At 42.4% G+C, this 58,773-nt stretch overlaps 1 protein-coding gene across 1 annotated transcript; it reads left to right on the forward strand.

Annotated features, from left to right (window-relative positions):
- The first annotated feature begins 7,059 nt into the window (after nucleotides 1–7,059).
- Nucleotides 7,060–36,763, forward strand: PPA1 (inorganic pyrophosphatase 1). Its single transcript, XM_030940952.1, has 11 exons — nucleotides 7,060–7,230; nucleotides 9,637–9,695; nucleotides 20,186–20,239; nucleotides 21,072–21,191; nucleotides 24,077–24,163; nucleotides 25,074–25,200; nucleotides 29,272–29,399; nucleotides 29,663–29,748; nucleotides 32,957–33,026; nucleotides 34,686–34,728; nucleotides 36,408–36,763. Exons 1-11 carry the CDS (start codon nucleotides 7,167–7,169, stop codon nucleotides 36,437–36,439), a joined length of 870 nt encoding a protein of 289 aa, XP_030796812.1. The 5' UTR covers nucleotides 7,060–7,166; the 3' UTR covers nucleotides 36,440–36,763.
- The last annotated feature ends 22,010 nt before the right edge of the window (nucleotides 36,764–58,773 follow it).

The raw sequence follows: 58,773 nt of genomic DNA on the forward strand, positions 1-58,773 counted from the left end.
GATGGGGTCTTGCCCTGCCGCTCAGGCTGGAATGCAGTGGAGTGATCTCAGCTCACTGCAAGCTCTGCCTCCTGTGTTCACACCATTATCCTGCCTCAGCCTCCTGAGTGGCTGGGACTACAGGCGCCTGCCACCATGCCCAGCTAATTTTTTTTTTTTTTTTTTTTTTTTTGGTATTTTTAGTAGAGACGGGGTTTCACCGTGTTAGCCAGGATGGTCTCGATCTCCTGATCTCGTGATCCGTCCGCCTCGGCCTCCCAAAGTGCTGGGATTACAGGCGTGAGCCACTGTGCCCAGCCAATAATATCTTAAGAACACAAGTAATTTCCGTCTTTCTGTTTTGCTAATTTCTGCATGGCAGCTTGGTTCCCAGGCAAACTCTCCTCATGGTGGAAATCTCATAAGAAAACTGCAGCACTGTTAGCCATTTGTATTAATCAGCTCTTCCTAGATTATGCTGCTGTAACGAACAGCCCCCAAATCTCTGTGACTTCAAACAAGCATGTGGAACTATGCTCTTTTTAAGATAAAGGAAAAATGTTCCAGAAACCCTCTAGCAGCCTTCTCTTCATCCCATTGGACAGTACTGTATCACATTTACATGACTGAAAAAAATCACTGGCAGTCATGATTGTCTTTGCTCATTTAAAACTCATTCCTTGGCTGGGCGTGGTAGCTCGTGCCTATAATCCCAGCACTTTGGGAGGCTGAGGTGGGCAGGTCACGAGGTCAAGAGATTGAGACCATCCTGGCCAACATGGTGAAACCCTGTCTCTACTAAAAATACAAAAATTAGCCAGGCATGGTGGTGCATGCCTGTAATCCCAGCTACTCGGGAGGCTGAGGCAGGAGAATTGCTTGAACCTGGGAGGTGGAGGATGCAGTGAGCGGAGATCGAGCCGTTGCACTCCAGCCTGGGCGACAGAGCGAGATTCCGTCTCAAAAAAAAATACTCACACTAGAAAAATTGGTTGTATACTTCACTTCTCCTGAATGTACTCCCAGGCTAGGCTGGGTTTACATCCTATGCACTCTGTAGGCATCTAATAAGTACTAATTTCTATACTGAGAGCAGAGACTACCCAGGACACAAAAGGCAATTCAATTGTTTTGGATGATTAAATTGTTTTGGATTGATCTTACATCAGTTAACAGTTTACACAACCACTATGAAGTACTTGGGAGGGAGGGGACCACTTTACTAAATTATAAACAATGTTGCTAAAAGTGGTGATCCAGGAAGACAGAGCCAGCCATCTTAGATTATGACTTTCTTTAAGGGTAATCAAGTTGCAACAAACACCTTCACAAATAATTTCTATTATATTCTAGATATATATTACCAATATATTCTAGAGGCCCAACTATAGCCAAAAAGTAATTTTAAAACTTCCTCAGTATTCTTTAGGAAGCCTAAGGACTGTCCACATCGCATCCCTTCAAGCTTAAAAATAAAAGTGGAGGCCAGCCACGGTGGCTCACACCTATAATCCCAGCACTTTGGGAGGCCAAAGAAGGTGGATCACCAGAGGTCAGGAGTTCAAGACCAGCCTAGCCAATATAGTGAAAACCCGTTTCTACTAAAAATACAAAAATTAGCCAGGCATGGTGGCAAGTGCCTGTAATCCCAGCTACTCAGGAGGCTGAGGCAGGAGAATCACTTGAACCCGGGAAGGCAGAGGTTGCAGTGAGCCGAGATCGCACCAAAAAAAAAAAAAAAAAAAAAAACCTCATTTCATGAAGATGAAGGAATGGCTGTCTGCCCTGAGGCAAAGGTGTGCACAAGACAGTAGTTTCTTTTTATTTTATTTTACGTATTTTTTGAGACAGAGGTTTTGCTCTTGTTGCCTAGGCTAGCGTGCAGTGGCATGATCTTGGCTCACTGCAACCTCTGCCTCCTGGGTTCAAGCAATTCTCCTGCCTCAGCCTCCTGAGTAGCTGGGATTACAGACATGTGCCAACACGCCCAGCTAATTTTTGTATTTTTAGTAGAGATAGGAGTTCGCTATGTTGGGCAGATTAGTCTTGAACTCCTGACCTCAGGTGATCCGTCCTCCTCAGCCTCCTAAAGTGCTGGGATTACAGGCGTGAACCATCACACCCAGTCTCTTGAACAAAATCAGGATTCTGCTAGAAAAGAGAAGGTAATATGGCCATTGGGTAGGGAGCTAGCAGTGTTTGGTATAATACCCTCCATCTCACCCAGACTCTCTCAGTAAATGACACACCATTCAACTCAACCAGTTCTTGTAGCCAGAAACCTGGGACTCATCCTCAAATCTCCACTTCTCTCCTCTTCCACACTATTCAATCAATAATTCCATTGATTCTACCTTGAACACAGCTCTGTAATCAGCCTTCTCTTTTACCACCCAAGTTCAGGAAACCACCACCATCTTTCATCTGGGGCCCTGCATTGGACTGCATTGGTCTCCCTGCCTCTAGTCTTATCAAACCTCAATCCAAGTTCTAAGCTGCTGATAGTACCTTTTCTTTTCTTTTTTTTTTTTTTTTTTTTTTTAGAATATCACATCAAAAATTTATTTTCTCTTTATGTTTGCGACATTATGAATCTTCTCTTCTAGTTATTTTAAAATACATAATGAATTATTGTTAACCGTAATTTCCCTACTATAGTATCAAATACTAGAACTTCTGTCTTGCTGTACCTTGGATAGTACCTTTTCTTAATGCAATTCTGATCATGTTATTTTCCCATTAAAAACCCTTCTTAAGTTTCCCATTGCTCTTGGGAGAAAGTTCAATCCTCATATAATGCTTTCCAAGGCTTTCTAGAGTTTGGCCCTATTTCTCTAGTCTCACCTCTTTTTTTTTTTTTTTTTTTTTTTTTTTAGATGGAGTCTTGCTTTGTCGCCAGGCTGGAGGGCAGTAGTGCGATCTCAGCTCACTGCAACCTCTGCCTTCCGGGTTCAAGAGATTCTCCTGCCTCAGCCTCCTGAGTAGCTGGGATTACAGGTGCGCGCCACCACGTCCAGCTTATTTTTGTATTTTTAAAATAGAGACAGGTTTCACCATGTTGGTCAGGCTGGTCTCAAACTCCTGACCTCATGATCTGCTGGCCTAGTCTCACCTAATCGTTTTCTGGCTTTGGCCTTGTCCCTTTCGCCTTACTAATCCCGTCTCATTCAGATTGCAGGTTACAGGTCACTTCCTTCAAGAAGTTTTCTGTTCCCATAATGTAATGCCCTGTACTTTCTTTTTTCTTTTTTTTTTTTTTTTTGAGGCGGAGTCTCGCGCTGCCGCCCAGGCTGAGCTCACTGCAAGCTCCGTCTCCTGGGTTTAGGCCATTCTCCCGCCTCAGCCTCCCGAGTAGCTGGGACTACAGGCGGCCGCCACGTCGCCCGGCTAGTTTTTTGTATTTTTTAGTAGAGACGGGATTTCACCGTGTTAGCTAGGATGGTCTCGATCTCCTGACCTCGTGATCCGCCCGTCTCGGCCTCCCAAAGTGCTGGGATTACAGGCTTGAGCCACCGCGCCCGGCCTTTTTTTTTTTTTTTTTTTTTTTGAGACGGAGTCTCGCTCTGTCGCCCAGGCTGGAGTGCAGTGGCCGGATCTCAGCTCACTGCAAGCTCCGCCTCCCGGGTTCACGCCATTCTCCTGCCTCAGCCTCCTGAGTAGCTGGGACTACAGGCGCCCGCCACCTCGCCCGGCTAGTTCTTTGTATTTTTTAGTAGAGACGGGATTTCACCGTGTTAGCCAGGATGGTCTCTATCTCCTGACCTCGTGATCCACCCGTCTCGGCCTCCCAAAGGGCTGGGATTACAGGCTTGAGCCACCGCGCCTGGCCCCTAATGTCCTGTACTTTCTATATCACTTTACTCACCCAAATTGATTATAATTATCTGTTGAAGTCTGTCTATCCTCTAGACTCTAAGGTCTGACTATAAGGACTAGTAGGGCTACATCCCTACCCACCTATCACAGAGCATGACCACAGTAGGTGTTAAAAAAGACTTAGTTATAGATTTGAAAGTTTTCATGTTATAGGACTTTTAGGTGGTAGTTGACACCAAAGATATACATGAGATAATCTAGACAGAGAGTATCTCTCTAGAGAGAGAGAGAGAGAACATGAGAAATAAGAAAGACAATGATGATTAAGATGATGAAATGAAGAAAGCTGAGAGGGAGAATGAGAAATGAGTAGCAAAGAAGTAGGAACGGGCCAGGCATGGTGGCTCATGCCTGTAATCCCAGCACTTTAGGAGGCTGAGGCAGGCGGATCACGAGGTCAGGATTTCGAGACCAGTCTGGCCAACATGGTGAAACCCCGTCTCTACTAAAGGTATAAAAAATTAGCCGGGTGTGGTGGCACACCCCTGTAATCCCAGCTACTTGGGAGGCTGAGGCGGGAGAATTGCTTGAACCCGGGAGGCAGAGGTTGCAGTGAGCCGAGATCGCACCATTGCACTCCAGCCTGGGTGACAGGGCAAGACTCTGTCTCAAAAAAAAAAAAAAAAGAAGTAGGAAGAACATGAGAAGAGAATGCAGTCATGGCCTGGCGCCGTGGCTCACGCCTGTAATCCCAACATTCTGGGAGGCTGAGGTGGGCGAATCATTTGAGGCCAGGAGTTCGAGGCTAGCCTGGCCAACATGACAAAACCCCATCTCTAATAAAAATACTACAATTAGCCAGGCATGGTGGTGCATGCCTGTGATCCCAGCTACTCAGGAGGCTGAGGTACAAGAATCACTTGAACCTGAGAGGTGCAGGTTGCAGTGAGCCAAAATCACACTACTGTACTCCAGCCTGGGTGACAGAGTGAGACTCTGTTTCATAAAAGAAAAAGAAAAAAAAAAAAAAAGAGAATGTAGTTGCAAGCCAAAGAAGTAAATTTGAGACACCCAATAGGGTCACCCAGAGCAAAGAGGACAGGATATGGACTGGAAAGTGCCACTAGATTTGGTCACTGAGAAAGATAATATTTGAGAAGAGATGGACTCCTTCTTTGTCAAACGAATGTACTTAAGAAGGTATTCTTCACCTTTTCATTAATTCCTCTACCCATTCATCCAGCAAAGATTCAGTAAACATCTACTCTAGGCTGTGTACTGTGCTAGGCCCTAGGGAGACACAGTAGACCAAGGTCCTTTTGGGCCTATAGGCTCACTACACTTGACTGCAAAGGAAATTTACAATGCACCAGGGCTGGGTGTTTTACCAGAGCTGGTACTGACTGGCTCTCTGAATACATTCGATGAAACAAGAGCCAGTGTGCAAGTTCGGAGGTCAGTGAGACTTTGTTATCTTGCTCTGAGCTGGCAGGAGGCAAAGGGAAAGTGTATGCAGAACATTATTATTGCATCACTGCTGTCTTCTTAAGTCAGTCACAGATGAGAGTCTGGGTATTTCCAAGAAAATTGGTTCCATCTGCTCAAAGGCAGAAAAGTGATAGAGCAGTCCAATCAAAAGAGCATCCCCCTTAAAATATTCTCTGAACTTGATCCTACTTTTTTTTTCTTTTTTGAAACGGAGTCTCGCTCTGTCACCCACGTTGGAATGCACTGGCATGATCTCAGCTCACTGCAACCTCCGCCTCCTGGGATCAAGTGTTCTCCTGCCTCAGTCACCCGAGTAGTTGGGATAACAGGCGTGTGCCACCACGCCCAGCTAATTTTTGTATTTTTATTAGGGACAGGATTTCACTGTGTTGGTCAGGCTGCATTCGAACTCCTGACCTCAGGTAATCTGCCCACCTCGGCCTCCCAAAGTCCTGGGATTGAAAGCGTAAGTCACCATGCCTGGCCTTGACTCTAATTAGTGACTAAACTATTGCTTCACTATTTTTTTTTTCCTGCCCTTTTGTTCTAACTGCAGTAAAACAGTGTGGTGCAATGTTCAAAAAAATCAGTGAATCACAGCCTTCTGAAAATTAATGGGTGTCAGTGGGGTTTGGGAGTTGGATAGACACAAAGGGAGGGACACCATAGCTAACTGGAGATCTTACTAGGTTTTCATTTAATATTCATTTTTTACAATAGACATTGTTTTGAAAAGAAGAGTTTAATTGAAAATGTCCTTAAGACACATTATCTTTAATGCTCTAGAAAAACTGTTATTTAAATAAATCCTGGCCATGAAAATTTTTTAACAAATAAAACTAGGCATTCTTTGAAATGTAAATAATAATTTCCTAATTTATATTGAGGATTTTGGATATACTTTTTTTCTTTAACATGTATGCCCAGGGAGGTAGGTAAGTGATGCAAATATTTTGCCCATTGCCTCTATCAGACTTTAGTTTTTGGGGTCTGGCCTGACATGATGAAATATAAACAGGAAAACAAGCTCAAAGGAGCCAACTCTAGCTCACGCCTGGACTTTCCCAATGCTTCCATCTGAAGCCCCTGGGGACCCAGGTGGGTTAAGTAAGGTGGTGAGGGGGCGGGTAGGGGAAAGAGGGTAGTAAATCTTCCCCCACTGGGGAGGGTGACAGTAACAACTTCCAAAGTGTTTACAAAGACCCAGGCTCTGCTCCAAGCATTTGACGTGTATTAACTCGGGTAATCATCCCAGTAACTCATGAAATAGTTACTATTACTATCTTCGCTTCCCAGATAAGCAACGGAGTCAGAGAGATTATAGAAAGTGGAGGAGCGACTTACTGGTAGCCACTAGGGGCGTCCGTAATATGGCTCAACTTTGTTAAGACGGATCAGAAAAATGCTCACCTTTAAGAGCGCAAGCAGGGCCTGTCTGGGGAAGCAGATGACTTATCAACGCCTTTTGAGATAAGGAATAGGTCTACGGGGAGGAGTGTGTGAGAATCAAAGGTGAGTTCCCTGTGTACGTGGTCGGCGGTCAACTCCTAGCTAGTCCTGCGCATTTGCCCTCCCGGGTCAGAGCCCAACGCCGAAGGAATAGAGCCAGCGCCGGCGACAGCCACGTGGCTCAGGCTCTGATCCCCGGCGGCAGTCCCAGACTCTGGGCCCGAGGGGCGGGGCGCGGGAGTGCGGAGTGCGCCTGCGCACGGGGTTGGCCCGGCGGGGGTGGGAGCGCCAGCGGAGCCGCGTTAAAGGCGCTCCCCGCCCCGCCCGCCGGTCTAGGACCCGTAGTGCGCAGGCGCCGGGCTCTCTGCTAGTCTGTCGGCGCCGCGTGCGGGCTGGTGGCTCTGTGGCAGCGGCGGCGGCTGGACTCCGGCACCATGAGCGGCTTTAGCACCGAGGAGCGCGCCGCTCCCTTCTCCCTGGAGTACCGAGTGTTCCTCAGTGAGTGTCTGCGGCCCCCGGCCCCTCCGCGCCCGTCCGCCCATTCATTCCCGGGCCTCGCCTCCCCGGGAGGGTGCGGCCCGCGTTCGGCCCCAATCTCTGACGCGTTGTGGGGCCTGGCCGGCCCTCACATTACACACTTGCCGCCGCCGGTCGGGGCGGCGGGGGTCGCCTCCGGCCATCTCTCCCCGCTGAACGGCGATGGTCCCTTTGTCACGCCCCTGGGTACCCGAACCTGGGCCCAGCTAGTTTTGCATGTGTCCGGCTCGGACAGGGTCTGATGGGAAAAGGAAATCACAGACCCACCCTGGAAAGGTGCCTGGAGGTAGCATAATCCCCGTAAGAGGATTGCTCAGTTTGGAGGAACGGCGATTCCGAGGGGGGTTCAGTGACTTCCTAAAGACCTTAATTCCGCCGCCGTAGCTCAGATTATGGGCGCTGAGCGGAGCCAAGTCCACCCCCTCGTTTTACAGAAGGGGAAACTGAGGCCCGATCGGGAGCCTCTGTGAAGGCGCTGGACCGGTCCTCCGGGGTCCCGGTAGCGCTCCTGCCTCTCCGCCGCCTGTGTTCCCTCAGCGCCGATGCTGGGAATCCTTATGAAACAGAAAGCTATTCCTCTCAAATCAAACAGATGACGTCAATCTGGAAGAATGACTGAGAAAGTGCCAAGTTTTTACCTTTGCAAGAAGATTCGGCGTCTAGGGGGTACCTACCCCGAGTCCTGCACCTAGGGCTGCACGGGGAAACAGGGCTGCACGGGGAAACCGGGAGGCTGCAGGCTGGCGCCCTCCACGCTCCTTAGGGCACCACCTTTTTTTTTGGCCTTGTAGGTGGAGGAAAGCTACTTGGGGTTTTTCTTTATCCTCTTACTCCCCCCACCCCCAGCTACTAGGATTAGATTATGGGCGATAACGGAGGCGTTCGTAAATATGTCACCACAAGCGCTTCTATTTTAACCTCTTTACAGTTTTATTTGGAAGGAAATGGCCAGGTGCCTCGAACTCTGAGTTGGTGTATGAAGGACGGGGAAGCAGGGAGTAGAGGGGACGAATGGGAATAGGCATTGAAGGAAAAAAGCTCCTAGCAAAAAGTAGCCTGGTGCGGGAGGAAAAGGAAAGTGAACCGTAAAGCAAACATCTAGCCAAAGGTTAACTATCAGATAAAATCCAGGAAGCGTGAGAACTACCCCCCCCCCATTTTATTTAATTTTGCAATTAAGCAACAAGGGCAGTGCAGTAACTTTTGACTAATAATTCATGGAACTGTTTTTCTGGATATAGTGTTGGCTCCAGAATTTCTCTGTAGGAAGGGCTTACAGAGGTGACTGGTTAGGGGTGGATCTTCAAGCTATATATGCAGAACAAACACACTGCTTTTACTTAGGTTATTTGCAATTAATATTTTCTCTCTCTGTATATAATATATATGTTATATATATCTTCCGTTATGGGAGACCAAAGTTACTTCTAGAATTTGGCACTAGCTGAAGTAACTGTTTTTGTCAAGTGGAACTCTTTGGAACTTAAGAAATACTAATAATTAGAACTCACTATATAGTTATCAAATTTTAAGTGCTTTATCCTTCCTTAATAGAAATAAACTTTTTTTTAGCTTTATAATATTACATTTGTCAATTTCTTTAAAACTGATAGAGGACTGGACAGACTGCAAAGTCACAATTGACCCTAACAGGACTTTTATGTTTTATTGTTTGTGTTTTGAAACAGAGTCTCGATCTGTTGCCCAGACTGGAGTGCAGTGGCGTGATCTCGGCTCACTGCAATTTCAGCTTCCCGGGTTCAGGTGATTCTCCTGCCTCAGCCTCCCGAGTAGCTGGGATTACAGGCACTTGCCACCACGCCCGGCTAATTTTTGTATTTTTAGTAGAGATGGGGTTTCACCATATTGGTCAGGCTGGTCTTGAACTCCTGACCTCATGATCCGCCCGCCTCGGCCTCCCAAAGTGCTGGGATTACAGGCGTAAGCCACTGCGCCCAGCTTAGTGTGAGAATAATATCTTGGTTTAAAAATGTGTACTGGTCGGGTGCAGTGGCTCACCCCTGTGATTCCAGCCCTTTGGGAGGCCGAGGTGGGCAGACTGTTTTGAGCTCAGGAGTTGGAGACCAGCCTGGGGAACATGGTGACACGACCTCCCTACAAAAGATACAAAAATTATTCAGGCGTAGTGGCTCATGCCTGTAGTTCCAGCTACTCAGGAGGCTGAGACTGGAGGATCACTTGAGCCTTCAAGAGGGAAGCAGAGGTGGCAGTGAGCCAAGATCACACCATTGTACACCATCCTGAGTGACAGAGTAAGAGACCCTGTCTCAGGAAAAAAAAAGTGTACTATGTGCATTTAGCAATACAACTAATTACAGTAATAACTTTTTCTAATTTATTTTGCAGAAAATGAGAAAGGACAATATATATCTCCATTTCATGATATTCCAATTTATGCAGATAAGGTAAGGCATCTTTGTCTTTTGGACACAGTCTACTCAGATCAGCTAGTTCTACACATGAATTTTCTTATATGTCTCTTAACAAGTGCTTAAAATGCCTCGCTGTGCTGTGAGTTAAAGGTCGGTTGATTAGACTGGGCGTGGTGGCTCATGCCTATAATCCCAGCACTTTGGGAGGCTTAGGCGGGTGGAGGCCAGAAGTTCAAGAACAGCCTGTCAACATGGTGAAACCCTGTCTCTACAAAAAATACAAAAACTAGCCAGGCGTGGTGGCATGTATCTGTAGTCTCAGCTACTTGCAAGGCTGAGTTGAGAGGATCATTTGTGCCTGGGAGGCAGAGGTTGCAGTGAGCCGAGATGCCACCACTGTACTCCAGCTGGGTGACAGAGTGAGACCCTGTCTCAAAAAAAAGACCATTGACTAAATAAGAAGTTAGTCTTAAAACTAGATTATTTAGTTAAAGAAGCAAATATAACTTGGGGAACGAGAGGAGGCATAAAAGCAAAAGTGTTTAAATCTGTCTTGGTAAAAAAAAAAGAAAAGAAAAATTTACATTAGTCCTTTTTGTATGTGTATTTGCAACTAAAGTCGCAATACTTCATTACTGGTTCTAAAATAAACCAGGTAGCCAGCACAGAATTTTGACTGTGGGAATTTTATGAAATAGTAAAAATAAACTAGATTATTCAATGCGTATAGGAAAATTTAGTCATGGGCTAGTACAGTTAAGATTTGCACAGTTAAGATAGAGTTAATAAAGGTAGGCACACAGACTTCTGAAAGGAAATAGCTGTTCCTGTATATACCTGTGAGAAGAAACCTAACCATAGCACAGATTGGTAGGTTTACCACAAATTGGTAAAAATCTTTACTTTTCTAGGGGAAAAAAAGTCTACATCTGTATGCACCAGAATAGCTGAGTGTGGGGAGATTGTAATCCCACTTAGGAGGTTGTGCTGGGAGGATCACTTGAGCCCAGGAGTTTGAGACCAGACTGGGCAACATAGCAAGACCCTGTCTCAGGAAAATAAATAACAATAACAATATATATCAAAATATTTATGATTCGTGGGACTGCCAGTGACTCTTGGTTTTATTTTCATTTTTGTCTTCTTATATTGTCTAATCTTTTTACAAAGAACATGTGTTATAAGTACAACTTTAAACAGTCATTTAAAAAAAAACCCATCTCTTCTTAGCCTCCTTTCCAATGGAAGTAGTTTGTACTGTATTTAGCAACTTGACACAAGGACAAATATCTTTTTCTTTTTCTACCTTTCAATTTTTTTTCCTTCAGTAAGGAAGTTTGATTCACATTGAGTACAAAGGTTTTTGAGTTGTAAGAATTACATAGGTTATTGACTTTCCTTAGCTAGATGTCAATACACAACACACGTGAACATCACTTTGCAATGCACGTCTAGAATAATAGTAATTTTGTTCTTGTGTGTGCTGTCTTACTGTTTTTCTGGGCATGACTATTAGATAGAAATAGACAAATTCATTGCACTTCTACCAGGAAGTTTGCTGCAGTTCTGTACTGCCAGAAATTCCAAATTTTGCATTGCTTCCGAGGAGGCTTCCTGGGTAAGACTCCAATTGGAGGCAATGGAGCAAACAGCCCCAGGCCAATTATGTGCCACAAATACAGGAGGGACCTCTAATTGGCATGTGTTTTTCCTGTGGGAATATCAGCACTGTATTTACTCACAAACTTGAATTTGTTACATCTGATTTCCTGGGAGTTGATATAAACTGCAGAATCCTTCCCTCTTGAATTGGCCCCATTGGGTTGGCTTGAATTATCTGCTTGTTGTATTACAGTATGTATACCATACTGTAGCATCTCAGACCATTTTGAGCAATGAAGAGGTATAAAATGATGACCCTAAGTTTATTGATAATACCCTGGCATACAGGTGTGCTACAGGAAGAAAACATTTTCTTGACATAGAGCTGTTTTCCCAGTGTTCATAAGTGATTGTATTCCTACCAAGGACCAGAATGATCATAGATGTTTTGGTACCTACTCTTATTGCTGCTTCAAGTTACTCCAAAATAGGAAACAAGCTACATTTTGGTGTCCTGTTAAATGTGTTCACTTAGATTACTCGGGGACACTGAAGTCTTATAAGGGACTGGTTGTGTCTATAAAGTGGATTACTCAAATGAAGACTCTGCCTTGGACTGCCCTGTCCCAGCTCAAAAGCACAAGCTCTTATGACTCTGGATTTTACCAGGGGTCTAGACCTCAGTGGACCTTGGGCAGAAGCCTTCCTGTCTGACAGGCCGGAAAGAATTCTTTTTTGTTTTTAAGGAAGTTACTTGTTTGAAACACAAATAAAGGTGTGGTAGACATCATTTTGGATTATAGCCTTTTAAAAAAATCTGATTAACTTGACTCGTTAGAGTGTGATTTTCTTTCTTTTTTATAAAAGAATCCATTGTGATTAATTTTACATGAATACATTCTCATGGGCTTGGCCTTGGACTTTATTCCTAATGTGGTCAGTCGTCTGAGGGATGATAATGAGGGAATGTCATGATCAAGTGAGCATGTACCTTTAACACGGCTCAGTCAGCTCCACTAAGGAAAAATGTCCAAGGACTCATATCCATATCAGACCTTTTTTTTTTTTTTTTTTTTTTTTTTTTTTGAGACAGGGTCTCACTTTGTCACCCAGGTTGGAGTGCAGTGGCATGATCATGGCTTCCTGCAGCTTATACCTCCCAGGCACAAGTGATCCTCCTGCCCCAGCCTCCTGAATAGTGGGACCACAGGCACATACCACCACGCCCAGCTAATTTTTCTATTTTTTTTGTAGAGATGGGGTTTCCCTATGTTGCCCAGGCTGGTCTCAAATTCCTGGGTTCAAGCGATCTGCCCACCTCAGCCTCCAAAAGTGCTGGGGTTGCAGGCGTGAGCCACTGTGCCCAACCCATATCTGGACCTTTTAATGTGACTGTTCAGTTTGGCATATGCCGTTAGGTAATCAGTCCAGTCAGTTCTGGAAAATCTTTTGAGTCGGGTACCCTGCTTTGATTATTTCCAAATCCAGTGGGTAGAGAAGGTAAAGGCAAGGGCTCACTGGATATTTTTAAATTGCAGGGATGTCCTTTGCTCTGGATCAATTTTAGGATCAAATATAAAGGCACCTATAGTTCAGAGTATCTTCTAACATAAAACTTCTGAGATACCAGAAATTTTCCAAAACATGGTATAAACAGTATGAAACACTGGGTAGATAAAAGCTTTCTGTAAATCTTAAAGTGCTCAAATATCATGACCTGCTTTTTTAGTTTTGGAAATCAGATATTTTTCTATTCCGTATCTTAAACTTTCATGTTAAATTCTAATTCTGACAATGTAGGGTTCTGTTTTTTTCAGGTGATTGTTGGGAGCATATAGAAGCATATATAAATACGGAATATGTGTTTCTTTTTTTCCCTTCTGAAAGAAAGTCAAGCCTCTAATCAAACAGATTGATGCTTCCGAAACTTGAAAGAATATTATCTACAATTTGGCATAAATGCATTGTTTTGGGAACGTTTCCATGGTCAAACTTGTTAGTCATTGCAAACCAGAAAAGTTTGACAGCTGGAAATGCAGACCCTTGTGCTTGATTTTATAAAGACATTAATATAAACAGATTATGCTTCGAATATCTGTTTTCAAAATGTAGTCATCATAAAGCTTATCTGAAAAGAAAAAATAGCAAAAATAGCAGCTTTTTCTTCCTTTTTTTTTTTTTTTTTTAAGACAGGGTCTCACTCTGTCACCCAGGCTGGAATGCAGTGGTGTGATCTTGGCTCACTGCAGCCTCCACCTCCTGGGCTTGAGCAATCCTCCCACCTCAACCTCCTGAGTAGCTGGGACTACAGGTGCGCACCACTGTACCTGGCTAATTTTTTTGTATTGGTAGAGACAGACTTTGGCTGGTCCCGAACTCCTGAGCTCAAACAATCCACCCACCTCAGCTCTCAAAGTGGTGGGATTACAGGCATGAGCTACCACACCCAGCCAGCAGCTTATTCTTAATTATGACATGACAAATTAAGTTATTGCTCTACATCGGTACATATGGTAGTGTGTAGTAGCAAATACAGGCATTTGTTTGAGCTGCAATGAGTAGAAGATCTATGTAACTGGAAAACAAATGAGTATTTCTAAAAGTTTTGTGTGTATGTGTTTTAATCTCTTTAATAAGTTAATGATCTCCCTTGGAATCTTAACACAATTTGTTGAGCAAATGTTTTTTGGGTTGGTGTAAGTCATGTCTTTCTTTACTAAGTCACAATTCTAAATGAATAAGGGGCGCAACAGTGTGAACTTCGGTCATCATATTTCTTTCTGATAGCTTCTCAAATAGACTTCTGTCACTGTTGATGAAATTTTTCAGGTATCCATATACTTTTAACAAATTAGAGTATATCCTTCTAGAATCATATTACCAACGTAGCCAGAACAGAGTTAAGAGCCATTGTCATTTGGTGAGCAGTGAATAAGGTAAAGTATTGTTGGAAATGATGAAATCTGGTATACCTTTTCGAAAGCATCTTTATGAGATGGAACATTTTCTTTTAACTACATGAGCTCTTCTGATAGGGAATTTATACTCCAAAACTAGTCTAGAAGTTAAAAAAAAAAAAAGGTAAAGCTTGGTTTGGATTAGCTTCTTGCTGTATGTTTATTCTCTAGATAAATTTAGAAGAAAATTCTCTCCACCTCTGTTTTTTCTCCAGATTTTATTGCAAAACAATAAAGATTTAAAAACGGGGGGTGGGCTAGGTGCCGTGGCTCATGCCCATAATTCTAGCACTCTGGGGGGCCTAGGTGGATGAATTGCTTGAGCTCAGGAGTTCAAGACCAGCCTCAGCAACATGGTGAAACCCTGTTTTTACCAAAAAAAAAGAGAAAAAGAAAATTTAGCTGGGTGTGGTGGCAGCTACCTGTGGTCCAGGAGGGCTGAGGTAGGAGGATCACTTGAGCCCTGGAGACGCAGGTTGCAGTGAGCTGAGATCGTGCCACTGCACTTCAGCCTGGGTGACAGGTAAGACTCTGTCTCAAAATAAATAAATAAATAAGAGTGGTGGTACCAGGGGGTGATTTTTGTGTTTCTTTCTAAGCCTGGTATTTACTAGATTTCTGAAGTTATCTAGAGAAACACACAATGAGTCAACTTGAAAATGCTAATGTCAGCCACTTGGTGTAATTCTGTAGTATAGTTCATCGAATTTACCAAATCCAGGATTAGAAATAAGTCTCAATAAGGACACACTGAACTTAACTGCTAAGATTTAAAGATGAGATGTAATTAAATTAAGAGCATGTTCCCTATATATGTACTTAACTGCATTAGTAATAACAGCCTACCAAATGGCCATAGCCTGTTCATTAGTAAATGACTTGTCAGACTACTGACTTGGTCCACAAGACTCTAACCAGTTTGGAGATGAGACTGGCCCTCACCGTATTACTGTAATTAATATTCCTGTTTACTTAGTGAAGTTATAAGCCTAACCAAGATATAGGAGATATTTCTTCTATTTCTGAAACATTTTTATTTTAAATCTTTTTGATTAATGGAGTGATACAATGTAGACTTGTTGAGTTGCCAATTTCCTTAGAATCTGGACATCTTTAACATTTTGTTGTAACATCTTGACTACTTGATAAAATGATTATAAATCTGGGAAGTGAAATAGACTTTTATTTTTTTGTAGAGACAGAGTCTATGTTGCTCAGGCTGGTCTTGAACTCCTGGCCTCAAGTGATCCTCCTGCCTCAACCTCCCAAAGTGCTGGGTTTACAGGCACAAGCCACCATACCTGGCCTGAAATAGACAGTTATATTTCTGACTTTGGGAAGTCAGAGCTAAACTTATAGTTTGCCTTTTCCCATATCCCCCACTGGTTTGTCAGCAAGGTAATTATTGGGTTTACCAAAATCATCCCTTTAGGGAGACTTAACTTCCTTCTTTTCTGAAGCCGTTAACAGAGAGCTGAGAGCTCTGATGCCAGACCAATGACTGAGACTCCAAAGCATGGTAGGATTGGAGGATGGAATTCTGGGAAGTCCTAACAATGGGGGTAACAAGATAGTAAATCCAAGATCCAGCTAAGTAACAGTTGAAACCAGTTGGGATTAAAGAAGAAGGAATGAATTTGTAACTGAGTAGTACTAAATTTCTTAAAATCGCTGTTTTTAAAGTGCATGAATATTGGAATCATTAAAACGCATAAAAACAGTAATAGTTTTTGTAGCAACGGAGTTGCTATAAAATTCATTGAACTTCTCATATCAGTTGCCCTGAAAAATCCTAAATATCACTGTTGTTCACCTAGTGGCAACTCTGAATTATTAGCCAGGATGTCTACAAGAAAGTTGTTCTTTAGTAGTAATTCCTGCTGAAGTATGTGGGACACCCCCTCCTTATAAGTACAGAGCTGGACAGGATGGCTTGCGCCTGTAATTCCAGCTACTAGGGAGGCATAGACGGGAAGATCGCTTGAGGCTAGGAATTAGAGACCAGCCTGCTCAACATATCCTGACTTCATCTCCAAAAACATAATTAAAAAACAATTAGCCAGGTGTGGTGGTACACACCTATAGGCCTAGCTACTCAGGAGGCTGAGGCAGGAGGATTGCTTGAGACCAGGAGTTGGAGGCTGTAGTGAGCTATGATTGCATCACTGTACGCCAGTCTCGGTGACAGAGTGAGACCTCGTCTCTCTCTCTCTCTCTTTTAAAATTTTTTTTTTTTAAGAGACGGGTCTTGCTATGTTGGTCAGGTTGGTCTTGAACTCTTGGCCTCCAGCAGTCCTCCTGCCTCTGCCTCCCAAAGTGCTAGGATTATAGGCATGAGTTGCCACACCTGGCTGAGACAAGTATTACTACAGCATCTACATGAATTTGAAAGTGTGCTAAACATTGATTTTTACAGATGAGTCACTCACCCCAAGCTGTAGCATGAGGCCTACAAGCTGGAGTACCAGATTTAGCAGGCGAGAATTCTACCCCTGAACCACCACCAATGCTACCAGCAGTTGATTTGGAAATTAAACTCTTTGGGAGTTAAAATAACTTTTTATTTTGTTCATTGCTAGTCTTCAGAGCCTGGAAAAGTACCTGGCACATCCTGGTGGTCCACAAAAAATATTTGTTGAAAAAAATCAGTGAATTGACTTTGGCTTTTGCAGGTACTCCCTGCTGTTTTTGCCCAGCTAATTTCTTCTTTTTTTTTTTTTTCCTTTTGAGATGGAGTCTTGCTCTGTTGCCCAGGCTGGATTGCAGTGGTGTGATCTCGGTTCACTGTAACCTCTGCCTCCCAGGTTCACGCCGTTCTCCTGCCTCAGCCTCCTGAGTAGCTGGGACTACAGGCGCCCGTCACTACATCCGGCTAATTTTTTTGCATTTTTAGTGGAGATGGGTTTTCACCGTGTTAGCCAGGATGGTCTCGATCTCCTGAACACGTGATCCGCCCACCTTGGCCTCCCAAAGTGCTGAGATTATAGGTGTGAGCCACCATGCCCGGCCTCACCCAGCTATATTTCTAGAAAACACCAGACCTTCAGGCTTTTGTTCGCCATAGAATTCTCTCACCATTTTCTGAAGGATGTTTTCTTCCTTGTTATTTTTTTCCTTCCCATTAATTATGTAGATTTATGTTATTAGGTAATACTGTTTTGAGAGTCTATACATATTTGTCATTTAATACTATTAAAGTGTTCAATATAGTTTCTAAACTTTGAATTAGTTATTTCAGCTTTATTTGCTATATCTTTCTTGAAGCAATGTATTCATTCAGTGGCTTTTTTTTTTTTTTTTTTGAGACGGAGTTTCGCTCTTGTTGCCTAAGGTGGAGTACAATGGGGCGATCTCGGCTCACTGCAACCTCCACCTCCCAGGTTCAAGCAATTCTTCTGCCTCAGCCTTCCCGAGTAACTGGGATTACAGGAATGCCTCATTATGACCGGCTAATTTTTATATATTTAGTAGAGACAGGGTTTCTTCATGTTGGTCAGGCTGGTCTTGTACTCCCTACCTCAGGTGATCCACTCGCCTCGGCCTTCCAAAGTGCTGGGGTTACAGGCGTGAGCCACCGCGCCTGGCCTGGTGGCGTTTTAACAAAATTAACAGCTAATCTTGGCGAGCTCTTCAGTTGATCTTTCATGTCATAACAGCTCCATCTTGTGAATCTTTAGGGTACTGCTACTGAAAACCGAAAGCCCTGACTTGTTCTTTTCACAGACCTACACATCTCATTTTTACGCCTGAGAAGTGGACAAAACTCTTGAAAACTTAGTGGGCAAGGTGAAATGTAGTCAAAGATTGGTTCTGAGGTTTTCTACCCAGGATGAACAATCAGGGTTACATTTTCTAAACCATCTAGTTATTTTAGAGGGATACAGGGATAGAGCAGTTTCTTCAGTCCTAGATTTAAGTAATATCTCCATTCTTTTGGTTTTTATGTTGTACTGGGTAGGTGAGGTGTCAGGAGGCTTGATGCAGAAACCCATGGATGCTTTAGTCTTCCATGGTTTCAGCAGGAACTTAAGATGACAGAAGTTTTACACTTTTGAATTGAAATCAGTGTAGTTTTTCTGCTTGGTAGCAGCAAGGTAATTATTGACTTGAAACCTTTGACTTATTCCCTTGTGGCTTATCAGTTCCCGTGTTTTGATGGAAAGTAGCAAAGAAGTAATTCTAAAGAGTGGTGTAACCAAGTGATTTTCATTTTAAGTTCTTAAAATGTACTTTACCAGTCTGGGTAACATGGCAAAACTCCATCTCTACCAAAAAAAATTTTTTTAAATATATATATTATATAATATATATTTTATATATATCATGTAATATATATATTATATATATATATATATATCTTTTATCTATCTATCTTGGCTGGATGTGGTGGCGTGCACCTGTAGCTCCAGCTACTCAGGAGGCTGAGATGGGAAGATTGCTTGAGCCAGGGTGGTTGAGGCTTCAGTGAGTCAAGCTCATGCCACTGCACTCCAGCCTGGGTGGCAGAGTGAGACCCTGTCTCAAAAAAAAAAAAAAAAAAGAACATTTTATAAGCATAACTGCAGGCCAGGTGCGGTGGCTCACACCTATAATCCCAGCACTTTGGGAAGCCGAGGCGGGTGGATCATCTGAGGTCAGGAGTTTGAGACCAGCCTGCCAACATGGTGAAATTCCATCTCTACTAAAAATACAAAAATTAGCCAGGTGTAGTGGCACGCCCCTGTGTAATCCCAGCTACTTGGGAGGCTGAGACAGGAGAATCACTTGAACCCAGGAGGTGGAGGTTGCAGTGAGCCAAGATTATGCCACTGCGCTCTAGCCTGGGTGACAGAAAACAGTTGTTATAGATTTAGCTTCATCTGTGCCCTTTGTAGAGGCTGAAAACTGAAAAACTGCAGTTAAAGTTCTATTCCTTGAAAAAAAATAGTATTCTGAATAATTAAAGCTCAAGTTTAAAGAACCTATGCCATATTTAACTCCAGTGTGCAAAATGGGTTAGCAAAGTATGGTTTGTTTTTCATTATGTTTTGAAACTGCACATCTGGGAATTTACTCCCTGAATATATCCATTTTATAGTAGTCAATTTAAGGCTATAAGCCAATTACAATAGAACTATCATTGATTAAAATATTTTTAGAGCATGTTCTCTTATCTTCAAAGTCAAAGTCCTTTTGAAGGGGGCTTTATTTCTAAAAACAGCCAAATTGGGAGAATAATATGGATAATGAAGCTGATGAGTTTTGTTTGATGCTAAAACGAAAGTATGACCAAGTAATTAGGCTGACAGGGGTTCACCTTATAAACTAAAGGATGATCAAGTAATTAGGCTGACTTGGGGTTTGTCTTATAAACCATCTCTGAAATGGAAGCTCTGAAAACATTTTGAGTGATTGCAGTGTGTCTGAAGGAAGTAACACTGGCCTTTGGAGAGGGTTTTGAAGATGGTCTTCAGAGATACAGGTTCTGTTATGTTTATTTAAGAACTGTTTCCTTCCTAGGAACATTCTTTCCACTGTCAATTTTTATTCTGAAACACTTAAAGCATACAGAAAAGTTAAAAGATTTATATAGTTAAGTTGGCTGGGCAAGATGGCTCACACCTGTGATCCCAGCACTTTGGGAGGTAGAGGCAGGAGGATCACTTAAGGCCAGGAGTTTGAGACCAGCCTGGGCAACATAGTAAGAGCTTGTCTCTACAAAAAATTTAGAAGTAAATAAAAATTAAGAAGAACTATACAGTAAGCAATCATATACTGACCACCTTGATTCTATAATGAATATTTTCCTTTAATTGCATTATTTCTTCATCTATCATTCTCTTTTTTTTTGATGCATTTTGTTGAAAATCCAATTGACTTCAAAGATCTGATACAATGAACAGTTTGACTTTGGAAGAAATAGTGCATGCTCCCTCAAAGAACAAATTGGCTCCTGTGACCATCTCACTTTCTCTGTTTTTTCAGGATGTGTTCCACATGGTAGTTGAAGTGCCACGCTGGTCTAATGCAAAAATGGAGGTAATATTTCACTTTACATTTGAGTCAGACTTAGGATATGGGTTTTGATCTAGTCACACTGACTTGATCAAGGATGAACCATCTAAACTCCAAGGTTTTTCTCCATCTGGTCCTAGTCTGTTTTCTAGTTGTGTCTCCCATTGCCAGCAGTCTTCCCTTTGGGCTCCAGCTGAACTCAACTGTTTACAAATATGTCCCAAACTTTTCTTCCCAATATCTTTGCTTCCGATGTTCCCAAAACCTAGAATTACTTTTTCTCCTCTTACTCTCTGTAAGCCCATCACTGACCCCTCCTTAGTCACCCCAGCCACAGATACCCTCATTGGAATTTCAGTTGCATGGTGTTAGTTTCTTTCTGACGATACCTACCATCATTGCCTTTTGTTATGGATATTTATAACATATTTTATACCACATACTCTTTTACAGTAATCACATTTTTTGTGTGTAATAAATACCCGAGTATTTGAATAATTTTAAATTCTGTAAAGGAAAATAAAATTGGATAGTGTTTATTTTGCCCTTTTAATAAAAATTACGATATTTTTATTACTCAAACATTAGAATTTATTCCAGGTAATTTTAGTCTTTGCTTTCTAGAATTAGTAAATGTTCTTTTTCCCTTCTTGATAGTTCCTTTATACCTCACATAACCTTTCCACTTAGTGGCTGATTATGGAAGCACCTTAGTTCAATTATAAAATTGTTAGGGATGAAATATATCATTAAAGTGGAATTAGGGAACATAGATACCATAATTCATTTCCTCAGATCCTTATTTGAATAGTATTTCACATCCAAATATGCAACGATTTGAAATTTTTTATTTCAGATTGCTACAAAGGACCCTTTAAACCCCATTAAACAAGATGTGAAAAAAGGAAAACTTCGCTATGTTGCGAATTTATTCCCGTACAAAGGATATATCTGGAACTATGGTGCCATCCCTCAGGTATGTCTTCATGCAACTGCTGACAATGTACTTTTTAACTTACTAAATATTAACTTACTGCTATTAGTAAAAAAGATTTGAATACCTGTAGAGAGTTTTTTCTATGGTAGATTTTAAAAACATAAGAAGAGATAATTAACTCATTTGAATGCTTCCTTAAATAACTTATTTTCAAGATAAACTGAAAGGTAAATATTTACAATGTTTAAATTGAGATTTGAACGTTTATTCTTTTCTGAAATATTTTTTTCTTTTTTGGACTGGTTGTAAGCTATATAAATTCTCTACAGACTGAGTTGCAAGTCTATTCAGTCAAGAAAGAGTGTATAGTAGTAGTCAAAAGCACTGATTTTTGGCACCAGACAGACCAGAGTTCAAATCCCAAGATGGCCACTTCCTAGCTTACCTGACTTGCCTCCCTTTCTTTCTCCTTGAGACGTTAATATCGCCTCCCTGAGCTATTCACAGTATGTAGGTGGTATGGTTATTTCAAAAAATAAAGCACTTAACACCTGCACACACAAGCTGTCATAACTGCTGACTTTTATGTTTAGAGTCTTGATTCCCTCTTCTTCAGGTCAGGCTCTTTGTGGTAAAGTAATGAGGGGATCCTGTTTTCTTAAATAGTCAACCCTTTGAGAAGAGTTGTTTACCAATTTATTCCTGGCACAATGTATGTAGCAGGTTCTTATTTAATATTTGAGTGAAGAATCACTAGGATCTTGTCTATAATGAGTAAATGACATCTATTAAATTCTGGTTTGGCTAGGCCAGTGCTGTGGCACTTAAAATTTAATGCTGAGACACTAAATGAACATTCAGTTTAATTTGTTGATAAATGGTTTGTTTTTATCAACAATGAAGTCTGTTAAATGGAACCTACTATGAAACAACCTTTAAGATAGTAGAACATAGGTCTGACCCATCTGGCTTGTTAGGTAAGCACAAAGTCATTTGTCTTAATTACAGTGTTTCACCTTATACTTTAATTGATTTTTGTTGTTGTTGTTATTTTTGAGACGGAATCTCGCACTGTTGCCCAGGCTGGAGTGCGGTGGTGCAATCTTGGCTCACTGCAACCTCTGCCTCCTGGTTTCAAGTGATTCTCTTGCCCTAGCCTCCTGAGTAGCTGGGATTACAGGCACCTGCCACCACGCCCAGCTAATTTTTTTGTATTTTTATTAGAGATAGGGTTTCACTGTATTGGCCAGACTGGTCTCAAACTCCTGACCTTGTCATCCGCCTGCCTCGGCCTCCCAAAGTGCTGGGATTACAGGCATGAGCCACCACACCCAGCCTCAGTTGATTTATTAATAGTGTTCAGCCTTGATATATCATCCTTGTAGGAGAACATTGCTGAAATACTTACTATTCTGTGGGGTGGATTTTGCTTTCTTAATGTTGGATTTGTTAGATGTGGTCTTCCTTTATCCCCCTTCTCATTTATCTTTTTACCTTTACTCCAGCTGAGTAGCCAAAAAATCCAAGTAATGTGTTCCAGTTGGAAGAAAAAAGAACCAATAGCAACAGCTACATTTTAAACCTAACACCCTGGCTAGCACAGGCTATCAGTTCTTTTGTGAGATGTTCTGCAAGGACTCTGGCTTACAATTTAGGAAGGAAAGAAAGCCAGTCATGTAAAGCTCCAGAAAATCCTGATTAAACTTTTCAGTCTTGACTCCTGGTCAGTGGTGATACTTTTAACATCAGAACATAACCTTTTGGCTGGGTGTGCTGGCTCATACCTGTAATCCCAGCACTTTGGGAGGCCAAGGTGGGAGGATCACCTGAGGTCAGGAGTTTGAGACCAGTCTGGCCAACATGGTGAAGCCCCATCTCTACTAAAAATACAAATATTAGCCAGGTGTGGTGGCGTATGCCTGTAATCTCAGCGACTCAGGAGGCTGAGACAGGAGAATTGCTTGAACATGGGAGGCAGAGGTTGCAGTGAGCCAAGATTGCACCACTGCACTCCATCCAGTCTGAGCGACAGAGCAAGACTCTGTCTCAAAAAAGAAAAAGAACATAACCTTTCCGTCTTACTATTATTGCCTACCTACTTCTGTTTTGGGAATTTATTATAAAGAAAATCTAAGACCAGGTACAGTGGCTTATGCCTGTAATCCCATACTTTGGGACACCAAGGTGGGAGTATCACTTGAGCCCAGGAGTTTGAGACCAGCCTAAGCAACATAGTGAGACCCTGTCTCTACAAAAAAAAAAAAAAGAAAAGAAAAGAAGGAAAAGGAAAACACACACACACACACACACATTTTTGTGTGTTTTATTTTCTGTTTTTTTTTTTTTTTTCTTTGAGATGGAGCCTCGCTCTGTTGCCCAGGTTGGAGTGCAGTGGCATGATCTAGGCTCACTGCAACTGCTGCTTCCTGGGTTCAAGCGATTCTCCTGCCGCAGCCTCCCAAGTAGCTGGTATTACAGGCATGCACAACCATGCCTGGCTAATTTTTATATTTTTAGTATATACAGGGTTTCACCGTATTGGCTAGGCCGGTCTCGAACTCCTGACCTCAGGTGATCCACTTGCCTCAGCCTCCGCGGCCTGAAACCACACATCTTTAAAGTAAATGTTTTGGTCTATGTTTGTGTTTTCCCTGTTGTCTCAGTTATTAAGTAGTTGGCTTTTGCTTGTTTTAAATAGGATCATTATCTGTTTTAAAGCTTAAATTTAGCATTATATGTGTAGTAGGAGCTACAACATTTAATTGAAACTATTGTGCGTAGTTAAGATTCTTAAATGCAAATGAAGAACTAAAACAATGAAGAAAAATAGCTGAAGAGTCATAGGATGTTATCTGTTATTCTCAACATGATCCATTTTGTCCATATGTATGGGAACGATATACATTAAGTATTATTTTTTTCAGACGTGGGAAGACCCAGGGCACAATGATAAACATACTGGCTGTTGTGGTGACAATGACCCAATTGATGTGTGTGAAATTGGAAGCAAGGTAATGAGATGTGACATTTTTTTCTTTAGTGTTGAGAGATTAATGAAGTATGCCAAATTTCATACTTTAAAAAATACTGTGAATAAAATGGATGAATATTAGTGAAATAATGATGTCTCTTTGGTTTAAAGGCTTCTCTTGCATTTTAAGCATTTGTATATTATAATTTGTACATTTAAACCTAGTCTGGAAAAAAACATGTCTGTGTATGTATGATTGAACATATATCTGGAAAAACTGGACATGTTCTGCATTGCTTTAGAAGATGGATAATTAATCAATAGGTGAAAGGTACCAGGAGGGAAATTCCCTCTCAATCCATGGCAAACCTTGCCTAACAATTTAGAATGATCAGTAAATTGACCCAAACCAAATAACCTCTTGAGTTGGAGATTCATGGTAGTAATTCCTCCATCAAGTAGGGTTGTTCTACGATTCTGATTATAGTTATTTCTTTATGTCTCTCTCAGGCTTAGAGAAATAGCAAACAACTAAAAACAAAGTTTTCATTTTGTTTTTTAAGTCATAAACTTTTTAAGTCATTGTATGACTTGCTTAACTCAATGACTTTTATAAAATAAAAGGTAAAGCATATTAAGATACATATTTGAGACTATGGAGGACTTATTCTTCAGTATAATCAATGATAGTGCAAAAAACATTGATTACCCTGAGCTATTGACTGGTTTCCCTATGACCTAGAAGAAAATAGGACCTATAAGTCCTGTTTTCAACTTTAATAGGACTGATGAAACATTTACGTACCTAGGTTTTTAACATTTGCTTAAAGGAACAGTCTCCAGGTAAATTCACAAGAACTTGGCCTCTTTCTTACTTCCTGTTAGCCAAGTAAAACTGTCTGCTAGAGTTTCATTCTGTAATGTTGTCCTGACTTTGGCTATTGACTTAGGTATGTGCAAGAGGTGAAATAATTGGCGTGAAAGTTCTAGGCATATTGGCTATGATTGATGAAGGGGAAACCGACTGGAAAGTCATTGCCATTAATGTGGATGATCCTGATGCAGCCAACTATAATGGTAAGAAAATTTGAAGAGTCTGAAGTCTTTCTAATTAATTCATAAACACCACCAAACTTAACCTGTAATGACAGAATTGTAAGCCCATGCCTTCAAACTATTAAAGGATGGAGGAACAAAGCACTGTTCAAGCATTATTTCTATGACTGTACTTGTAATTAACTAAGTACACTTTCTCCTTCATTCCAGAACAGAAAAATCTGGTAAGTTCTTACTGTTTCTTTGTCCTTTCCTTCCCCACATACCAGCACTCAGTTGCTATGTTTGTTTATTTTAAAACATTTAATTGAGATATTCACATATCAAAGAGTCACCACGGTAAAATGTATAATTCAGTGGTTTTTAGTATATTCACTAAGTTGTACAACCATCACCACTCTCTAATTGCAGAACATTTCATCAGCCCAAAAGGAAATCCTGTATCCACGGGCACTCACTCTCTGTCCCGCTTCCCGCAGTCCCAAGTGACTGCGGATCTACTTTGTGCCTATGGATTTGCCTATGCTGTCATTTCATGTAAATGGCATCATATAGGTGGCCTCTGTGTCTGGTTTATTTCACTTAGTGAAATAAGTGTTTTCAGGGTTCATCCATATTGTAGCATGTATCAGCACTTCATTCCCCCCCCCCTTTTTTTTTGGTGGTAAAATTTACATAACATAAAATTCACCATTTTAATGAAAGTGTACACTTCAGTGGCATTTCGTTCATTCACAAGGTTGTGCAGCCATCACCACTAGTTCAAGTCGTTCCCTATTCCCTCCTCCTCTCCAGGCCCTGGCAACCACTAATCTGCTTTTTGTCTTTATAGAGTTGCCTATTCTACCTATTCTAGGTATCTCATACATGGACTGGTACAATTTGTGGATTTTTTGTTGTTGTTGTTTCTGGTTTCTTTCACTTAGTATAATGTTTTCTAGGTTCATCCATATTGCATATTGTAGCATCTGTCAGTACTCCTTTTTATGGTTGAATATTATTCCATTGTGTGGATATACTACATTTTGTTTGTCCATTCTTCAGGTGATGGACGTTTGGGTTGTTTTGACTGTGTAATGCTGCCATGAACATTCCTGTACAAGTTTTTGTGCGGACTTATGTTTTTATTCTTGGGTACATACATAGGAGTTGCCAAAGCTAGAACAATTTGAGCAAGAAAATAAAGTAGTATTTTAATATAACCTGGAACATAAAATAAATATCCATGAGTCTATACTGACATAAATAAATGATTGAATAAATAAACAAATGAGGAAGAACAGATAAATCTCAAAGCAGAAGAATTCCAAATAATTTATGTAGATACTCCATTCTCAAGGAGGTCCTTAATTGTGAGTTGTGCATGGTGACTTCCTTCCAATGAGTACAGTGTGGGTAAGGGACAGGAGAGAATGACTTTACAGCACAGAAACTTGACAAACACTGCCTCAGCCAGGTGATGGAGGTCAATGTCAGCAGGGATAAGAGTCACCTTGAGAGCATGTTCCCTCAAAATGATGTGATGTACATTTGCATCTGTGTTAATTCATTGAAGAAGGACTGGAAGAATGCCAATCCTTTAACGTTTCGTTTCAATTTTGAAAGGTGAGAGTGCATTCACACCATCTGTTAACTACTTGGTGGTACGGCTCTGTTCCGTAGGTCGGTGCCTGCATTTCCAATGTACTTCTTATACAAGAGAACTGGGCATGCTGTGGCCATGATTAGTGAAGCCAAGCCTGTCACTCTGTCAGCACTCATTTACTAAGGCATTATTTCCCTGCAGTTCAGGTTATTAGAACCCTGAAAACTTTCTTGGGGTGGCTGGTCCCATGGTGCAAGTAGTATGCAGCTTTCCCTAATGTCAACCTAAGGCAGTATCTATTGGCCATCCTGTAGCTTGCCCCTGTGCATCTCTTCCATTTGCTGTCCCTGAGTTGCATGCGTATAACAAAATGTTAAACTTCAGTGTTTTCCTGAGTTCTGTGAATCATTTTAGCAAATTAGGGAACTTAGGGAGAGGATTGTGAAAACCTCCAATTTATAGCTGATCAGTCAGAAGTACAGGAGGCATCTGAAGTGGCGCAGTCTTGTGAGACTGGGCCCCTAACCTTTGAGATCTGATGCTAACTCCAGGTAGATAGTGTCAGAATCACACTGAATTACTGAGCACCCAGTTGGTTTCTGAATAAATGGAGAATTGATTTCTGGTATTGGAAAACATCAACATTTGCGTGTTGGATTTCTGAATTTCCAAAGTATTTCTGTATCAGGTGACACATTTTATGTAAATTATAAGTTCTTTGAAATTTACTAGTGCTTAAACATTGCCCAGTGCATTCTGTAAAGTTTCCGTACTTTTAGTGATACTATGAATAGAATGCATGCTATTCTTTATGCAGATTATAAATTGGATTGAATTATAAATCAGCCGGGCGCAATGGCTCACACCTGTAATCCCAGCACTTTGGGAGGCCGAGGCAGGTGGATCATGAGGTCAGGAGATCAAGACCATCCTGGCTAACACGGTGAAACCCCATCTCTACTAAAAATACAAAAAAACTAGCAAGGCATGGTGGTGGGTACCTGTAGTCCCAGTTACTCAGGAGGCTGAGGCAGGAGAATGGCGTGAACCCGGGAGGCGGAGCTTGCAGTGAGCCGAGATCCAGCCTGGGAGACAGAGTGAGACTCCATCTCAAAAAAATAAATAAATTGGATTGAAACAATGTTATCTTATACAAATATAAATAAGCTTTTGTTGTTGTCAAATGTATTTCTCTTCCTCATAATACTTTTCCTAACTGACTTTTTAGCACGTGTATCTCCATTTGCTTGCATTGTGCAGGAGTTTGTTATTTAAAGTGCAGTTTGATAACATTGAGGCTAGCCATTGTTGATGGCTATACAGAAACTTGAAGTTTTTTAAGCAGTACACTTTTCTGTCAGCCAGAAGCTAAAGTATTGTTATATACAGTGCCTGTACTATCCAGCAAAGTCTAGTCACATTTAATACGTAACCCAACAATAGATATCAATCTAATCTATTTTTCTTATCTTTTAGTACGTAATAGTGTTGTGATTCTCTGACATATAGCCTCTGCCTCTGGACCAGGGATAGTACCTCAAACCTGTAATCCCAGTGCTTTGGGAAGCCAAGGCAGGAGGATTGCTTGAGCCCAGGAGTTTGAGACCAGCCTGGGTAACATGACAAGACCCCATCTCTACAAAAAATTTAAAAATTAGCTGGGCGTGTGCATGCTTATAGTCCCAGCTACTCAGGAGGCTGAGGTGAGAGGATCACCTGAGCTCTGGAGGTCAAGGCTGCAGTGAGCCTTGTTCGGGCCACTGCATTTCAGCCTGGGTGACACAGCGAGACCCTGTCTCCAAAAAAAAAAAAAGATAACCTCTGTCTTTTTCAGTATCTTGTACACTTCTCATAGGAATTATCTACATTTGCCAAACTGGTTGTTTCATTATGTAGCCACCAGCTGTTGGCCCTTACCTAACAGAGATTACTATTGTACTGATTGTTCTCTGTACTTAATGTCAGAGCTATTCGGAGACACTAGATGATTTCCTTTCAATGTATAGCTTCTCTTCTCAACAAGGGGCTTCGCTCCAACATTATCTTGAACTTCCATGATAAGTCATTCCACAGCTCTTTCAAAATAAGTATTTGGAATTTTTGTTGAATGTGTAATTATTTGTGCATCTTGAAATCTGCTTATTCTCTTTCTTTTTTTAAAAAATCATCGTCAGGCCGGGCGCGGTGGCTCAAGCCTGTAATCCCAGCTCTTTGGGAGGCCGAGACGGGCGGATCACAAGGTCAGGAGATCGAGACCATCCTGGCTAACCCGGTGAAACCCCGTCTCTACTAAAAAATACAAAAAACTAGCCGGGCGAGGTGGTGGGCGCCTATAGTCCCAGCTACTCGGGAAGCTGAGGCAGGAGAATGGCGTGAACCCGGGAGGCGGAGCTTGCAGTGAGCTGAGATCCAGCCACTGCACTTCAGTTTGGGCGACAGAGCGAGACTCCGTCTAAAAAAAAAAAAAAATCATTGTCACTGTCATCTTATGCTTCTTCTCTTCTTAGATATCAATGACGTCAAACGGCTGAAACCTGGCTACTTGGAAGCTACTGTGGACTGGTTTAGAAGGTATAAGGTTCCTGATGGAAAACCAGAAAACGAGTTTGCTTTTAATGCAGAATTTAAAGATAAGGTAATATGTCATTCAGAACTGTAGCTTTAGGCTCGTTTCTGTTGAGACTTATAATTGAACCATATTGTTACCATCACAAGATTCACAAAACAGAAGTCTGGGAATATAACACGGTCTTGGTGTTTATTCACTTTAACATTCTCTTCCACTTTTAGAACAAGGAAATGATTCAGAAGAGACAAATTATCAGGCTTTGGGGAAATGTTGATAATAGGAAAAGAATACCTTTTTATCATTGTAATGCAAATCTCTTCAAATTATAGGACTTTGCAGTTGATATTATTAAAAGCACTCATGACCATTGGAAAGCATTAGTGACTAAGAAAACGAATGGAAAAGGAATCAGTTGGTAAGTGTAAACTCTTTGCATGTTTAACACGTAAAGCAGACCAGCTTGCAGAAAAGGTTTTAATAATCATAAGACACTGTGCTGTTACTTTCACTTAGAAAAGAGATACAAGGTGGGGTGCGGTGGCTCACACCTGTCATTCCAGCACTTTGGGAAGCCAAGGTGGACGGATCACTTGAGCCCAGGAGTTGAAGACCAGCCTGGACAACATGGAGAACCCCTATCTCTACAACAAATACAAAAATCAGCTGGGCATGGTGGTACACACCTGTAGTCCCAGCTACATAGGAAGCTGAGTTAGGAGGATCACCTGAGCCTGGGGAGGTTGAAGCTGCAGTGAGCCTGATCGTACCACTGTACTCCAGCCTGGGCGACAGAGTGAGACTCGGTCTCAAAAAAAAAAAAAGAGAGAGAGTATGAGAAAACGCTAATGTACAAAAATAATTCTCCCAGAAATCTTCTATTCTGTGTCAAGATAATGTCCTATAAAATGAAAACACTGTCCTTCAAACAGAAGAAAAATGGAGAAGAGTTATATATATTTGTGTAAAATTGTACAATCCTAAGAGTTGGCATTTGGCTGGGTGCTATGGCTCATTCCTGTAATTACAGCACTTTAGGAGGCTGAGGCAGAAGGATCACTTGAACTCAGGAACTGGAGACTGGTGGGGGCAACATAGCGAGACCTCATCTCTACTAAAAATTTAAAAAACTAGCCAGGCCTGGTGGCACTTGCCTGTAGCAATGCTGAGGTGGGAATATCACTTGAGCCTTGGAGATCAAGGCTGCAGTGAGTTGTGATTGCCTCACTGCACTCCAGCTGGGGCAACTGAGCAAAAGAAAAAAAAAAAGGAAAAAGATTTGGCTTTTAAGTTAACTTCTCTATTTTTTGGTATCTTAACGATTTCTTTTTTTTTTTTTTTTTTTTTTTTTTTGAGACGGAGTCTCGCTCTGTCGCCCGGGCTGGAGTGCAGTGGCGGGATCTCAGCTCCCTGCAAGCTCCACCTCCCGGGTTTACGCCATTCTCCTGCCTCAGCCTCCCGAGTAGCACCCGCCACCTCGCCCGGCTAGTTTTTTGTATTTTTTAGTAGAGACGGGGTTTCACCGTGTTAGCCAGGATGGTCTCGATCTCCTGACCTCGTGATCCGCCCGTCTCGGCCTCCCAAAGTGCTGGGATTACAGGCTTGAGCCACCGCGCCCGGCCTGGTATCTTAACGATTTCTATGAAAATGGTCTTAATGTATGTTAAATAACAGGTAAGCAAAGATGATTCATTTTTCATTTTGATGGAGTATTTCTTTTTTGTTGTTGTTGTTGTTTGAGACAGAGTCTTGATCTTGTTGCCCAGGCTGGTGTGCAGTGGCACTATCTCAGCTCACTGCCACCTCCACCTCCCGGATTCAAGCGTTTCTCCTGCCTCAGCCTCCCGAGTAGCTGGGATTACAGGTGCATGCCACCACGCCCGGCTAATTTTTGTATTTTTAGTAGAGACGGGGTTTTGCCATGTTAACCAGGCTGGTCTCGAACTCCTGACTTCGTGATCCACCCGCCTTGGCCTCCCAAAGTGGTGGGATTACAGGCGTGAGCCACCATACCCGGCCTTGATGGAATATTTCTAATTGGGCATGTATTATGTTAATACTATAATGATTAATATGTAGGAAAACTTGAACTATGGATAAACAAAAAAATGTATTTTTAAAATATGATCCATATTTTAGACTAAAGTGGGCTAAAAATACAAAAAACAAATTAGGATTGTATTATATATACGGCTTGTCTTATGATTTTTAAAATTTAACACTATATAATAGGCATTTCCTCATGTCATTAAAACTATAATTTTTTTTTTTAGAGACAGGGTCTCTCACCCGGGCTGAAGTGCGATGTTACTGTAATAGCTCACTGTAACCTCAAAGAAGTGATCCTTCTGTCTCAGCCTCCCAAGTAGCTGGGGACTACAGGCACAAATCACCACTCCTAGATGATTTTTAAATTTATTGTAGAGACAGTGTCTTGCTATGTTGTCCAGACTGATCTTGGCCTCCTGGCTTCAAGTGATCCTCTCACACCTCAGCCTCCAAAAGCGCTTAGACTACAGATGTGAGCCACCATGCCCAGTCTAGAAATATCATATTTTAATAATATAATATTCTATCTATGTATAATATGTTTTATGGATAAACCTTTTTATTTTTTATTTTTAAATCCCCTGCAAAGAAGGATAAACTATTTTTAATCATTTCTTATTATTGGACATTTTAGTTACTTGCAATTTTTCACTATTATTAATAGTGAAATAGTATATGGTAAACACCTTTGTAAATTACCGTTTCAGTCTTGGATTGGGTTCTTAGAGGTGGAATTTCTCTATCAAGACCTATGAGCTTTTTAAAAGGTTTTGGATACATTTTACAGAATTGTTTTTCAGAAAGATTGAACCAGGACTCCTGCCAGAAGTGTCTGTTTCAGATGTCTCACCAGCACTACAGGAACTGGATTTTTTTTGTTTGTTTCATTAATTTTTCCAATTAAGAAAGATATGTTTCTCATTTTAATTCACATTTCTCAGCTATTTCAGTGAGAGTTACAAAGCATTCAATCTCAGTTTGTTTGCCTGCCTGCCTTCTCCTCTTCTCTTCTCTTCTCTTCTCTTCTCTTCTCTTCTCTTCTCTTCTCTTCTCTTCTCTTCTCTTTTTGTGACAAAGTCTTGCTCTGTCTCCAGGCTGGAGTGCAGTGGCACGATCTCGGCTCACTGCAACCTCTGCCTTCCAGATTCAAGCGATCCTCCTGTTTCAGCCTCCCAAGTAGCTGGGACTACAGGCACGCGCTACCACGCCCAGCTAATTTTTGTATTTTTAGTAGAGATGGGGTTTCACCATGTTGGCCAGGATGGTCTTAATCTCTTGACCTCATGATCCGCCTGCCTTGGCCTCCCAAAGTGCTGGAATTACAGGCGTGAGCCACCGCGCCCGGCCCAATCTCAGTTTCTTAAATCCGAACTTGTTAAGATGGTTGAATAAAATTGATCACAAGAATAGCCATGCCTTGCCAAAATAAATAATTAGAATGTTAAATGTAGGTGAAAAAGCTTTTGACTAAACTAAACTTGAGTATCACCTGGTCAACCACTTTCAACTCAATTTTTAACTCTTAAGAGATAATTTTTGTTATTTTGTCTTATGACTACTTTTGTTTTATTTAATAGCATGAATACAACTGTGTCTGAGAGCCCCTTTAAGTGTGATCCTGATGCTGCCAGAGCCATTGTGGATGCTGTATGTAAAAGTTTCCTTAAAAAAAAAAAACCTGGTTGCTAAAAACTATGATGCTAAATGGGGAGAGGAAGTACTTGTTTCAACAAATACTTGAGTGCCTTTTGTATGCATATTACTGTGTGGAGTCTTGAAATTAGAAACCATAAACACATACACGTGGCCATTTGACTGAGGGAGAAGCTGAGGGAGTGATTCTAATCAATCATAAGTTGGACAGATAGCATGGTAGTAAAATTTGTGAAACTCAAAATGGTTCCAGAATGTACCAAGTAACCTGTGTGCCTGTGACCCATCATAAGCCATTTCCACAAAAGAACCAATGGGAATTTACTTACTTGGTTCTAGCAAGGACTGAGGAAGGTATCAAGTTTTAGGTGCCATTGCAGGAATGATTTGTAACCTGAGAAAGGCTTTCGTGTGAGGTAGTAAAAGCACCCGTCAAAGCAAGAATTTTGCTTTTGTACTATTTTTAATTATTTGATTTGGATTAACCAAAAGATTGAACGAGATCATCTTAAATTGTTTTCATTTATAATACTAAATAAGGAAAACAAAAGAAAATGAGGTCTGACTTTTTTATTGCCTTCTAAATGGGGTAGAAGAAGGAAAAAAGGACAATTTAATGATGAAACCAGTACATTTAGATTTATCTTTATTTATGTATGAATCCTGACAAAGTTGAGATAAATAAAAAAAATTGTAAGGGAAAAGCCAGTGGTTAGCTATCATAATTTTTCAATGAGAACACTTTGCCCATATTTTATAAATATGTGTGTGTATATAAAATTGTTATATATGCATAAATCAGTTTTTTCTTTGTTTTTTTTTTTTTTTTGAGACGGAGTCTCGCTCTGTCACCCAGGCTGGAGTGCAGTGGCCGGATCTCAGCTCACTGCAAGCTCCGCCTCCCGGGTTCACGCCATTCTCCTGCCTCAGCCTCCCGAGTAGCTGGGACTACAGGCGCCCGCCACCTCGCCCGGCTAGTTTTTTGTATTTTTTAGTAGAGACGGGGTTTCACCATGTTAGCCAGGATGGTCTCGATCTCCTGACCTCGTGATCCGCCCGTCTCGGCCTCCCAAAGTGCTGGGATTACAGGCTTGAGCCACCGCGCCCGGCCAGTTTTTTCTTATTAATTATTCTTCACGTCATAAAAAGTCAAGAGGCCTGAATTTTTTTTTTTTTTTTTTTTTTTTGAGACAAGTCTCACTCTGTCTGTCGCCCAGGCTGGAGTGCAGTGGCGCAATCTCGGCTCACTGCAACCTCCGCCTCTCAGGTTCAAGCAGTTCTCTGCCTCAGCCTCCTGAGCAGCTGGGATTACAGGCGCCTGCCACCACGCCCAGATAATTTTATTTTTAGTAGAGACGGGGTTTCACCATGTTAACCAGGCTGGTCTTGAAATCCTGACCTTGTGATCCACCCACCTCGGCCTCCCAAAGTGCTGGGATCATGGGCATGAGCCACTGCACCATCCAAGAGGCTTGAATTTGTTAGCATCTCAGCAGTAGAGCAAACTTTCTATTATTCCTATATGTTACAAATTATGTTTAGATCCTAAAATTTGGGATAGTCTTCAGATTCTCTTAAATTTTTGTCAGTATATCTTTTTAGCTTTTTAAAAAATGAGATTAGATTAATAGATTTTAATATTTTATATTTTAGTTACCACCACCCTGTGAATCTGCTTGCACAGTACCGACAGATGGTAAGATTTTTATTCCAGTAAAATTTCATTAAAAATTACACAGATGTATGGAAAAATTGTGTTACTTTTATTTTTAGTTGACAAATGATAATTATATATACTTATGGCATACAGTGTGATGTTTTGATATATGTTTACAATGTGGAATGATTAAATCCAGCTAATTAAGAAATCATTACCTCACATACTTAATCATTATTTGGTATGTGGTAAAAACATTTGAAATCTACTCTTAGCAATTTTGAAATAGACATTACAGTCACCATTCTGTGCAATAGATCACTAAAGCTTATTCCTTCTGTCTAACTAAAACTTGGTACCCTTTGACCATCGCCTGCCCTTTCCCCATCCTTCAGCTCCTGGCAACCACCATTCTACTCTCTACCTCTATGAATTCACCTTTTTTATATTCCACATATAAATGAGATCATGTGGTATTTGTCTTTCTGAACCTGGCTTGTTTTTTGACACAGAGTCACCCAGGCTGTCACTCTGTCACCCAGGCTGGAGTGCAGGGGCGTGATCACAGCTCACTGTACCCACAACCTCCCCAGGTTAAAGTGATTCTCTCATCTCAGCCTCCCAAATAGCTGGGACTGCAGACACGTGCCACCATACCTGTCTAATTTTTTTATATTTTGTAGAGATAGGGTTTCACCATGTTGCCCAAGCTGGTCTCAAACCAGGTCTCGAACCAGGCTGGTCTTGAACACTAATCAGGCAGGGTTTCGCCATGTCACCCAGGCTAGCGATCCACCCACCTTGTCCTCCCAAAATGCTAGGATTATAGGCGTGAGCCACTGCACCCAGCCACATACATATTTTCAACATACCACATACACAGGAAGAGAGGGAAGAGAATGAGAAATGTTTTTAGAATTCTGTAGTGTGCGTGGGAAGGAAGATGAGCTGCTACATATCACCTTTAGTGCCACACTGTATCATAGCGGTTTCCAAACCATGACCCACTGTGCCCCTCTGAGTTCCGTGGAGGTGCCTACTGGACGCTGGAGGGGACCCTGAGTGGGCTGATCTCCACATTCCCATCTAGCCACAGGCTGCTTCACCCAGAAAACAGTTGTCTCCTCCTTAGATGTCAGAATTCTCTGTAAGATTTTTCTGGTAAGAAAATGATTCTGCCACTTAAAAAAACCAAATTTGAAGGCTGGGTGTGATGGCTCACGCCTGTAATCCCATCACTTTGGGAGGCTGACGTGGGCAGATCACTTGAGCCCAGGAGTTCAAGACTAGCCTGGCCAACATGGAGAAACCCTGTCTCTACAAAAAAATCCAAAAATTAGCCAGATGTGGTGGCACACGTCTGTAATGCCAGCTGCTTGGGAGACTGAGGCACGGGAATTGCTGGAACCTAGAAGATGGAGGTTGCAGTAAGCCATGATTGCTGCTACTGCACTCCATTCTGGGCAAGAGAGTGAGACCCTGTCTCAAAAAAAAAAAAAAGTTGGAAAATCACACTATACAATTAGCATGAAGTATAAGGAAGCCCAAAAGAAAACACCTGCGTGTGCTGTAGAGAAATTTTGTGTGTATGTCCATTCATTTTCAGGTAATTCATAGTAGCATTCATTAAAGCAAGTATATTAGGCTTTGTTATATGTTAGGTGTAATTTTGATTCTTAGCAGGAATTCTAATTTGTTTTTCTTTTCTCTGAATACAGTGGATAAGTGGTTCCATCACCAGAAAAACTAATGAGATTTCTCCGGAATACAAGCTGATACTGCTGCATCGTATTCATCTGGATGTATTAGATGTAAAAGTAGTAGCTTTTCAAAGCTTTAAATTTGTAGAACTCATCTAACTAAAGTAAATTCTGCTGTGACCAATCCAGTATACTCAGAATGTCATCCATCTAAAGCATTTTTCAAATCTCAACTAAGATAACTTTTAACACATGCTTAAATATCAAAGCAGTTGTCATTTGGAAGTCACTTGTGAATAGATGTGCAAGGGGAGCGCATATTGGATGTGTATGTTACCATATGTTAGGAAATAAAATTATTTTGCTGAAACTTGGTTTAGGGTATTTTTATTTTAATCTGAAGCCAACATTAAGTAGGTATGGGTACTTTTTGGTGTTTGTTTTCTGTTGATAATCTTATAATTCAAATGTATAATTATTAGACAAAAAAAGAAACCCCTTATATTTATAGTACTCTTGATACTATGCTCTAGTACCTAAGTCCTAGCATACCATTCTAAAGCAAAAGCTTTTAAATTTATATCACATTAGCAGAAAGCACAATGTTGCTCACCCTTTGAAGTTATATATTAATAGTTATTTTTTTACTTCTTTAGTCAACTCATTGAACCCTTAAGTCATTTACATTATATTCTAAGTTATCAGCTGAACAAACCAGAGTTTGAATGCCAGCCCGTCTTCTTACCAGCTCTGTAATCTTAAGTCAGTTACCAGCCACTCAACTTCAGTTCCCTCATCTGTGAAACAGACATTATTCATGTAATGGCATGTAGCATACATTCAGATTTTTTTTTTTTTGAGACGGGGTCTCACTCTGTCACCCAGGCTGGAGTGAATATAGATTCACATGTAGTTCTAAAAATAATTCAGAGATAATTCAAATAATTCTGTACACCTTATCCTGTTTCCCCTAAAAGTAACATTTTGTAGAACTATAGTATAACAACCAGGACATTGACTTTGATATAATCTACCAGTCATATTCAAACTTCCTAGTTTCACTTGTATTAATGAATATTTCTATGATGTATTCTATATAATTTATAATTCTATCGTTTAATCTCCTATGTAAGCTTATGTGTCCTATAAGATACTGAACAGTTTCGACACCACAAGATCTCTTGTGTTGCCCTTTTATAACCACACCCACCTCCCTCCTGTCTTCCCCACACCACCATCCTTAACCCCTGGCAACCACTAATCTGTCCTCCATTTTTCTATGATTTTGTCATTTCAAGAATATTATATAAATGGAATCATACAGTAGGTAACCTTTTGGGATTGGCTTTTCACTCTGTAATTTCCTGGTATTCCTTCAAGTTGTCGCATATATCAATGTTTCATTCTTTTTATTCATTCCTTTTTATTGCTGAGTACTTTCCATGATATGTATATGTTTTACCTGTTGAAGGATGTCTGGGCTGATCCGGTGTTTGGCCATTACAAATACAGCCGCAGTGAACATTTTTGTACATGTTTTCATGTCGACATAAAACATTTTCATTTCTCTCAGATCTCTAGCAGTGTAATTGCTGAGTCACATGATAGATGCATATTTTTTCAGAAGGTACCAAATTTTCTAGAGTTATGGTCCAATTTTACATTCCCAACAGCAATGTTGGAGTGCTTCAATTTTTCCACATCCTTGCCAGCCTTTGGTTTGTCTTTTTTTTTCTTTCTTTCTTTTTTTTTTTTTTTTTTGAGGCACGGTCTCACTGTCACCCAGGCTGGAATGCAATGGCACAATCTTGGCTCACTGCAACCTCCACCTCTCAGGCTCAAGCAATCCTCCTGCCTCAGTTTCCCAAGTAGCTGGGAATACAGTTGTGTGCCATAATGCCCAGTTAATTTTTGTAGAGATGGGGTTTTACCATGTTGCCCAGGCTGGTCTCAAACTCCTGGTCTCAAGTGACCCACCTGCCTCGGCCTTCCAAAGTGCTGCTGGAATTACAAGTGTGAGCTGCCCTGCCTGGCCTACTAGATTGTATTTTAGCCATTCTGTTGGGTATGTAGTAATATCTCATGGTAGTTTTAATTTGCATTTCTCTAATAGCTAATGATGTCAAACATCTTGAATGTGCTTGTTTGCCACCTGTATATCCTGTTTGGTGAAATGTCTGTTCATGTCATTTGAAATCATCTTAAAATTGAATAGTTGCTTTTTTAACTGTTAAGTTTTGGTTTGCAAATATTTTTTCCCAGTCTGTAACTTGTTCTTTCAGTTTTTTCACATGCTGTTTCACAGAGCAAAATCTTTTAACTTTTAAAAAGACCATCTTACTACATTTTCCTTTTATGGATCATGCTTTAGGTATCAAGTTAGAACTCTTCCTAGCCCTGGATCGCAAACATTTTCTCCTGTGTTTTTCTCTAAAACTTTTATAGCTTACATTTAAGCCTATGATTCATTTTGCGTTTATTTTTATACAAGGTTTATGGTTTAGGTCTAGATTCATTTTTTTCCTATGGATGTCCAGTTGCTCCAGTGCCATTTTTTTGAAAGCGTATTCTTCCATGGAATTGGTTTGCATGCTTGTCAAATATCCATTGAGCATATTTGTGTGGGCCTATTTCTGAGTCCTCTGTTCTGTTCCATTGATCTGTATGTCTGACCCTCTGCCTATACCACACCTCTTGATGACTGTAATTACATGGTAAGCCTTAAAATCAAATAGAGAGATTCCTCCCACTTTTTTCTTCTTTGTCAAGATTATCTAACTAGGGCCTGTGCCTCTTCATATGTATTTTAGAATGAGTTTTGGCTATGTCTATTGTCTATGCCTGTAAAAAATCTTACTGGGATTTTAATAAGCATTGCATTAAATCGACAGATCAATTTTAGTCGTGTGTTTAGACATCTCCTAATGTGTTTCTGCTACTAATTTCTAGTTTGGCTCCATTATGGTCAGAGAACACACTATCATTTTGAGTCTTTTATTGAGGTTGTTTGATGGTCTGTCCAGAGTGTTTCATGGGTGCATGTATTTTGTTATTGTTGGGTGGAGTGTTCTGTTTATGTCAGTGAGATCCCGTTGGTTTATGTGTTGTTCTGATCTTCTATACCCTTGTTGATTTTCTCTCTAGTAGTTGTATCAATTACTGAAATGGAGGTATTGAATTCCCCGATTATAACCGTAAAGGCATTTGAACTTTTAGCTCTATCAGTTTTTGTTTAATATATTTTAAGGCTCTGTTATTTCGTGAGTACACTTTAGGATCCTATATATTCTGGTGGATTGAACTTTCTGTTATTACATATGTCCCTCTTTGTCACTAGTAATTTTCTTTGCTCTGAAGTCTACTTTATCAGATATCACTATAGCTACTCCTGCATTTAAAAAAAAAAACGAATGTTTGCATGGTATATTTTGTTCTGTTCTTTTACTTTCAACCTATTTATGTTGAATTTGAAGTGAGTTTCTTATAAGCAGCATAAAGGTGTCACTTTTTTTTTTTTTTTTTAATCTACACTGCCTCCTTTGCCCTGGAATTACTCACAGTGGCGAGAGGCTTCTGGCCCTTTCCTGAACAGTACTTCCTTTTAGTCCAACATCTCAGCAAAGCTGCAGTGGTCACCACTGCTCTCTGAGCTTTGCAATGCCTCCCAAGGACCACAGAAGAGGAAAGATGCCGGAAAGTCAACAAAAAAAGACAAAGACCCAGTGACGAGATCTGGGGCCAAGGCTGAAAAGTAGTCCAGCGGCAAAGTTCAAGACAAGCTCAGTAACCTAGTCTTGTTTGACAAACCTACCTATGACAACCTATAAGGAAGATCCCAACTATAAGCTTATGACCCCAGCCGTGGTCTCTGAGAAACTGAAGATCTGAGGTTCCTTGGCCAGGGCAGAGGTAATTATGGATATGTTAGTACTTTATCCTGTGAGATTTGCTCATCATCTTGGATCTGTAGTTTTGTGTCTTTCACCAAATTTGGGGGATTTTTAGCCACTTCTTCAAAAAAATTTTTTTTTTTGAGACAGAGTCTCACTTTGTCATCCAGGCTGGAGTGCAATGGTACAATCTTGGCTCACTGAGGCCTGGTCCTCTGGGCTCAAGTGATCCTCCCACCTCAGCCTCCTGAGTAGCTGGGATTAAAGGCATGCACGACCACATCTGGCTCATCTTTGTATTTTTAGTAAAGAGGGGGTTTTGCCATGTTGGCCAGGCTGGTCTTGAACTCCTGACCTCAGGTGATCAGCCTGACTAGGCCTCCCAAAGTGCTGGGATTACAGGAACGAGCCACCGTGCCTAGCTTCAAATACTCTTTCTGTCCTACTTTCTGCTCTATTTCTGGGACTCTGATATGAATGTTAGATCTTTTGTTATTGTCCCTTGGGTCAGGAGCTTCTGTTCTTTTTCACCTGGCTGAGTTCTGTTATGTCCTTACGTTCATTGATTCTATCCTCTGTCACCTAACTTCCATTTTGGGGGATTTTCTTTTTATTTATTTATTTAGAGACAGAGTTTCGTTCTTGCTGCCCAGGCTGGAGTACAATGGCACGATATCAGCTCACTGCAACTTCTGCCTCCGGGGTTCAAGCAATTCTCCTGCCTAAGCTTCCTGAGTAGCTGGGATTACAGGCATGTGCCACCATGCCTGGCTAATTTTGTATTTTTAGTAGAGACGGGGTTCCTCCACATTGGTCAGGCTGGTCTCGAACTCCCAACCTCAAGTGATCTGCCCACCTCGGCCTCCCAAAGTGCTGGGATTACAGGTGTGAGCCACCACGCCTGGCCAGGGATTTTCTATGTTTTAATTTGTTTCTACCGAATTTCTAATTGACAGTGCACTTTTAAGACAGTTGCTTTAAAATCCATATCAGGATTCACCTCAGTGTTGGCATCTGTTGATTGCTCTTTCTCATATGAATTGTGATTTTCTTGGTGGTTGTCAATAATATTGGAGACATTTTGTCTGTTAGGTTGGGAGACTGTAGGTCCTATTTAAATCTTTTGTTTTAGCAGGCAGCACCCTGTTTAGCTTTGGCACTTGGGTCTTGGTCTACAGTTGTGGTCTGTGGTTCCAATGGCGGTTTGATTTTCAGCAGCTTTGCAGTGTTATCTTGCTCTGCATGGTTTATCCAGTGCTGCTGGGCTCTTGTTTGTTCCTGCTGGTGGTGCCTGAAGTGGCTCATTGTTGTCTCTTGGTGGTGGAAGGGGGTGTCCCCCAACTGGTCCCCGACCCCTGCTGCTCTAGTGTCTGAGTTGGGGAGAGAGTCTTGAGCCGCAGGAATGAAGAAGCTTCCTGAAGCTTTAGGCCACTTGCTATAGCTCGGTCTTTCCTTCAGGCTCAGCCTGCCCACCTACCTGCCTCTGTAGCTCTTGATGGAAAAGGTGTCTCAGGGCTTGCAGGGAGGAGAGTCCCTCCTCTGGTTGAGTGTTTCTGGCTCGGCTGCCAGTTGATCTCCCTTGCCAGTGGTGTCAGCCTCACCGAAACAAACCCCATTTGATCCAGGGAAGGAATGAGCCTTCTGTTGCTAGGTTGAGGGTCAGGAGGCTGGGTGACAGGATGCATGTGCCTTGCTGTGTGCTGTGCCTGTGATCCTGGGATCCCAAACCAGTTTGCCCTCTTACCACCTTTCAGAGTTCTTTGGTCGTCTCTCTTACCATTTCTAGGGTTTATAGTGTGCTTAGCATGAAGAAGCAGGGAAAACAAATCTATGCATCTTGTCACTAACATTCTATTTTTTTTTTTTTTTTTTTTTTTTGAGACTCACTCTGTTACCTGGGCTGGGGTACAGTGGCATGATTGCAGCTCACTACAGCCTCAACCTCCTCGACTCAATCAACTCTTCTGCTTCAGCCTCCTGAAAAGCTGGGACTACAGACACGTGCCACCACCTCCAGCTATTTTGTATAGAAGTGGGGTTTCACCATGTGGCCCAGGCTGGTCTTGAACTCCTAGGCTTAAGCAATCTTCCTGCCTAAGCCTCCCAAAGTGTGTCAGCCACTGTGCCCAATCCATATTCGGATTTTTTTTTTTTTTTAGATGGGGTTTCATTCTGTCACCCAGGCTGGAGTGCAGTGGTGCAGTCTTGGCTCGCTGCAACCTCTGCCTCCCCATTTCAAGCAATTCTGCCCCAGCTTCCTGAGTAGCTGGGATTACAGGTGCCTGCCACCACGCCTGGCTAATTTTTGTATTTTTAGTATAGATGGGGTTTCACCATGTTGGCCAGGCTGGTCTCGAGCTCCTGACCTCAAGTGATTTGCTGGCTTTGGCCTCCCAAAGTGCTGGGATTACAAGCGTGAGCCACCATGCCTGGCCTGGATTTTAATAATATTTTTCTTATTCCTTTTGTAAGTGCTTCTATTTTTAAATGATGTCTTAGTCATTGTAATATGTGATTTATAAAATGATTCAATTTTGTAGGGGTAAGAAATCGGTTTTCTAATGACGGTTGTATAATGTGAGAGACCTCACATGTATTGGCCTGCTAGATAGGAATTACTCATATTATGAAAAGGAAAGAGGATGAAATAGTGCAGGAAGAAATATTAGCAATATTTCTGTGCAAGATCCTCTGTAGAAAGCTGTCACTCCTCTGTTAAAGCAAGGAAATGTATAATACTCATGTATTTGTTTGCTAGTGCTGCCATAACAAAGTGGCAAACAATCGCATTAAGCAACAGAAATGTATTGTCTCATAGTTCTGAAGGCTAGAAGTCAGAGATCAAGGTGCTGACATGGCTGTGTTCCCTCTGAAGGGACTGGGGAAGGGTCTGTTCCAGGCCTCTCCTACCTTCTGGTGGTACCTGGATTGTGGCAGCAGAACTCCAGTTTTTACATGGTATTTCTCTGTGTGCCTATTTGTGTCTAAATTTCTCTTTTGTATAAGGACACCAGAAATACTGGATTAGGGGTCCATCCTACTCCAGTGTGACTTTTTTTTTTTTAGACAGCGTCTTGCTCTGTGGCCCAGGCTGGAGTGCAGTGGTACAGTCTCGGCTCACTGCAACCTCCGCCTCCTGGATTCAAGCAATTCTCCTGCCTCAGCCTCCAGAGTACTTGGGATTACAGGCACCTGCCACCATGCCCTGCTAATTTTTGAATTTGTAGTAGATATGGGGTTTCACCATATTGGCCAGGCTGGTCTTGAACTCCTGAGCTCAAGTGATCCACCCACCTCGGCCTCCCAAAGTGCTGGGATTACACGTGTGAGCCACCATGCCTGGCTCAGCATGACCTTATCTTAACTAATTACGTCTGCAGTGACTCTGTTTCCAAACAAGGGTCACATTCTTATTCCTTTTGTAAGTGCTTTTATTGTTAAATGATGCCTCAGTCATTGTGATGTGTAGTATCTAAGTTTTGTTGGTGTAAGAAGTTTGTTTTCCAAACCAAACGTTGTATGTTCTTACTCATAAGTGGGAGCTAAGCTATAAGGATGCAAAAGCGTAAGAATGACACAATGGACTTTGGGAACTCAGGAAGTAAAGAGTGGGAGGGAGTCGAGGGATAAAAGACTACAAATTGGGTGCAGTGTACGCTGCTCAGGTGACGGGTGCACCAAAATCTCACAAATCACCACTTAAGAACTTACTCATGTAACCAAACACCACCTGTTCCCCAATAACCTGTGGAAATAAAAAAACAAAATTTAAAAAGAATTTCATAATAGAATTGCAAGTATTAACACCAGAATAGACGAAGCTGAGGAAAGAATCTCAAAGCCCGAAGACCAGTTCTCCAAATTCACTCAGTCAGACAAAAATAGAGAAAAAAAGAAAAACAAATGAACAGCCAGGCGCGGTGGCTCACACCTGTAATCCCAGCACTTTGGGAGGCTGAGGTGAGTGGATCATGAAGTCAAGAAATCAAGACCATCCTGGCCAACATGGTGAAACCCAGTCTCTACTAAAAATACAAGAATTCACTAGGTGTGGTGGTACACACCTGTAGTCCCAGCTACTCGGGAGGCTGAGGCAGGAGAATCACTTGAACCTGGGAGGCAGAGGTTGCAGTGAGCCGAGATCACGCCACTGCACTCCAGCCTGGGCGACAGAGTGAGACTCCATCTCGAAAAAAAAAAAAAAAGAATGAACAAAACCTCTGAGAAATATGGGATTTTGTAAAGAGACCAAATCTATGACTCATTGGCATCTCTGAAAGAGGGTGAGAAAGGAAGCAACTTGGAAAACATTTGAGGATATCATCTACAAAAATTTCCCCAACCTCCCTAGAGAAGCCAACATTCAAACTCAGGAAATGCAAAGAATCCTCGTGAGATACTATACAAGACCATCCCCAAAACACATAGTCCTCAGATTCTCCAAGTTCTCAACTTCTCCAAGGTTGACATGAAAGAAAAAATATTAAAGGCAGCTAGAGAGAAGGGAAAGGTCGCCTACAAAGGGAACCTCATCAGGCTAACAGTGAACTTTTCAGCAGAAGCCCTACAAGGCAGAAGAGATTGGGGGCCTATATTCAGCATCCTTAAAGACAAGAAATTCGTTTTCCAAAAGAGGGTCACAGGCCAGGTGCGGTGGCTCACGCCTGTCATCCCAGCACTTTGGGAGGCTGAGGCGGGCAGATCACCTGAGGTCAGGAGTTCGAGACCACCCTGACCGACATGGTGAAACCCTGTTTCTACTAAAAATACAAAAACATTAGCTGGGCATGGTGGCAGGCACGGGTAATCCCAGCTACTCAGGAGACTGAGGCAGGAGAATCACTTGAACCCGGGAGGTGGAGGTTACAGTGAGCCGAGATTGCATCATTGCACTCCAACATGGGTGACAACAGTGAGACTCCGTTTCAAAAAAAAAAAAGAAGGTCATGAACACCTCACATTCTGAGGTGCTGGGGATTAGGACTTCAACATGAATTTTTGTGGGACACAACACGGAACTCTCAAAGAGAAGCTTTGGTGTTTGGAAAATTCTCTTTTTCATCATCCATGCTATATAAAATTTATCTGGGTACTAGAGCCAAAAGAAATCTTAATTCCTGGAACAGCCCTCTTAGGAATACTTCTTGAGATTTGAGTTTGCCAGGCACTGTTTTAGACACTGGGGATATAGTGTTGAGCAAGATAGACGAGGTCACCCTGACAGTAGGATGGGCTTGGTTACGCCCAGTGGTCCCCCCCCCCGCCCAGTCTCAATGGCTTAAGGAAACAAAAGTTGATTCCTCACTCACATAAAGTCGGCTCTGCTTGTGGGCAGCTGTTCCCCTATGATAGCTTAGCATCGCACCTCCGTGTTAACATGTGCTTTCTCATGTTGATCAGCCTCTCAGAGGAAGAAAGTGGTGGAGTCTTGCACTGGTAATTAGGTGCTTCTGCCCAGAAGTGACCACATCACAGACATTTCATTGGCTAGAGCAAGCCGAATGACCATGCCTGACCTCAAGATGGTAGGGAAGTGCAGTCTTATCGTGGAGTAAAGGAAATAACTGTGAGAGTGCCAGGTATTTTGACACATCTCATTTAACCCACAGAGAAATAAGCTCTTCTTATTTATTTATTAGTTAGACAGAGTTTTGCTCTGTTGGCCAGGCTGGAGTGCAGTGGTATAATCATAGCTCATTGCAGCCTTGAACTTCTGGGCTCAAGCAATCCTCCCTTCTCAGTATCCTGAATAGCTAGGACTACAGGCATGTGCCACCATGGCTGGCTAAATTTTAAATTATTTTGTAGAGATGGGATCTTACTATATTGCCCAGGCTGGTCTCAAACCTCAAACTCCTGGACTCAAGTGATCCTCCCACCTCAGCCTCTCAAAGTGCTGGGTTTACAGGGGTGAGCTACCACACCCAGTCTCTCTCTTTTTTTTTTTTTGTAATAAGAAAAAGATGCAGAGAACCTAAGTAATTTAGCCAAAGTCACTTAAATTTATGCAAAGTCAGTAAGTGGCTGAAGCAGGACGTGGACCCAGGTCATCTGACCTTGAGACCAGGGATTTTCCTACTAGCTTTATGCTACTTGTCTGCCTTCACAATCATTATTAGTGGGTACTTAACATGTCTGGGCTTTAGTTTTCCCATCTGTGTCACAGCATTGGCGGGAACATATGTGAAGAAGCTTGCCCACTGTGCATGTCATTGTGGGTGTTCATTGAAGGCTAGTTGTTTATAGTTGTGATCTCAGCAACTCTTAGTGTGATCAATGCATTTTTCCCCCCCAGATAGGGAAGCCTGATGCCTTGGCCTGGTTATGTAAAGGGTCTGAATGAGAACCCAAATCACTCACCACTGAGCCCAGGCCTACATGTGCTGCTGCTCTGATGGCAATTATGTTCAATCTGATAAGCATATTTGCTCTACAAGGGCCTAACTTGTGCTTTTACACATAACGTTCTTTACATTTAGAAAAAGCTGCTCCTACTGCTTCCTGGGAGTCTCAAGGCAGAAAGGAATTTACTTTTGCATTAATAAGAATGTTGTGCAAATTGCCATGGTGGAAAAGTTTTTATGAGTTATAAATTTAAATCAATTGCTATATAGTTCATTGCTACCTCTGTCGATCTTTGACATCTTTCCCTAATTATTACAAAAACTTTAACAGGAAATACTTCCCAGGAATAAGTTTAAGCAATGAGAATCACAAGGTTATGTGGCAATCTGAACTTAAAAAGAAGTCTGAGAGCAATTTGGCAATATCTATCAAAAATTTAAGTTCATACTTAACATTTGACTCAGCAATTCTAAGAATACATTCTGCAGAACAGTTAACCAAACACATAGTATACAGCAGCTTTGTTTATAATAGCAAAATCTGGAAAAGTAGCTAACTGCCCCATAGAGGAATGGCTGAATCTGTTACCCATACCCAGAGCACTTAAAGAGTGAGGTCACTGCATGGACTGATATGGAAAAGATGTTCAAAGTATGTAAGTGAGGAGAGAAAATTGTAGTACTCTACAGTGGTAAACTGTGACTTGTGGGCCAAATCCAGCCTGCTGCCTGTTTTGTAAGTAGAATTTTATTGGAACATAGCCAACATCTTTTCATTTACAAATTGTCTGTGGCTGCCTTCCATCTACAATGGAGTGTTCAGTAGTTAGAACAGTGACCATATGGCCCCAAAAGCCAAAAATATTTACTATTTGTCTGTTTACAGAACACGTTTTCCAATCCCTGCTCTATCATATGATCCTATTTGTGTTTTTTACAAAGGGAGCGTTTGGAGGAAAGACGTATATCAATAGATACGCTTCTACAAGCCCAGACAATGAAAATACAAATCCAAACCACAGTTAAGAAAATCTAAAACCACAGTTAACTATGATTACCTCTGGGGAGTGGGACTGTGGAGGAAGCAAGGAATAGATAAGGTCAGAGAGTTTCCTTCTTCTTTAAAAGCTTCTGTACTCTTGGAATTATTTTTCTAAAAGCATATGCAGTATGTCTTATTTTATTTAAAAAAAAAAATCAGATGAAGTAGGAGGAGAACACTGATGAATGGTGTTCAGCACACCCAGTGATAGAAGGGCTGCCAGCTCTCTAAGGCAGACTTTCTCCAAGTGGTGCCTGAACCACCAGAGTTGTCGGGTTTTTTTTTTTGTTTTTGTTTTTTTTAAAGTCAAATGAATCAGAACAGGGAGGGTCTGGGCCCTAAAATCCACTTTTTTTTTTTTTTTTTTTTTTGAGACAGTCTCACTCTGTCACCCGGGCTGGAGTGCAATGGCACGATATCAGCTCACTGCAACCTCTACCTCCCAGGTTCAAGTGATTCTCCCACCTCAGGCTCCCAAGTAGCTGAGCCTACATGCATACACCACCACGCCCAGCTAATTTTTTGTACTTTTAGTAGAGACAGGGTTTCACCATGTTGGCCAGGCTGGCCTTGAACTACTGACCTTAAGTGATCCTCCTGCCTCGGGCTCCCAAAGTGCTGGGATTACAGGCATGAGCCATGGCGCCCGGCTTAAAATCCACTTTTCAACCAGGACCCTGATGTTTGAAACCACTGCTCTTGTAATAAATGCCAGAGTTCAGCAGAAGATTTCTCAGTGGGGTTTAATAGAATTAGTGTGAGATCATCCAGCAAACATCTACTCACAGCAAAAGCAACAACAATAATAGCTCCCAATTATGAGCACTTCCTAAATGCAGGCCCTGTGCTATAGGCTTTACTCACTTGGACCTGTTGAATTCACTTAGCAACCCTGAGCTGAGTGTTACTATGACGAATGTGGCTCCGGGAAGGTTGCGCGCTGACCCGAGGTCTCTGAGTTCCTTGTTTGGGCCTGGCACTAGGCTAGGGGCTGGAAATGCAGATCCTAGCCCCATGGCACTTGCACAGAGACGAGTTAGTCGTCTTCTTCTTTGTGTTGTTCACCCAGCAAGCCATGTGATGCTGGCTTAATAGCTGGGTCATCTTCAGCGCATAACTTCCATGCCTGCAAAAGAAGAGGTTGACCCAAGTCCCCTGAAAGCCCTCTTCCAGCTCCAACATTTCTCTGGCTTCAAGCAGCCTTGTCACTCTTCATAGTGTGGATGTTCAAATGGGACATGTGGCTCCTTGTCACTGCCCCCACGCACCGGAGCCCTCCTCCTAGGGCCAGTCCTCCTGTCCTTCCCTGTTGAGACAGGCAGAGGTGCTGTGCCCCATTCCTGCACATTCAAGTGCATTTCCTTGCTTCTCTCTCTGTCCTCATGAAAGTGGATTGTGACTTCAGAACTTGGATCCCTGACTAGTCTGCCAGCTCCTCACAAGCAGGGGCCATGTCACAGTCATGTTTATGCCCCTGTCATCCCACACCGCCCATAGCAGGAACTCGGTTAATAACCTTCCGATTGCTTCTCAAATGGCTTTTCAAACAGGACTGCTTTTTTGTGCTCCTCAAGATGACAAAGTCAGCAGCCTAGTGACTGCCTGATTCCACAAAGAGGTTCTGCATGGGTATTTCACGTGGCTTTCCACACTGGAGTTTCTACACCCCACGGGGACACAGAGTATGTGCCAAAGGAGACTGAAGCCACAGGGTAGACACCATGCAAAGCCCTGGGGCTTTCATTTTACTGGGGAGTGAATAATGACAAGTTTCTTCATAGGCTACAATTTTATTATGTAAAAAAATTTAAAAAATTTTTTTTTTCAGATGGAGTCTCGCTCTGTTGCCCAGGCTGGAGTGCAGTAGCATGATTTCCATTCACTGCAACCTCTGCCTCCCAAGTTCAAGCAATTCTCCTGCCTCAGCCTCCCAAGTAGCTGGGACTACAGGCGCCCGCCACCAAGCCTGGCTACTTTTTTGTATTTTTAGTAGAGACGGAGTTTCACCGTGTTGGCCAGGCTGGTCTCCAACTCCTGACTTCATGATCCACCTGCCTCAGCCTCCTAAAATGCTCAGATTACAGTCATGAGCCACTGCGCCCGGCCATAGGTTACAATTTTAAATGCCAGTTTTCCAGGAGTTTTGAAGGAAAAATGTGCTATTTGAAGGCAAGTTGCTATTGGTGGCTGCCATGTCATGACTGTGCCACCAGACTCCTGGAGTTGAAGTTGAGAACACTCTGGGGAAGAACTCTGTGCTGGGAGTCCTAAGACCTACATGCAGGCCCTGGCTCCTTTGTGACATCAGGCAGGTCTTTTCACTTCTCTGGCACTCAGTTTCCTCATTCTGGATAACAAGACAGTAGGCTCCTACCTTGTGCATGTGTTTTAATGTGGAAGATGTCACATCCCCACGATTTTGATATAGTCCAGTGGGGCAGGATGCAGTGGGGGAAAAAAAACCCTCTCTATCACTGAACTGGACAAGGTGGGTGACTGGGAAACTGATATTAAAGTTCAAAGCCATATTTGCATGATTCTGAAATCGCAGACCACAGACTGGTCATGACCCTTCGCCATGTCAGGATGTGTTCATAGCTTCTGTCAGAGGATGTGACAGAGCCAGGTGGGACCTCACGATGTCCTGCTGTGTCCTGCTGTGGCTTTGCCTCTACAGTTCCTGCCATGGGGATAGTGTGCAGGGTTAGAAAGTTAAGGTTATTATTACAGAAAGTAGAACAAGTCCTCGGGCACCCTCAGGGTCCTAGTCTAGTGCTCAGTCATAGTGGGCAATCTCTTTTTTTTTTTTTGAGATAGAGTCTCGCTCTGTCACCCAGGCTAGAGTGCAATGGTACCATCTCGGCTCAGTGCAACTTCCACTTCCTGGTTTCAAGCGATTCTCCTGCCTCCACCTCCCGAGTAGCTGGGATTACAGGCATGTGTCACCATGCCTGGTTAAATTTTTGTATTTTTAGTAGAGATGGGGTTTCACCATGTTGGCCAGGCTGGTCTCGAACTCCTGACTTCAGGTGATCCGCCCACCTCGGCCTCCCAAAGTGCTGAAATTACAGGTGTGAGCCACCATGCCCAGCCTTATTTATTTATTTATTTATTCATTTATTTATTTATGAGACAGTCTTGGTCTGTCACCCAGGCTGGAGTGCAGTGGAGTGATCATGGCTCACTGGAGCCTCAACTTTCCATGCTCAAATGATCCTACCACTTCAGCCTACTGCATAGCTTGGACCACAGGCATGCATGACCATGCCTGCCTAATTCATTTATTTATTTTTTGTAGAAATTGGGTCTCTCCATATTGATCAGGGTGGTCTCAAACTCCAAGGCTCAAGGGATCCTCCTGCCTTGGCATTCCAAAGTGCTGGGATTATGGACTTGAGCCACCACACCTGGCTGCAATCTCTGCTGGTAGGAACCACAAAGAAATCTGCTGGAAGCATTTGAGGGGGAAAGTGTATGCAGAATTGGGCTCCCTTCTTTTTGAACAAATTCTCTTCCCTACGGAACAGCAGAGGGAAGCAGACTCAATGATTGGGGTGACTTTATAGGACATAATTATTGCCAATAGCAAGAATCAATTGTAGATAGAGACGCACGTCTTTGTGTGTGTGTGTGTGTGTGTGTGTATACATATGTATATTTCTAAAACAGGCCAGGCACAGTGACTCATGCCTGTAATCCCAGCACTTTGGGAGGCCGAGGGGGGCGGATCAGTTGAGGTCAGGAGTTCTAGACCACCCTGGCCAACATGGTGAAACCTGGTCTCTACTAAAAATACAAAAATGAGCCAGACGTGGTGGTGTGTGCCTGTAATCCCAGCTACTCGGGAGGTTGAGGTGTGAGAATTGCACCTCAGCTACTCTGGGAGGCAGAGGTTGCAGTGAGCTGAGATCACGCCACTGCACTCCAGCCTGGGCGACAGAGCGAGACTCTGTCTCAAATAAAATAAAACATAAAGATAAAATAAAATTTAAAAATGGGAAAATTGATTTACACCTTTGTAACCTTTTATTTTAACTTAAATGTGAACTCTTCTTCATTTATAAAGATATTCAATACTATACAACATTACTCAATTATATAATGAAGATAACAGTTCATGTATTCAGTCTCCTGTGATTCGCCTTTTGATTTATTTCCAATTTCTTCTGATTTTAAATAATGCTGCAATAAGAGAACGTCATTATATATAAACCTCAGAGAATATCTCTTGCTTTTTTCCTGAGGATAAATTTCTGGAATTGGAACTGCAGGGTCAACAAGTGTGCACACTGACAAAGATCTGGACATGTGTTAAATTGCCCTGCAGAAAGTTCTTACCGGTTTGTCTGCCGATATTGGGCCACTGCACTCCAGCCTGGTTACAGAGTAAGACTGAATTAAAAAAAAAAAAAGACTAGCTAGGCCGGGTGCAGTTGCCCACGCCTGTACTCCAAGCACTTTGGGAGGCTGAGGAGGGCGGATCACGAGGTCAAGAGATAGAGAGCGTCCTGGCCAACATAGTGACACCCCATCTCTACTAAAAATATAAAAATTAGCTGGGCATGGTGGTGGGCACCTGTAGTCCCAGCTACTCGGGAGGCTGAGGCAGGAGAATCACTTGAACTCAGGAGGCGGAGGTTGCAGTGAGCTGAGATTGCACCACTGCACTCCAGTCTGGGTGACAGAGCAAGACTCTGTCTCAAAAAAAAAAAAAAAAAAAAAGACTAGCTAGAGTCACCTGATGTGCTTAGGCAGGAGAATTTCTGCAGTCCAGTTTACCCAGGAGTAAGGGCTGAGTGCTTCCCATGATGCAGGGTTTTTTAGTTTTTAAAACAACTCAAGGCCAGGTTTGGTGACTCACATCTGTAATCCCAGCACTTTGGGAGGCTGAGGCAGGAGGATCACTTGAGCTCTGGCCTCCAGCTTGGGCAACATAGTGAGACCCCATCTGTAGAAAAAATTAAACAGTTAGCCAGGCGTGGTGGCGTGTCCTTGTGGTCCCAGCTACTCAGGAGGCTGAGGCAAGAGGATTGCTTGTACCTAGGATGTTGAGGCTGCAGTGAACCATGATCGCACCACTGCACTCCAGCCTGAGCAACAGAGCAAGACTGTCTCAAAAACAAAGACGCAAACAAAAAAACAGTTGGTCCTGGGAAAACTGGGATGAGTTAGTCACCCTCCCTGGAACCCCAGAGGCCAGCTTGGTCTTAACCAATTAAAGAAGGAAATATTCCTAGAAAATCCCTTCTATGAACTAAATTTCAATTGCTGCTGTGGTCTGTGAGGGAGAAGAGACCCATGAATTGTATAAGAAGGAAGGCCCTCCCGACATAAAAGAAAGAGAGGCTACTGAGTTCCTGTGTGTGTCAGGCACTACACTAAGCACTTCATAAACATGAGCTCACATAACACTTGAACTCTGTGAGGTGGTACCATGATCTGTACCCAAGGATAATCCAAGGAGAACCAGCAAAGGAGCACCTCCCCTGCTTGCTGCTCTGTGGCCAGAGGCAAGGGGGGCTTTCCAGAGGTGGTGGAAATGGGTCAGACCTAAGTGAAGTAAGAGAACAGGAGGAGTGGCCTGGTCAAGGGAGGGAGCTGGGGGTTGGATGAAGTGACCTGGATTGGAGACCTGGCTATACAATGTCTTGCTGTGTGGCTTTGGGCAAGTCCTTTTCTTTCCGGGTGGCAGCTTACTGTCAGTGAGACCTTTGGCCTGAACCTTTTTTTTTGAGCCAGAGTCTCCGCTCTGTCACCCAGGCTGGAGTGTAGTGGCACGATCTCAGTTCACTGCAAGCTCTGCCTCCCGGGTTCATGCCATTCTCCTGCCTCAGCCTCCTGAGTAGCTGGGACTACAGGCACCTGCCACCATGCCTGGCTAATTTTTTTTTTCTAGTAGAGACGGAGGTTAACTGTGTTAGCCAGGATGGTCTCTATCTCCTGACCTTGTGATGATCCGCCCGCTTCGGCCTCCCAAAATGCTGGGATTACAGGCATGAGCCACCGCGCTTGGCCATGGCCTGAACCATCTTAAGATGGTTAGGTAGGTGGTTAGGATGGTTCAGGGTAGGTGAGAGTTCCAGAAAGCAGTGCTGTTTCTGGGGAGTGAGGAAATTACTGGTCTTTGGGCCTGATGTGAGAACTGTGGAGGCAGGACACAGCCAGCATCCTGGCTTTCTCAGGCTGAGATTTTCCAAGATCAAGAAGGGATGGAATATCTTAAGATGCCAAGTACCTGTCAAATTAAAGATATGCTAAAAGAGGGTCATGAAAGTCATGGAGTACTTTAAATGTTTTAAATGTATACATTTAAATATTTTAAAATGTCTGTGCTTACCAAACTAATGCATTTAACACACATTAAAAAGCAGAGCAGAGGGCTGGGAGCAGTGTATCATGACTGTAATTCCAGCACTTTGGGAGGCTGAGGCAGGAGGATCACTTGAGGTCAGGAGCTTGAGACCAGCCTGGGCAATATAGAGAGAACTTATCTGTACAAAACATTTTTAAAAAATCAGCTAGGCATGCTGGCACACGTCTGTACTCCTAGCTACTCGAAAGGCTGAAGCAGCAGGATCCCTTGCCCAGGAGTTCGAGGCTGCAGTGAGCTACGATCATGCCATTGCACTCCAGCCTGAGGGGCAGAGTGAGAAAAAAACAAAACAAAACAACAACAACAAAAAACCAAAAACAAAAACCAGAGTCAGCTGGACACAGTGACTCATGCCTATAATCCCAACATCTGGGGAGGCCCAGGCGAGAGGATCATTTGAGCCCCAGGAGTTTGAGTCCAGCCTGGGCAACATAGCAAGACTTTGCCTCTAAAAAATCAGAAATATTTTTTATCAAGCAGGATAAAAATAGGAAAAATAAAGAGTAATATGAAGAAGAAGTGATAGCAACCCCTAGACAAACCAAAGCTGGTATTGGCTGCATCCTTGCAGGCAGTGCTTATTCTCCACCTCCACTGCATCAAGCCCAAGAGAAAGGCTGAAGGGGATGCTAAGGGAGTTAAAGCCAAGGTGAAGGACAAACCACGGAGAAGATCTGCAAGGTTATCACTAAAACTGCTCCTCCATGCCAGAGCCAAAGCCTAAAAAGCCTCTGCAAAGAAGGGAGATAGAGGTACTCAAAGAGAAAAGGGGGAAAGCTGATGCTGGCAAGGCTGGGAATAACCCTGTCTGTCTAATGCTGAGAATATGTGAGGGAATAAGAATAGAGTCGGGGGAAGAATTACATAAGATGCCTCTCCTCAAACCCTCCATTGGTTCTTTAGGTCACCAAAATAAAAGCTGAAGTCCTCACCTACAAGGCTCTCAAGATTTGCCCCCTGTTGAGAGACAATACTCCATGAAGCTCTTTCATGTTTGCACTTCTTTCAAACAGAGGTGCCGGCTGCCTTTGTTTGGACTATCTTTTGAAGGACATTTATATAATGAACAGCCTTGGAAGACAGTGTCCCTCTGGTGCAGGGGACAGGTCTGTATACTGCCGAGTATCATACCATCTCCCACTGGGTCAGAGTTCAGGAAGGTCTGCTTGCAGCCATTATGAAAGATTTGGGTTCCTTAAGTTCTGGGTTCCTCAGCTGTGATGCACACCCTCGAATGGGCAGGGTCCATCCAGACTGCTCTGTGTCACCCCATTGTCCTCAGAAACCAGGAGGGAGGAAGGGGCAAGTGGAAGTGACACAAACAGGAAGTTCATGCTGCTTGCTATTATCTATATATGCTCACTATTATATTTAGTATGAAGTAATAAAATAGTTTGTCTCTGATCCAGGAGTCCTGTGACTCTGCCAGCATCTGAGACTGTGTCAGGCTAACCTGTTAACCTGCAAGTTAGGTAAAACCCCAGAACCTCCACAGTTCTGACCACAAACACCTCACCCCATTTCCTACCACTCCTTCTGTTGCTCACCTTGCCTGGTCACGCTGGCCTCCCAGCTGTTCCTGGAAGCTGCCAGGCAACACTCCTGCCTTAGGGCCTCTGCGGTCAGCCTGGAACACTCTACCCTGACAGCCATGTGATGCCCTTCATGTTCTTATCCAAACAGCACCTGGATGGGGCCTTTCTTGACTTCTGTATTTGATTTAGTTAATTATTTAATTAATTAATTTAGAGACAGGGTCTCGCTCTGTTGCCTAGGCTGGAGTGCAATCATGGCTCACTGTACCCTCGACCTCCTGGGCTCAAGTGACCCTCCTGCCTTGGTTTCCCAAAGTGTTGGGATTACAGGCTTGAGCCACCATGCCCAGTCTGACTTCTCTATCTGAAACAGCCTTCCCACCAATAAACTGGTGAACTTTTGCCAATCTGACAGGTGAAAACGGTATCTTAGTAAGTTTTAATTTTATCTTTTTTTTTGGTCTATTTCTATTTCAGGATCGATATAATGATATAGAGATACATAGACAAATAAATGGATTTGTATATTCCTATATCTATTATTCTATAATATCTGTATCTGTATTTTCTATAGTATCTATATTTCTATTACTATTTTATTATGCTTGAGTCATTTTTGGGCCAGGCGTGGTGGCTCATGCCTGTAATCCCAGCACTTTGGGAGGCCTAGGTGGGCGGATCACCTGCAGTTAGGAGTTTGAGACCAGCCTGGCCAACCAGGTGAGACCTCATCTCTACTAAAAATACAAAGCCCATGTCTACTAAAAATACAAAGATTAGCCAGGCGCAGTGGCTCATGCCTGTAATCCCAACTATGCAGGCGGCTGAGGCAGAATTGCTTGAACCCAGGAGGCAGTGGTTGCAGTGAGCTGAGATCGCCACTGCACTCCAGCCTGGGTGAAAGAGTGAGACTCGGTCTCAGAAAAAAAAAAAAAAAAAAAAGAGTCATTTTTATTTCCTTTCCTATGAATTATCTGTTCTGAACTGTTGCCTATTTTCCTATTGTGTTGTTAGTCTTTTTCGTACTTCTTACTTGCCTATGATGCGATTAAGTATTTTTCTCAACTTGTCATTTGTCTTTTGAGTTTGCTTATGGTGTCATGATTGTTGTTATGCCATATAAGTTTTAAATTTTTATGTAGTTAAATTTGTCAATCATTTATTTTATGGCATCTAGATTTTCTTTTTGTTTTTGTTTTTTGACACGGAGTCTCACTCTGTTGCCTGGGGTTGGAATGCAGTGGTGTGATCTTGGCTCACTGCAACCTCTGCTTCCCGGGTTCAAGCAATTCTCCTGCCTCAGCCTCTCAAGTAGCTGGAATTATAGGCACTTGCCACTATGCCCGGCTACTTTTTTGTATTTTTAGTAGAGATGGGGTTTTACCATGTTGGCCAGGCTGGTCTTGAACTCCTGACCTTGTGATTCGCCCGTCTCAGCCTCCCAAAGTGCTAGGATTACAGGCATGAGCCATCACACCCGGCCTAGATTTTCAATCATACCCAGAAAGGTCTTCTCATTGCAAGATTATAAGGGACCCATGCTTTCTTCTGTTTTTCTGGTACTTTTATGGTGTCATTTCAAAATATACACATCTTTTCATCTCTTGAAACTTGTTTGGAGTAGTAAACTTTTGGGAGATTCAACCTGTAGGTTTTTTTTGACTACCCAATTGTCTCAACCCCTTTTTATTATTTATTATTTAACAACACACAATAGAATCATTTATTGAAAACTGTACTCTGGAAAAACTATGTGCTCAACAATGCCTGTTTCACCCATTTTACAGTGGGTACACTGTGGTGTGGGGCATTTGTCAACTTGCTCAAGCCTTTAGGTAAGTAGAGTTTGCAGCTTTTCTGAGAATCTGCCTGCATGTTTCCTCCTTCCCCAGCCTCCCAAGCCATCCTGTGGTTCAGACACCTCCACCTTGTGCAGCCAGGCTCTCATCAAAGCCAGTAATCCAATGTGTTGGCTTGCACTGGGCTTGCATCTGTGTCTCCAGGATGCACAAGGGGTTTCAAGCCCCATGGACACAGTCTTCCTGGTTTAACTAAAGCTGGTGAGAAGCCTCAGAAGTGGCCTGACCCCTTTCTGTGACTGGACAGGATTCAAATTCAACATCCAAGACCCCAGGATGAGCAGAGGGTAGAGGGTGGTGAGCTCGCCCACTCAGCTCCCTGAGTATTGCTGGAGTGCCAGGTGCTACTTTAGTTTTATTTCTGCATGTACTTTAGTCTATTTCTGTGCCTCTCTCTGTTCCATTGTGTTTTGTGTGTGTTTCTGCGTGTGTGCGCACACCAGTTTTAATAACTGAAGCTCTATAATATGTTTTAATATCCAACAGGGTTAGTTCCCACCTCCTGGTTCTTCATTTTGAGAGCCTGTTTCTGGACTAGCCTTGTTTGGTTTTCTACACGAATTTTAGGAACAAATAGGGTAATTAAAAAAAAAAAAAAAAAACACACACACAATCTATTTATCCTATTAGTACTTTTATTGGGATTACGTTAAATTTAAATTTTACTTATGGAGAATTGAGATCATGAATCCACAGACGTCATTCATCTTTCCATTACACTGTTTTATTTGTAAAATGAGAGTAATAATAGTACCAATCTCGTAGCACTGTCCTGAGAATTAAATGAGAAAATGCATGCGAAACATACTGGGGTTAACACGTTGCTTTGCCACTTAGCTGTGTGAACTTGGGTGTGGTAGGTTATTCTGAACATTGCTCTTTCATTTGTCAATAAGGATAATCCTAGCATCTGCTTCACAGGACTCCAATAAGGGTGAAATTAGACAAAGCCCGCAAAGTACTCAGTGCTCTGCCTGAAACATAAGTACACAATAAATATTAGCTGTTTTTCTAAAACATAGGCCATTCCAGGGCAAGGAAGTGCGACTCAAAGCAAAAGCAGCCGGGCGCGGTGGCTCACGTCTCTCATCCCAGCACTTTGGAAGGCCGAGGCCGGCATATCACTTGAGGTCAGGAGTTCGAGACCAGCCTGGCCAACACGGTGAAACTCCGTCTCTACAAAAATACAAAAAATTAGCCGGGTGTGGTGACATGCGCCTGTAATCCCAGCTACTCGGGAGGCTGAGGCATCAGAATCGCTTGAATCCTGGAGGTGGAGGTTACAGTGAGCCGACATCGCGCCACTGCACTCCAGCCTGGGCGACAAAGTGAGACTCTGTT

The sequence above is a fragment of the Rhinopithecus roxellana genome, chromosome 11 (genome assembly GCF_007565055.1).
Source record: "Rhinopithecus roxellana isolate Shanxi Qingling chromosome 11, ASM756505v1, whole genome shotgun sequence".
Lineage (NCBI taxonomy): Eukaryota > Metazoa > Chordata > Mammalia > Primates > Cercopithecidae > Rhinopithecus > Rhinopithecus roxellana.

What these genes read in the sequence shown, in the direction of transcription:
- PPA1 (XM_030940952.1), top strand. Translation starts at nt 7,167, where the DNA reads ATGAGCGGCTTTAGCACCGAGGAGCGCGCCGCTCCCTTCTCCCTGGAG. An exon ending in TTCCAATTTATGCAGATAAG is followed by an intron (nt 9,696 to 20,185) that starts GTAAGGCATCTT and finishes CTGTTTTTTCAG; the next exon opens with GATGTGTTCCACATGGTAGT. An exon ending in TTGCACAGTACCGACAGATG is followed by an intron (nt 34,729 to 36,407) that starts GTAAGATTTTTA and finishes CTCTGAATACAG; the next exon opens with TGGATAAGTGGTTCCATCAC.